This window comes from the organism of the source record quoted next, unplaced genomic scaffold (genome assembly GCF_019419815.1).
Source record: "Pyrus x bretschneideri cultivar Hongxiangsu unplaced genomic scaffold, Pyrus_bretschneideri_v1 Contig79, whole genome shotgun sequence".
NCBI classification, from domain to species: Eukaryota; Viridiplantae; Streptophyta; class Magnoliopsida; order Rosales; family Rosaceae; genus Pyrus; species Pyrus x bretschneideri.
Window position 1 is genome coordinate 1,290,821 of NW_025999819.1, and position 72,089 is coordinate 1,362,909.

General features: G+C 37.9%; 2 protein-coding genes and 2 long non-coding RNA genes across 4 annotated transcripts; all 4 read right to left on the reverse strand.

Moving 5' to 3' along the window:
- Positions 1–9,017: 9,017 nt before the first annotated feature.
- Positions 9,018–9,939, reverse strand: LOC125472981. The gene is made up of 3 exons (XR_007254922.1): positions 9,564–9,939; positions 9,171–9,467; positions 9,018–9,070 (listed from the first exon to the last, which is right to left on the reverse strand). It is a non-coding gene; the product is annotated as an uncharacterized LOC125472981 (long non-coding RNA).
- Positions 9,940–15,653: 5,714 nt separating this feature from the next.
- On the reverse strand, positions 15,654–16,518 carry LOC125472985. Its single transcript, XR_007254923.1, has 3 exons — positions 16,200–16,518; positions 15,807–16,103; positions 15,654–15,706 (listed from the first exon to the last, which is right to left on the reverse strand). It is a non-coding gene; the product is annotated as an uncharacterized LOC125472985 (long non-coding RNA).
- A 16,374-nt stretch (positions 16,519–32,892) lies between these two features.
- On the reverse strand, positions 32,893–33,790 carry LOC125472994. Its single transcript, XM_048575200.1, has one exon. It carries the CDS (start codon positions 33,709–33,711, stop codon positions 33,070–33,072), a length of 642 nt encoding a protein of 213 aa, XP_048431157.1. The 5' UTR covers positions 33,712–33,790; the 3' UTR covers positions 32,893–33,069.
- Positions 33,791–39,192: 5,402 nt separating this feature from the next.
- LOC125472989 (uncharacterized mitochondrial protein AtMg00810-like) lies at positions 39,193–39,696 on the reverse strand. The gene has a single exon (XM_048575179.1). It carries the CDS (start codon positions 39,694–39,696, stop codon positions 39,193–39,195), a length of 504 nt encoding a protein of 167 aa, XP_048431136.1.
- Between the last annotated feature and the right edge of the window lie 32,393 nt (positions 39,697–72,089).

Below are 72,089 nucleotides of genomic sequence, written 5' to 3' on the forward strand. Positions count from 1 at the left end.
CATTTCTCTATGGAGAATTGCAAGAGGAAGTGTACATGCAACCACCACCAGGTTATGGTCAAACTCAAAATGGTATGGTATGCAAGCTTCACAAGGCTATTTACGGTCTAGAGCAATCTCCAATAGCTTGGTATGCCAAGCTTAGCTCAGTTTTGAAAAGGGCTGGTTTTCTCAGAAGTAATGCAGATTCATCTCTATTTGTTCGAACTGACACAAGAGGAAGGTTGATGATTCTTATCTATGTGGGTGACCTTACAATCACAGGTGACAGTGCAATTAAGATTGCAGTTGAAGCAATCTCTACATAAGACCTTTGCCATCAAAGACCTTGGGAGGTTAAAGTATTTTCTTAGCATAGAAATGGCTACTTCTTCCAAAGGATTGTTCCTAAATCAAAGGAAATATGTAGCTAATCTTCTTAAGGGGACAAATCTACTTGACTACAAACCTGTAGCCTCTCCAATTGACAGCAAACCCAAGCTTACCATGAATGGGGAAACTCTTCATAATGTGAGTTATTATCAAAGACCGGTTGGTAAGCTAATTTACCTCACCATCACTCATCCTGATATCACCTACGCAGTGGGGATAGTTAGTCAGTTTATGCATTCTCCCACTATTGATCATCTCAACATTGTTAAACGGATTCTTTATTATCTTAAAGGGTCCACTGGGAGAGGAATTCTCTTGCAAAATAACCAATCTACAAGTAGAAGTGGTTACACTGATGATGATTGGGCAGGCAATGCCATGGATAAAAGGTCTACGACAAGTTATTGAACGTTTGTGGGAGGCAATATTGTGACTTGGCAAAGCAAGAAGCAACAGGTCATTGCTCGATCAAGTGCAGAAGCTGATTATCGCGTAATGGCAACCAAAGGACTTCTATTTGATCTAGGGTTTCATTGTTCCAACTTTATGCCTCTCATGTGTGACAATCAGGCAGCCATGCACATTGCTGCTAATCCTGTCTTACATGAAAAAACAAAACATATAGAGGTGGATTGTCATTTTGTTCAATCTTAAGTAGAATCTCATGTCATTCACACTGTGTTCACTCACAATTATGATTAATTGGCTGGCCTATTCACTAAAGCACTGCCATCTGCTTAGTTTCATAGTCTTTTGGGCAAGCTTGGCTCGATAAATCCCCTCGATCCAGCTTGAAGAGGGGTGTTGAAGTATAATTATTGGAAGATATTAGAGTGATGGGAAGATATGCATGGGACACTAAGAAGTGACAGATGGACCTAGTTGTCATGGGTATGGTCCCCGTAATGGCTCCCTCAAACTAAGGATTAGTTGACTTGTTGATATGGTTTTTTAGTTGTTTGCTGTAATCCCTTGATTTAAGGATGTTGATAGCTTTAGGTTTTACCTAGTTGTTAGAGTTATTTAGGAAAAGGTTGCTTGGAACCGGTTCCATTTTCCTTCTCTATATATTCTCCTTGTACTTTCATTCATCAATATATGAAATATACAATTCAAACAAACTTAAAATTCAACAAAATTACAATGACGGTCCACCATGAAAGACGAATTGAGTGGAAAAGACGCATATCTCTTGAGAAGAAAGTTATATTTGTTGTACTATTAATTAAAATTTGACGAATGGTGAGTTTTTACGTTATACTCATTACATATGACGATGCTTGTTGCTAATCATTTACTTGTCATGACATTTTAATAGACAGTGTATCGGAGATATTCTAACTTGACATGCAAGCCAAAAAGTTGAGGCTAAGTGGCTTAAAACTCTTTTAGTTACATCCAATTATATAAGAGATAATGTTGTCTGTCTATTAATGAGATTTTCAATTCGTCTAAAACATTCAACTAATTGAAATATCAATGTCTCTGTATGGGGTTTTATCACAAAAGGCCTCGGTGTTAATTAGAGTGGGGTATTTCTATTTAAAGTGTTTTCTTTCTTCCCTTCTGGCCGATGTGGGACACTGGGGTTCCAACAATGACATTTACAAGGAGTTGTAAGTAATTATCGACCGAGCAATATCTTACTATCACTATTGAGTATTATCAAGTGTTTTCAGAATGTTGTTCAAATTGTGGGCGTTGGAGAGCTTTGCGCATAAAAAAACTTTATTACAGGAGATGACATATATACTTGAAAATGTGGGGGTACTGCTATGTTTCTGTAATTTCATCTATAACATGTTATCATTGATGTCATCTTATGTGAATATGCATGCAATTGTTACTCGAAAATGGGTGTGACTAATTACTCTCTTGGTATTGATATATACACACATTTATATTTAAAGCATTATACTAAGAACCGAGCAGATACCTAAAGTATTTTAGTTTGCAGTCATGATCTGGTGCCACCAATACCCATTTAAAGTGAGAAATAAGGGAGTCTAACACTCATGTGAAATTTAATCTTGTACTTTTCTAGGTTATGGAATGAGCATGCGTATCCTTGATATGCAAATTATTAATAGAGTTTAATTTATTTGATTAATTGTACAAGAGTTTGTAGATAATTTAATTGCGCAGGTTCACTATGAAACACCAGTTGGTAATCTTATAAAGAAGACAATGTTAACGACAAGAGAGGAGTTCTTTCTATATCTATTATTGAGCTATCCACTAGTACAAAAACATACTAGCGCGACGGATCAAATTGCGTTGCGCAAGGTCCCTTTGTGCGACATTGACAACTAAGCGTCACATAACGACACTTTGCACGACAAAGACTGCTGTCGCGCAAAAAAGTTTTGCACGACATGGTATATGCGTTGCGCAAGTTTTTGGCGCCAAACCAAGACTTCCACCACTTTTTTCCAACTTTGCGCAATGCAGGTGAACATTCGTCGCACAAAACTGTTTTACGCAATGTCAGTCTTTGTCATACAAAATTGTTTAGCCCGACGAATGCACACCTTCGTCGCACAAAGTGAAAATAGAAATTTCACTTCTTGTCTTTCTATCATGTATTGTGACAGCCCGTCCCAGATTATTCGTACCGTAGGGGTAAAATGACGGATTTGCCCCTAGTGTTTTTGTTTTGTTGTGTGGTCGTTTTGGGGTTTGGTTGGCTGCTTTTGGACCACACATATGCACCCACACTCATTCTTATCATTTTCTGCCCTGTCCCGTGTGTCTCTCTCTCTTTCCCTTCTTCTTCGTACGGACAAGACCAAATTCTTCGAAAACGTGGTAGATCGTGGTGGAGACCTAGACCATTGTGCTCGTGAGGTCCATATGAGTTCAACCATACCCATTTCAGGTAAGGAAACCTTTGTTTTCACGTCGAACCTGAGATGTTCAATTCGGGGTATTGTTCATGCACATGTAAAATCATGTGTTTTTGGGAATTTCAGGGTTGTAGGAAGCTTGGTGAGGTCCTTAGGAAGCTCGGGGTGGTTCGTTTTAAGGTTTTGGACATTGGGATCGTGAGTTGCAGGTTTGGCCAGATTTGGGGAAGTTTTTCCGACGAGATTCCGTTGGTTTTAGTGCTTGAAAGTGGTAAGGTTTTGTTCCTCTAGTTGTAAGCTTCATTTTGGTACCAATTTCATGAAATTTGGGTGAAAAACGAGTGAGAAATGAAGGTTTGAAGTTTTTCCAGTTTTCCGGCGACGGCACTGGAGGTTGGCCGGAGAAGACAACGGAATATTCCGTCCATTTGGACGGAATATTCCTAACGGTATTAGGTTAACTTTCACGGAATCTGTTAGTTTTAATGGAATATTCCTGACGACATTAACTGACGCCATCAGTGTGCCAGGCACGTGCCTACACGTGGGCGGCGCATGTGGCCGTGCCTTGGCCGGCGCATAGGGGCGCGTGTGATGTCAGAAAATTATTTTAAAAATATGGGGATGTTCGTGAGGTTGAGTAGATCACGTTGGTGTATTCATACACCCCATTGGAGCATTGTATGAGAAGTTATTACCTAATTTGGGTTATGTGCTTTAAATTAACGTTTTTATAGTTGTTTCACATATAGGTGAAACCTATCCCGAGGACGAGCGTAGTCACTCGAGGTAAGGGGGTTACGACCCTTCTACATACCAGTGAGTGGGCTTTTGGTTTTTCGTATATACCTATATACTTGTGATTTTCCCAGAAAATGAAATGAAACGTTTATATGTTTTAAATGCCATGCATTGCGTTTGCCTATTTAATTATGCATTAGTAGTTGCATATATAGATATATGTTTGGTGCTACGGATGCACAGGTAAGTGCCAAGTAAGTTATGGTTTATGTTTGTGATTAGTAGTGATGTGAGATGCATAGAGAGCTCATAACCTCCACCCCCGGTGTTAGTGCTCCCGCCCAGAGTAGGGCATAGTCCTTCACGTGATGTTCACCTCCCGCACCACACGCTCATCTTGGATCCAAGTTAGGTGCACAATCCTGTCGTACAGACCACTATAGGAGGTTCGGACTCGTAGGTGACCCGCGATTGTTCGCCCAGTCTTCACGTGATCGTAGCACTTGAGCGTATTTATTTACACTCAGTCCTGTCGTACAGACCACTTTAGGTGGTTCCGACTTGTGTGCAGGTATAGTTAGTGAGTTGGAGATTTGAGCTCTAGCTTTAACCGTATAGGTCACGTTAGGTAACTCTGGCTGACAGATTACATTGCATTGATTGACATTACCTAAGTACTTACATTTTTATGTAGAGGCATTCGACATGGCATATTTATTTCTGAGCATGTTTTCTATATATGTGTATATTCTATTTTCTAGGAAACTATACAGGTTTTACGGCTAGGGGTTAGAACTTTGTTAATGAAATGGTTTTGAAAAGCTTTGTTTTTGCCCACTCACACTTTCTGTTTTGTGCCCCTCCAGGTTCTAGTTTGGGTTGCTCTTTTGGTGGCTCTTGAGGGATTCTCGACATATCTGACAGATTATCACCAGTGTAAGACCACCCCTGGGTGTGTTTCGTAGTGTTTATTCCTTTGGACTGCACTAGGTCTTTTGTGCTTTGAATATTATTTTTCACACGTACGCTTGCACATGTATGTTATCTACTCAGTGTATAGCTTGGTTTTTATTTATTCGTACTTTTATTATTATTCTTAGCTTCCGCACTGTGCACATGGTTTCGTCACTCTCACGTGATGGCCAACATGCCCTGATTTCGGTCAGGGTGTGTCATGTATTCTAACACAAGTCAAAAGCCAGACCTCCCATACAGACATCCTAAACTCAAAAGCCAGGTGTCTAAATTTGTATTACAGTTGGCTGTGATAAATTCATTTTCTTTAAGTGTATTAATTCATTTATAACTTCTTTTTTACTTATACAGAATTTCATAAAAGAAGATTTCATTTATATGTACAACTCATTTTTGTTTTTGTATAGATTTAACAGGAAACGTTACCATATATAACTGGACATAAGTTGTTTTTTAATAGAAGTTCTACTGAGGACTTCTGAATTATTCTGTTCGTCTCGGTCTATACTGGTTCAGGAAAATGTGAAGACCTAATTATTAGTCTTAAAATCATATGATAGTGAGAGAGCGTAGTCACAAGAAAATGGAAAGACTTAACTAATAGTTAGAAGAACATGTAAATTTCTTATGATGCATGGTCAGTCTTTTGCCTTCAGTTTGACTTCAACATATGACAGTATATGTGTACTTAACTCAAAAAATCTCTTACGATATTGTAAAAGAGGATTTAGAACCAGCTCAGAATAGTGACCCTTCATGTTCGAAAGATACTTTGATCTGGAAAGAAGAAAACTCGGATGCTCCAAATGGTAAGTTTATTGTACAATCTACAATCATTGCTAATGTTGCTTCATCTGACACAGTTTCTAATCAGAACTGATTTTGTACATTTAAAATAGCATCACAACAAGTGTAATAGATGTATCCATATTGATAAAAAAAAAAAAAAAAAAAACCACAGTTCAACTGTTTTAATGACCAAAGCTTCCAAGCCTAAGTGAAGTATTCCATTGTATAGAAATAAATATATGTTGTCACATATTTCCATTGTTCAAATTATGATCAACATATTTTAAATTGACAATCGAATTAGTTCATTATATTCATATAAGATCAAGGAGTGTAGATGTAAAAAATCATCAAAATCGGAGTTAAAAATGTCGCTGAATCATGATTTTTCATTTATAACCGTCGAAAAGTTTTGTCCCGTTACTTGATCTCTGAATGTTTGTTTTTTGCGATTTTTGGCGTATGCAATCTCGAAATATATACAAACAAGTTTGATGGTTGGATCATTGAAATTAATTTCGTAGAATGTGTACCCCATCAAAATGATAGATTCACTGACACTTAGAGTTTATTTATATTTTCATTAAGTATAACATAAGATTTTGTGGTATCCGCTAGTGTAAATATTTTAAATTGAAGATCGAATTCATTCATTGTATTCATATAGGATCAAGGAGTGTAGCTGTAAAAAACCATCAAAATTGGAGTTAAAACTACTGTTAAATTGTGATTTTTCGTTTATAACTGTCAAAAAGTTTTGTCCCGTTACTTGATATTTGAATGTTTGTTTTTTGCGATTTTTGGTGTATACGATCTCAAAGTATATAAAAAAATGTTTGACAGTTGAATCGTTGAAATTAGTTTTGTACGATGCATATCCCATCATTTTCAATGGGGTATACATATATATTTATTTTTCCATTTTTTATATATGATTGTATTGAAATTTTGGTTAATATTACCCAATATATTGAAAATTTCGATCATTTTTGTTTGTTTGTGAATGACTAATCACCTGTTTGGATCAAAATATGCGGTAATTAAATCCATGATTAATGAAGTGATAGATGTGTTCATTCTTTGTTCTATGAAAATTGGGGCTTGTCAAGCCTTTCAATTTCTTAATGTGAGTTGGAGGGTTATTCATGATTCAAAAAATGTGAAAAACTGTGGAGAATTGTAGTTGGAAGTTGTTCAATGTGATATAACTCCTTTCGGAGATATATGAAATTCTTCGTTCGACATTACATTATTCGGAATTCTGAAAGGGAATTCTATGTAATTGATATGTTTTTTTCTTAAACACGTTTAATTTTGAAAGCAACTTGTGAGTGTGAACGGTGTTTATACAATCAGGAATCATATGATTTTTAGTATACTGAAGTATGTGCATCGGTATTTGTGGAGACAACCATTGGTAATTATAAAGTTGTGCATTGATGGCATTGACATATTGTCAATTATGTGTGTTGTAATCTTGGTTAGGTTTAGAATCAGTCCTAGTGGGATTATGTGCAATGTTCATGCATTGTAACTGCCAACTAGAAGAAATTGAAATGTATTTTTTCCTTCGTTTAGTAGGATCTGAATGTATGGTGTTAAAGCTAAAAGTAGGGTATTTACACTTTCAAAAAACACTTAGAGTTTAATTACAATATTTGTTAAAAATTAAATAAAAATTATTTTTTGCCAAAAAAAAAAAAAAAAAAAAAAAAGGTTTGCACTGTTTTATTTAATTTTTAATAAATATTGTAATTAAATTCTAAACAATAATTAATAAACCAAGAAAAAGTATTTAATTATAAAATATATGAAAATGTACATACAAGATGTTCGAACAAAAAAGAAAATACTAAAACAAGTAGTCTTCTAGGTTTGATCCATCAGGCTATTGGGTATCGGGTGGGTGAAGTGGCTAGTGTAAATATTTGAAATTGATGATCGAATTAGTTCATTGTATTCATATTGGATAAAGGAGTGTATAACACACCCCGTCCCGAAGGAGGGCATGCTGGCCGTCACGTGAGAGTGACGTAACCATTTGCACAGTTCGGAAGCTTTAAAATATACAACTTCTAAAATACAACACCCGAAGATGAGTCCTTATTTGGTCCATTCTGTCAGAACACCGTTGAATTTCCTCGTAGTCACCACACCTTTGCAATTCTTGAATCTGGAGGGGCGCAAAACAAAGTTGAGTGGGTCAGCAAAACGTACGCATTCAAAACCTTCTTTTCTCTTTGAATATACTAACCCCTCGCCGTAAAACAAATATAGTTTCCCAGAAAATAAACATATATACGTATGTATAGGTATGTCAATCATGCTCCACATATGCCATTTATGCTCACAATATGCCATTCATGCTTGAGAATATGTCACAACAGAATCTCATAATCAAATATAAATGCTCAAGCGTAATTCACATCAATCACATATAAACTGGCAGCCGGGAGTCACCTAACGTGACATGTACCGCTGCATATAGAGCTCCACGCTCAACTCAATCACTGAATCTGCACACGAGTCGGAACCACCTAACGTGGTCTGCACGACAAGCTGGGTGTAATATATATGTATGCTCTAGTGCTACGATCACGTGAAGCTGGCGATAAATCGCGGGTCACCTACAAGTCGGAACCACCTAATGTGATCTCTACGACAGGCTTGCACCTAACTTGGATCCAAGACGAGCATGCGGTGCTGGTGAACATACACGTGAAGGCTGTGCCCTGGCCCTGGACGGGAGCACTAACACCGGGGGTGCAGATTATGAGCTCTCTAACATCTCAAACTACTACTGAAATACAAACAGGAATACCACTTACCTGGCACTTACCTGTGCGTCCACAGCACCAAATACAGTATGCATAATTATGGTAATGCACATATTAAAATATGATGCATATATGACAGGATATTTAATTCGTATTTCTTTTAAAATACGTTTCTGGGAAATACGTCAAGCATACGTATATATATATATACTGAAAAATAACTGCCCACTCACATATCACATCGACGTCTCATAGGTCCCTGAACCTCCCCTAGCTTGGTTACATTCTTCCTTTGTATAATTTTCACCTATACAAAAAGTAACCAAATTGACATTATTTAATGCACATACACCAAACATTCGTCCATAACTTTCTCATACGTTGCTCAATTTGGGTGTATGAATATACCACGGTGATCTACACGACGTCACGAACGCGTGACAATTTTCAGAACTCAATTTGGAGCTGTCACGCGCCCCCACGCGCCCTGTTCACGCGCTGCCCACGCGCGCGTCTTCTTCCTCGCGTCGCCGGACTGGTTTCGCCGGAAATAGTGTTTTGCCGGAATTTCTGGGTAAATTTCAAACTGTCATAACTTCTTCATTTCTTAACCATTTTCGACGTACTATATATCAAAATGAAGGTATTGACGAGACGAACACATCCATACCTGTCTCGACCCCTAACTCGCCGTGGTTTCGCCGGAAAAAGCCCCGACAGCTCCGGCCAAACTTTGAACTTATCGTTCTCCGTGTTCCTACGTCCATTTTTCACGTAATTTATACCAAAATGAAGCCCTAAACATAATCTACCACGTTGGACTAGTTTTAGGGCCTAAAAACAACGGAATCAAACTTTTCCAAAAATACGAAAATTCGGCCAAACTTACAGTTCGTGATCCCGACGTCCAAATCCTTCAAACGAAGCACTCCGAGCTTCCTTAGGACCTCACCAAGCTTCCTACAAGCTTCAAAATCCCAAAAAAACATCAATCTTTACGTGTGCATGAACAGTGCACACGCACAGTGAAATTGAAATCCATGTTTTCCGAAGTGAAACTCACCTGAAATTGGTACCATCGTGTTCGTGTGGTCCTCAGGAGTACGATGGTGGTCTTAGATCCTGCGTTGGTATAGTTTTGGGGTGGTTTGTGGGTGGTCCGTGTGAGTTCGAAGGAGAGAGAGAGAGAGAGAGAACTTACAGAGAGAATGAGAGATTTGTGAGGGAGGAGAGAGAGAGACAAGGTACGGGAATGAGGGAGAGATTTGAGGGATGTGGGGTTCCTACCCAATCCCCAAATCATCAAGTTACAACATATTTTACGCCCCTTAGTCCCGTTTAAGGGCATTTTCATAACTTCACGTCCTCGGAATTAAAATTCCGGGACGGGTTGTGACAACCTTCCCTCCTTATAGAATTTCGTCCCCGAAATTCCAACAACCAACTTAATCATCAATACTCAAACAATAGCTTCTGGTAAATCTCTCTCATCCGATTCTCCTTCTCCCACGTAATTTCTTCCACTGACTGCTTTCTTCACAAATTCTTTACCAATTACACTGTCTTAATTCTCAATACATTCTTTTTCCAATCCAAAGTCGTCCTTGGTTCCTCAACCAGTTTAATCCGGATTAATTCTCAATAGTTGCATCGGAACTCCATGTGACGAATCTGCCACCTAGTGACAACGCATCGAAATATAATACATTATGCACCTTAGCCAATTCTGAAGACATCACCACTTGTATGCAACTTCATCGATTCCTTTAGTGTTCAAAAACGGTCTGATGTGTTTAAGACTTATTTTGTCTCCTTTCCAAACCTCACTATTTCTTTTCGTGATGAAATTTCTAAAAATGTTGAATCATGAAACACATCATGCTCTTACAATAACTCTGGAAGTAATTCAAGCAACTTCACCTACTCTTCGATGATCGCATAAAGTCCGATGTACTTAGGACTTAATTTGCTTTCCTTTCCCAGCTGAATCATACTTTTCTAAAGTGAAAACTTCAAAATTATAAGATCATCTACGTTAAACACTCGATTAATGACATGTTCAACTATTAATCTCTTTTGCCATTCCTGGCTACTCTCAGGTTAAACTTAATCACCTGAATACTTTGAGAAGACTCATCCATAGTTTCAGGGCCTACCAAAACTCTTTCGTGATCGAATCTTCTCTATCCAGAAGTATTTCTTCCACAAATCAACAAAAATCGACACATTTCATGGTCCTTATGGCGTTACTTTGGAAACTGTGCAACCAACATACTTAAGAAACTCAGCAGTTCCATAACCCAAATCTCTTCTCCATAAAACATATAAGTACTGTTGCACTGTGGTTGTTACTCAACACTGGAGTAAATGTACTAACTTGGTACATTGATCAACTATCACTTCAAGTTCAATCCTAACCATCCTATTCTCGAACTCAGCAATCTTTCTTTTTCCCTTCTTTCTTTGCCTTGGTTAATTCTTAATTTTCTTCGTTAACCATTTGAGTCTTGAGTACGACCTTACTAAAAAGACTTAACTTGAAAATTAGCAATTACAACTTCTTCTCAAACTTCCATTCTCAACTTTACTTTAGTTGATTTCCAATCCACAAGAAGACAATCTTGGCAAGCGTGCCAGACATCAACTCTTACCACCGTCTTTTCACCAAGTGCATCAGCTAGAACAATTTTACGATCACCCTGGTCGTACAATCATGTTCATTAAACAATTCAATCCACTTTCGCTGCCTCATATCAAAATCCTTCCAAGTAATGGATATTGGAGACTTTTTGGATTCGTAAAAATCTTGCATTCTTACCAAATATAATGTCTTCATAACTTCACAGCAAGAATGGTAATCATGACTTCCAAATCACTAGTAGGGTAATTCATTTCATGAGGTTCCTTTTGTCGTGAAACGTATGTAATCACCCTAACATTTGCATCAACATGCATCCCATACCATTCAAGAAACATCACTAAAAATTTATGATTACCACTAATCTCTGGGAATACTAAAATACGTGCATGAGTGAGGAAATACTTCAGTTGTTGAATTCTTGGCTCACAATTTCCTTCCCACTCATACATAACCTCTTTTCTCAACAATCTCATCAATGACAAAGCAATGACTGAAAAATCTTTCACGAACCGTCCATGATAGCTTGTTAAGCTAGGATAACTCCAAATCCCAATCACGATTCGTGATTGTTCTAAATTCTCAATTTCTGCTACCTTTTATGAATTCACTTGAATACCTGAAGCAGATATAACATATGTCAAAAATGCCACTTGATTCATCCAACATTGGCATTTGCTAAACTTAGCATACAATCGACGTTCCCTCGATCTTTGCAATACCAATTTAAGATGTTTAGCATACTTTGCTCTAGTCTTATCAATCTTTTCAATACCAACAACAACAAATCGGTGTAGATATCATTGGAATACTTCATTCATCAAATTCATAAAGTAGTAGATGCATTCGTCACTCCGAATGGCATCACCAAAACTTGAAATGACCTTAACAAGTCCTGAAAGTTATCATAAGGGCATCCTCACCGATACTCTTCAGCTAATAATATCCAAACCTCAAGTCCATCTTAGAAAATATACAACCACCTAGAAGCTGATCAAACAACCATCAATGTGAGGTTACGAATAACGGTTTTCAATTGTTACTCGATTCAACTGCTTATAATCAAAGCACAGCCTTAACGTCCATTTTCTTTCTCACCAATAAACTGGGGTTCCCCCAACGTAATGTACTAGGTTGAATAAAAACCTTTATCAACCAATTTCCAATTCTCTTAGTTCAAAAGGCAACATTCTATAATATATGGTTTGTACCTGGAGACAAATCCATAGTGAACTCTACATCTTTAACTGGTAGCCATCCAGGTAAATTCTCAGGGAAAACGTCAGGTAAATGTTTGACTACTCCCACTTCTTCCACGCTACTAGAAGTGACATCTTTTAGCACCACATGAGATAAGTATCCTTGGCAGCCTTTTGATAATAATCTCTTTGCTCTCACAGCATAATTAACGGTCTGCCTCACTTCACTTTGCATACTTACAAAAGTAATCTCTAGTCATCCAGACCGATGGAAAATAACATATAATCCATTCAACATTCGGCTATATACATAGCTCATACTCTTTCATTCTAATTAACTCAGCCCTCGGCTGCATATATAACTCATCACTGTATATAACATAATATGCTCTAGAATAACATCGAAATCCACAATCTAATGAAACAAAAGTAGCTAGCAACAATACATACTCTATTAATACTGAGCACTCTGAATAAGTACGATACTAACATAGGATAACCTATCGGTTTACTTGCTTAACGAATCCACGAATAAGTTATTAATATTACGGTCTGCAGCCCGCAATACTGATAATTCATCGTTGTCTCGATAAGTAAGCAACAACTCTCGAGGGCGTAATATTACTATTTTGCCACTCATCGGGAAATACATACACACGTCTCAACTGCGTTTAAATACTACTTTCAAGGCAATAACATTAATAACGTAAAATTTCTACATTATTAACAAACAGACTCTAGCTAAGTCATTAAGAATAATTATCGTACCCCTACTCAAATCCAAATAATTCTGAGTATCTTGCAGTGATGTGTGGTTAACACATCTCTGGGCTTGTTGTTGTCTCCCACAACCTCTATTAGTGTAAATACTTCGCTCGTGTACACCACGGCCTAACTGACCATAATTAATAGATCCAGGAACTTGCTGGATCGGCGCCAGTTATGGCAAAGAAAACTGCTAGGGCTTCTGTTGGTTTTGGACAAAATTTGCAGTTCTATGTCCCATCTATCCACTTGTAAAACGTCCACTGCTTTCTCGCCTACATTCTCAAAGGTGTCCATTATTGTACCTACAGCCCAAGGGTACATTTCTTTTACCAAAATCACCTTGTCTCTGAGATCTGGGATTACCAATACATCTATCACTTCGCTTCTGGTCAATGGCATTAAAACCTTTGCCAAAAGAACTAGAATTAGCTTCACTTCTTTTGAAGTTCCGAATCTCTCTATATTCTTGATATGACGAATCATTAACTTTATCGTCCTCTTTTGATTCCCATTCTTTTATCATTCTTCTTTACTCTCGCTGAACATGTTCTCAGAGTCCTCAAGGCTCAACAACATCTTGTATACTCCTGATAAGGATTACAATGGATAGTGGTCACCCAAAATACCATTGCCTTATGCCACCCAGCCTAAAACAATATAACACTTCAATCAAAATAGCGGCAATATTCGAATGGGACAAGGCAAGTCTGAGAACTTTTTATAATACTCATTGATCGTCAGCTTTCCTTGTCTCACATTTGCAAACTCTTGCTTTCTACCATCATAAGATGCCGAAGGAATAATTCTTTTCTTTAAACAAGTCCTTAAACAATTCTCAACCGGCTGTTTCCTCCGGTGACAACGAATTATACTCCTGTTTCCACCAGGATACAAGTTCATAACTCAAACCAGGTAGTCGTCTCAACCCTTCTGTCAAAAGGAAGATTCCTTTGACTTGCATAATCTAAAACATCTTTTCCAAATGATTAATCCATCACTTTGCTCCCTCAGGTTCATCATTTCATAAGGTGATTCAAATTCAACTCATAACCCATCTTAAAATGTCCCTTTTTGATAATATACTGAATCACCAAAAATAATAGTTTCCCCCAACAACTAAATCAGGGAGACTAAGTTCCTCTAACTACGTGGTTTGCTACGAGGCGGTGTAGTTCTGACAGAATTCACTAGAACTTCTCAAGATGTCCAAGATTGAAACTTAGGCTCTGATACCAACTTAACACACCCCGTCCCGAAGGAGGGCATGCTGGCCGTCACGTGAGAGTGACGTAACCATTTGCACAGTTCGGAAGCTTTAAAATATACAACTTCTAAAATACAACACCCGAAGATGAGTCCTTATTTGGTCCATTCTGTCAGAACACCGTTGAATTTCCTCGTAGTCACCACACCTTTGCAATTCTTGAATCTGGAGGGGCGCAAAACAAAGTTGAGTGGGTCAGCAAAACGTACGCATTCAAAACCTTCTTTTCTCTTTGAATATACTAACCCCTCGCCGTAAAACAAATATAGTTTCCCAGAAAATAAACATATATACGTATGTATAGGTATGTCAATCATGCTCCACATATGCCATTTATGCTCACAATATGCCATTCATGCTTGAGAATATGTCACAACAGAATCTCATAATCAAATATAAATGCTCAAGCGTAATTCACATCAATCACATATAAACTGGCAGCCGGGAGTCACCTAACGTGACATGTACCGCTGCATATAGAGCTCCACGCTCAACTCAATCACTGAATCTGCACACGAGTCGGAACCACCTAACGTGGTCTGCACGACAAGCTGGGTGTAATATATATGTATGCTCTAGTGCTACGATCACGTGAAGCTGGCGATAAATCGCGGGTCACCTACAAGTCGGAACCACCTAATGTGATCTCTACGACAGGCTTGCACCTAACTTGGATCCAAGACGAGCATGCGGTGCTGGTGAACATACACGTGAAGGCTGTGCCCTGGCCCTGGACGGGAGCACTAACACCGGGGGTGCAGATTATGAGCTCTCTAACATCTCAAACTACTACTGAAATACAAACAGGAATACCACTTACCTGGCACTTACCTGTGCGTCCACAGCACCAAATACAGTATGCATAATTATGGTAATGCACATATTAAAATATGATGCATATATGACAGGATATTTAATTCGTATTTCTTTTAAAATACGTTTCTGGGAAATACGTCAAGCATACGTATATATATATACTGAAGAATAACTGCCCACTCACATATCACATCGACGTCTCATAGGTCCCTGAACCTCCCCTAGCTTGGTTACATTCTTCCTTTGTATAATTTTCACCTATACAAAAAGTAACCAAATTGACATTATTTAATGCACATACACCAAACATTCGTCCATAACTTTCTCATACGTTGCTCAATTTGGGTGTATGAATATACCACGGTGATCTACACGACGTCACGAACGCGTGACAATTTTCAGAACTCAATTTGGAGCTGTCACGCGCCCCCACGCGCCCTGTTCACGCGCTGCCCACGCGCGCGTCTTCTTCCTCGCGTCGCCGGACTGGTTTCGCCGGAAATAGTGTTTTGCCGGAATTTCTGGGTAAATTTCAAACTGTCATAACTTCTTCATTTCTTAACCATTTTCGACGTACTATATATCAAAATGAAGGTATTGACGAGACGAACACATCCATACCTGTCTCGACCCCTAACTCGCCGTGGTTTCGCCGGAAAAAGCCCCGACAGCTCCGGCCAAACTTTGAACTTATCGTTCTCCGTGTTCCTACGTCCATTTTTCACGTAATTTATACCAAAATGAAGCCCTAAACATAATCTACCACGTTGGACTAGTTTTAGGGCCTAAAAACAACGGAATCAAACTTTTCCAAAAATACGAAAATTCGGCCAAACTTACAGTTCGTGATCCCGACGTCCAAATCCTTCAAACGAAGCACTCCGAGCTTCCTTAGGACCTCACCAAGCTTCCTACAAGCTTCAAAATCCCAAAAAAACATCAATCTTTACGTGTGCATGAACAGTGCACACGCACAGTGAAATTGAAATCCATGTTTTCCGAAGTGAAACTCACCTGAAATTGGTACCATCGTGTTCGTGTGGTCCTCAGGAGTACGATGGTGGTCTTAGATCCTGCGTTGGTATAGTTTTGGGGTGGTTTGTGGGTGGTCCGTGTGAGTTCGAAGGAGAGAGAGAGAGAGAGAGAACTTACAGAGAGAATGAGAGATTTGTGAGGGAGGAGAGAGAGAGACAAGGTACGGGAATGAGGGAGAGATTTGAGGGATGTGGGGTTCCTACCCAATCCCCAAATCATCAAGTTACAACATATTTTACGCCCCTTAGTCCCGTTTAAGGGCATTTTCATAACTTCACGTCCTCGGAATTAAAATTCCGGGACGGGTTGTGACAGTGTAGCTATGAAAAATCATCAAAATCGGAGTTAAAATGTAAGGACCCATCCCCAAAAATATTAGTCTTTATAATTTTTAAATGTGAATTTACAGAAATGCCCTTTGAGGCAAAGGCGTTGACTTTTGTTGACCGTCTTGTCATGTCACGTAAGGTTCGTTTTCATGGCGTATCCTTGTTGTACTCATCGCTATGAATACGTGGGCACATGCAAAACGTAATTTCGAGTTATAACAAATGAGTTATTAACAAACAAAGTCGAGGACAAAACAATTAATTATTTTCAGGAAAACTCCAGATTTTTGAAGCTAAATCTGGAAAGCCACGTGTGTGGTTGAGATTAAATGGAAAGAGAGATGGTCAGTGGGGATGGAAAATAAAGGAAAGAAAGGAGGGAGAGATGAGGACGAATGGAGAAAGGGGTGAGGGTAAGTGACCAATGGGAAAGAGACGAAAGGAAGAAAAAGGAGAGAGTGAGGGAGCACAGGATCATCATTGAGCCGACCCGACCCAATCAGTTCCGCAGCCATTCTGACGGTTTTCCGTCAATTTTTTCGCTAAATTGCAGCCATTCACCACCTGGGAACTTCTCACCGGCCCTTCTTTTTCAATTTCCACCCATGATTGATGGGTTTTTGACCCTAGTTTCATAAGAACACTCACGTCGGCTCCGAGGGCTGCACGGCAGTGAATCCACCATTTCTGCAATGATTTCTTTCAATTGTCACCACCAATAGCCCTCCCTTGAGCTCAAGAACAATGCCCAATCATTGGTTGGAGCATCGAAGTTGATTTGAGGACAAATAAAGAACACCCAAATTCTAGGGTTTCATCGAAGTTGAAGCTTTTCTCGGCCAAATTGGACTTGGCCACATGTATAAAACTTGCTCTACTCGTTGAGATCTTAATTTCTGTGAAGTTTGAGAATTTTTAGAAATAATTGATTTTTCCAGTGAGTCGGGACAACCGATCGCAGTGTACGGCGGCACGTGGCGGCAGTGCGTGGGCCGAGGCATCCTTCATAGGCTAAATTTGATTCTCCAATTTTGTACGTGAAGTCTGATTGACGAATTTCCGTTGTTTGAACCTAGTTTCATTAAGGTTCACCACTTGATTATTATAGCAATCGACGATCCGACTGCTGGATCGTCACGAAACTTTGATACGTTATAGTACGTAATATTTGAGGATATTAGAAACTTATGGATTGGGAATCTGATGCTTGGATCTTCCCAAATAGGATATGTAAGTTACGGGTTCTATTGATAAGAATTCTAAGACGTGATTTGATAATTGTTCTAGGCGCCGATCATTTATGACGTCTCGATATTTGTGCTAGGGACCTATAGCGTGGACCTTAAGTGAGTGGGTCTTTTTTCCTTTTTATAGTATATATATACACCTTGCGGTTTTCCAGAAATGTTTTAAATTGATTATGCATAGCATGCCATGATTTAAATGTGTTATATTTAAATATTGGATTGTGATGAGATTTGTGGTTATGCCAAATGATCATACAGAGGTCCAGATAAGTTCAGGTGAGTTATTATGTGATTGAAATGGTTGAATTATATGAGCATGCATATATTTATTTAGAGCTCATCATTGCTACACCCCGGTGTTAGTGCTCTCGCCCGGGGCCAGGGCATGGCCTTCACGTGATTGTTCACCTCCCGCACTGCACGCTCACCTTGGATCCAAGTTAGGTGCTAACCTGTCGTATCGGTCACATTAGACGACTCCGACTCTTAGGTGGCCCGCGCATAGCTTTCACGTGATCGTAGCACTAGAGCATACATATTTACATCCAACCTATTGTACAGGTCACACTAGGTGACTCCGACTTATGTGCTAGCATAGATTGATGAGCAATAGGTCCAGTTGTACAAGTCACATCAGGTGATTCCGACTGACATGTTAGTTTAGACTAATCTCACACCTGGCTTACATTTATTATTGCTAAGATATTGTGGCATGGCATGCTTCTGTTTTTACTGCACTTGTGCATTCATTTTTCATACCTACATAGTGTTATTTTCTGGAAACTATATGGGTTTTACAGTGAGGGGTTATAACGCTTTCAAAAGGTTTTTATTCAAACTTTATTTTCAGGTCCACTCACCCTTGTTTTTCGCCCTTCCAGGTTCTAGTAGCAGAGTTTTCGTACCGACAAGGATTATCAGCAAATCTTGGGGTAGACAATTACAATTGATGGTATAATTCTCACCCTATTTTTACCGTACTGTACTTATACTCTGTCATCACATGTGAAATGGTTCATACCCGCTCGCTACACACTCTTGTATTTAGGCACTCTTGGGTTTAAATTTATTCACATTTTCTACATCACTACACTTTATGGCTTCGTCACCTTCCAGGTGTCGGCCAACACAGCTTGATTAGGAGTCCTAGTGGACATCCCAGGTCGGGGTGTGTCATAAAATCACCGTTAAATTGTGATTTTTTGTTTATAACCGTTGTCCCGTTACTTGATCTCTAAATATTTGTTTTTTTGCGATTTTTGGCGTATGCAATCTCGAAGTGTATACAAAAAAAGTTTGACGGTTGAATCATTAAAATTAGTTTTGTAGAATGCGTACCCCATCAAAATGATAGATTCACTAACACTTAGAGTTTATTTATACTTTCACTAAGTATAACATAAGATTTTGTGGTATCCACTAGTATAAACATTTTAAATTGAAGATCGAATTCATTCATTGTATTTATATAGGATCAAGGAGTGTAACTGTAAAAAAAAATCATCAAAATTAGAGTTAAAATAACCATTAAATTGTGATTTTTCATTTATAACCGTCGAAAAATTTTGTCTCGTTACTTGATCTCTGAATGTTTGTTTTTTGCGATTCTTTGCTTATGTGATCTCGAAACATATACAAACAAGTTTGGGTCGTTGAAATTAGTTTCGTAGAATTCGTATCCCATCAAGTTCAACGGTATATATATATTTATGAAGTAGATTTAAATTTATTTATTTTGTACATATAACACTTAAGAAATTGAATGATATGTATATTTATTAAGTGGCTTTAAATTTATTATTGTAGTTTGGGTTGAGATTTTTAGTAAATTTTAGAATAATATTTTTTTTAAAAATATCTTGCTCGACGTCACAATGTCATTATGTCGCAAAAGCGTTTTGCTCGACGTCATAATTTATAACTCCTTCACACAATTGTTAAAATTTTGGCGGTTTAATTGAAAAAAAAAAGGGCGCTTTTTTAGGTTTAATTGGAAAATAGTCTAGACACTACCCACCCATCTGTCTCTCTGTTCCCTCTAGCTCACTCGGTCTCTCTCTCACTCTCGCTCGTCTCGCCCTCTCTCTCACTCCGTCTCGCTCACGCTCAGAACCAAGTGCTCTTCCTGCTTATTTTCACACAGCACAAGCTCACAATCTCCCCTCTCCTTACCCGGATGACGTCGTTTGCTTCGGTTTCCTCCGAAGAACAACTTGGAGTTGAGAGTTCTTTGTAGCATTAAGGAGAAGGAAAGTGTTAGAGAAACCAAAAGGGTCAATGGACTATCGGTGGATAAGGTCCAACGGGCGGGTTCGGGTTCTCGGTCCGATTCTGAGGGGGGATAGAGTCAGGAAAGCGGGTCTGAGGAAGTGGGTTTTGATCGGGATTGGCCTCCGTGGAAGAACGTACCTCAGAGGTACAAGCTCATTGGGACTACTTCGCTTGCCTTTGTCATCTGCAACATGGATAAGTTAGTTATGTGACTCTGCTGGCTCTGTTTTTATTTAGGCATTCATTGAACAAGTTATGGGCTTGAAATTTTCAGCTTAAGCTTTGATGCTTTTGTGGTGAAAAGGAAAGAACTTTGATGCAAAATGCAATTGGACGTAGATATTGGGTTGTGGGTTTACTGCATTTTGGTTTTAAATGAATTAAGTTTGTTCCTTTTGCATGTGGAATTGATTAAGTTTGATTTTGGGTGTTTGATTGACAGGTGAACTTAAGTACTGCTATAATTCCAATGTCTCACCAGTTTGGATGGAGTTCATCCGAGGTGGGATTGGTTCAATCGTCGTTCTTTTGGGGGTATGCATCCCGGAGGTTGGCTTGCTAAGATATTTAGTGGGAGGTTTGTTTTTTTAAAAGATCGTTTCAAGTTTTTATTATGTTATTTATTTATACGCAAAACTATGCAGTTCATCCGTGGTGGGATTGGTTCAATCCCCAAATGCTTGTTTATTGATCTTTTGGCAGGGACAGGTATGCATGCTCATCTATCATTTTCTTCTATGCAGAAAAGTTCTTGAGTTTGGAGTGTTAACTTGGTCTTTGGCTACGTCACTTGTCCCTCTTGTTGCTGGATTTACACCTGGTTTAGTTTTGTCAAGAATTTTGGTACGCTCATTTACAATATATTCTATTTACTACAGACTCTTGTAAATCAGTTCAACTTTGTTTAGCCTTTTGTTTTCATTCTTGATTTCCAACTTATTGTTGGTTTGAGTATCAAACCTACCTGTTACTGAGAGCTCTTTTCTTTGAAGTACAGGTAGGAATTGGAGAAGGCATTTCCCCATCCGCCACAATAGACCTTTTGCCAAGCATGTATGACATTCTTTTATTTAGTTTGGTCCATCATAGATTCATAGGTGGTGTTCATGAAGCATTATTTTGTTCAAATTCAGGTTGTCTAGTGGGTCCATTTCTTTGTGTTTGAGAATCCTAATAATCTTTTACCTGGTACAGCACAATACCCTTGGAAGAGCGTTCACAGGCTGTAGCATTTGTCTTTGGTGGTCTGAGTATAGGAAGTGTTGCAAGGGTTTTTGAAGATTTATTTATATTAAAAAATGAAAAGGGGAAAGTCGAATCTGTGATTATGAATACAACGTGAGGATGTTTTAATTTTTGGTGTCATTCTAAATAAGATTTGGTTTTCTTATGTCTATATTTGTCTAGATCTGGTTTTCATTGATACCCATTTGTAACATTGGACTTCTTGCAGGTTTGTTCTGGCTCCTCCCCTTATCCAAAATCTGGGTTGGGAACCTGTATTTTACATATTGTCCTCTTTGGGGATCGCATGGTAAGTAGCCGTCTCAAACACTCAGAATTAGTGGTCTCCTTTTCTTTTTACTAAAGAATTGATTCCCTTAACTACTTCTCCAATGTGAAAACTTATTTATTTGTTTATATCAATATGCCGGGAACGAAAACAATATTCTTTTTCCTTTTTTGGATTTTTTGCCAAGCACCACCCTTCCATCATGATTAATTATAAAAGAATTACTTGGCCAATTCATCATTAATAGCTCTCTTTTTTCCTCTTTTCTTTTAGAAAAATATGAAATGTTATAAAAACTGAAGTCTGGCAATATGCTCATGTTGTTTCCCAATATATATATATATATGTATATCTTGAAGGTATTCGGGGTTTCAGTTTCTCGAAGGACAAGCCTCATGGGTTGGTGAATCAATTCCACATGAGCCCTTAATCCCTTTTCCATTATCCTTATTTATTTGGAGATGCTTACTTCTTTTCATGTAAAAATGCACAGTTGATTACTTATCTGAAGATAAAGTTGACTAATAAATCAGTGGTCAATTTAGTATTAAGGGCCTGTTTCTTTGAGTAGCCAATGCCTTCCGATCATTATCTTTTTTGCTCAGGAAAAACTGTTTCGTTTCGGAATCATGAGATAGCTCCATAATACTCGATTCTTCTATTTCATGATTATTAACACTTGACACGGCACCACTGTTGTTTGTGCCTATCATTTCTCTCGCATTGTTCTTCACTATATTGTCTCTTTCTGATGCAACTAGTACCATTTTGCTAATGTCTGATGCATGACAAAATTTTGTCACTGTGCATGCCTGTAAAGTTGACTCTTCCAAAGACTACGTATTTATTTGTACAAAGCATACTTCACAAGAAAAATTGTACTTGATCTTGATAATGATTTGTCAGTGCTTCAAGTCATTGATAGTGTGGTAACTATACCAGATGTTGTTGGCAAGATCATCATTTCAAGCATATATTTGTGCCTTATTATTCACGTACCAAATTTCTTGCATAGTGATGATTCTTTTTATTCTCTTGGAAATACTTGATAGGGTCCCAATCAACAGATGTGAAGTCAAGGAATTGGCCATTGATGTGCTCTGACCAATGTAGAGTGAGGAGGTTTTTAACACGTGCCAACGTTTAACTCACAAAGAAAAGAATGCAAGATAAAAGTTGTTACAGTTCCAGTTTATAGTTTGTAACTCCTCGCATGAGTTTTCTGCCCTGATGTTGTTAAGTTTCAGTATCTTCGGGCACTTTACCCGTTGGTTTTGCTATTGTTTTAACTTTTACATATTATTAACAGTCTTGCTGTGTATCTGTTTGTATGCTATATTGCAAGAATTATGCATGACTTTGCTAGGCTTATTATTGAGATTGTCAAAAATTTCATTGCACTTTGATGTGTTTAAAAATTAAAACAATATCATGTTCCTTTGTGTTGATGGCACGTCTGTATATGTAGGTTTAATGAATTTGGTGTTGATGGTGGCCCTGCTGCAAAGGACTTGGCTCCCAAGTTTAATGTGTTCAAGAAAAATTTGTCTGCTAAGCTAGGGGTTACAATACTAGAGATAGACGTAAGTCTTTTTATTACTTTCTCTGTAGTTTCTCCCTTGGATTCTATGGTCATGTTGCGCATTTGTAGTTTGACTTTTGATATCAAAATTTAGATTTCAATTAGATTGCTCAGTTAGTGGGTTGTTTCCCAAAAGCGAAAATGGACATGGTCATGGAGTTCAACCCCAATTCTTTTGAATTGGGTTGTAATTCCGGTTGATCTTTTGTTGATTTCTTATTTTGATGTTTCTCGTACTAGACAGTCTTGTTAGTGTTCATGAGAGCAATTTGGTCTAAACATGTGTTGAAATTTTAAAACAAGCTGCATTATTTTCGGTGATTAGATTGTGGTAAATATTCCCTTCCAACTATATTTCGCTTCATTTTTCTTGTGCATTAACCTTAGGTTCCTCAATCTGAGCATACCGGGTCTTGATTAAATTCAGGATAACCTGTTTGTATCTTAGCATTTGTTGGATTTTGCTGATTGTTGGATTATCTAAGAGAATTACTGGTACAAATATTCCTCAGTTGTTGCTTCTGTGTTTGGCATTATCATTTTACACAGGTTGTTTTGTTGGTTAATTTGTTTTAATCGGTTGTCTTTAAATATATGCATTGGTAATTGGTTTTGATATATATGGTTTATTGCTTATGAGGGCATTTCTTGGATTTTCTTTTTTATGTTTGGTGAAATATTAGGACTTAGGTTCAATGCAGTTTTCATAAATTGGATATTTTTGTTGTGACTAGTGAATCTTATTTGCAAGTGGATTTCTGGTGGTATATAGCATTCCTAGTTTGATGACTATCTAGCATTCCTAGTTTGGTGACTCGTTGTTGTTGCTTAGAAGCTCGGTCGTCGTCATGCATGGCAAGGTTATTCGGTGTATAGGGAAGGCACGGGTTCGTGAGACAGATGCCCCCCTCTTCCAGATCAACCACAAGACAGGTCATCGCCTTGACGGAAGAAGTGGCAACCCTAAAAGGTCAGCTTGCGGTCCAACAAGCAGCACTGTAGGCGGAAGTAGCAAGCTGAGATTGCAGCCCAGTTTTCAGCCCAGGACGAGAAGATAAGTATGATCTTACGGGCCTTACAGATGTCCGACCTCCAAATCCCGATGCCAGCACATGATCTAGCTCCACCTTCGACCTCCCAACCACTTCGCCCAACCGATACCCAGTAGCCTGATGCATCAAGCCTAGAAGACAACTTCTTGTAGTTTTTTCTTTTATATTCGAACATCTTGTATGTACATTTCTATATATTTTATAATTAAATATTTTTTCTTGGTTTATTAATTATTGTTTAGAATTTAATTACAATATTTATTAAAAATTAAATAAAAAATATTTTTGCCAAAAAAAAAAAAAAAAAAGTTTGATGCATCAGTGTCTTTGCGCGACGGATAACCTACATCGTGTAAAGTACTTTTGCACGACATAGGGACATGCATCGCACAAAGGAGTTTTGAGCAACGTAGGGACATGCCTCGCGCAAAGTGTCTTTGTGCAACTCATGTTACTTCTTCGTCGCGCAAACTCTGCTTTCACTACCTTGGCACGATGGTTGGTGCGTGACAAAGGTACCTACGTCGCGCAAACTGTTTTTTGTACTAGTGATCCCATTTGTGGAAATGACCAATTTATTTGTATCTGTGTGGCTAATGGCCTAGCAAGCTTGAGTTACAGATAAATTTATATGGAAGATATATGCATTTTACATAATACTTTTGAGGTCAAAATTGGATCAAGCTAATCCTCTTACAAAACCACTAAGCTTAAAAGCTAGTGATGATTAATACATCGAGGGGGATGAGACTAATGTCTATAACAACAATCAAGAGTGATGGTAACCCAACCTATGTGAATGGCAATCCCACGAAGTAGGTTCATATAGGTAAAAACAAGTCACTTGTTGATTGGGCGTGCACTATCAAATTTATAATATTGTGAGTTTACCCCTATGGTGTAAATAGTGCAATTACTACAGCGTGCAAGGATGAACTTATGTTCTTAATGAATTCCATAGCTCGTACCTTTGGATGGTGTGCTTGACTGCAGTGCATACTTGATGGGTTCACCTATTTGAGTGTGGGAGTGAGGTCGCTTCCTATGAGAGCTTAGGTAGGTGCATGGCCTGGTCGGCAACATGCTCGATTCTGAGGATTCATTTGGATGGTTAGACCTATGATTCACACAAAGAAATATTGGTTCATAGAAAATTTAATTTTCACCAAATTTCTGTGAGTTACTACTAGCTCGTCCTAAGGTTGGTTCGTAGTTCAGAAGACACCATTTCTGATGCGTTAGATTCTCACTTTCCTTTAGTATTTCCTTGTCCTCTCATTATACTTGTGTTTCTCTAATTCCGTTCTTCTTGTGAGTCAATTTGTATTTAAAAATATGTGGCTGATTGTTGGAATTTTAATTGGGTATTTCAAAATACAACTCTTCATTAATAACTTTAATATTATTCAACTTGTTTTAAAGTCCTAATTTCAGTTTTATTTGTAAAACCAAAACTGATGCATTATAGAAGGTGTATAATGTTATTATTTGACTATGCAATAATCTTGAATTCATAATGGCCAAACGTTTTTCAATGTGATTAGCCCTATAAATTAGTATTGCATAAATTAAAAGGAGTATGGTAGTTCCACTCGAGTCTTCTTCATTTCTCTACGTCTTCAATCCTTCTACTTCATCGGTCGCTTCTATACCAAAGGAAATAATCGAATTGTTCACTCAATCCAAGTATTGTGAGTGTACGTGTACAAGGATCATATGTTGTTGTATCCTGAAAGGTAGGGTGCCATAACCTGCTACACCGAGACATTGTCTTAGAGGAGCAAAATCTACTCTTAAGGACAGTGATTACACGCCTCATTCTTGATCATTCCTCATATAGGGAATGGATATGGCGGAATAAGAGTCATTCCCCATTCCTGATCATTCTTCCATTTACTAACACTTGGGAATGAAAAAAAATGTGTGGGACCCACTTAATATAGGGAATTAGACTCCCTAAACTCCCAGAATTCAATTCTTGACATTGAGGTGGTAATTGTTAACAGAAATGCAGAAAACACAGAGATGCAGAAAGAGCATGTATCGAAGAAGAAAAGAGAGAAAGTAATTAATTACATTGGTACTGAATTGATATTTACAACTATGAGAATACAGTTTATATAGGCATCATAACTAGCTTGCAGCCTAAGCTATTTAACTAACTAATTTTGGTAACAACTCTAACAACCTTTAGATATTGTCAACATCCCCCCTCAATCTCAACTGGGATTTCCCAGTTTGAGATTAAAGCAAACCATTCATCAATCAATTTCCCAAAGAATGTCAGCCCCTCAAACTGATTTCTACACCGCTGTAGCAACTGTTTTCTTTGCGATAAGGTTTCCAATATTTTACAATCAACATTCCTAGAAGACCTTCAATTTTCACAATCGAGAATGATCAAACAACAAGCTTTACAATCACAGACATCAAGAAACACAACCTTCTTCTGCAATCGGCCTTAATGGAGTTGCACACAATAACAACAAACAAAACTTGTCAAGAACGTTACTCCGGCTATCGGCCTTTAAGGAGTAACAAACAATTTCTGAGACAGAACTTTTCACTCCGGCTATTGGCTTTATGGAGGAAACAAATTGCATTCAACACACTCTTGGCAATCGGCCTTCTGGAGTGCACAAATCTCAAACAACCAAGAACTAATCACGCAACAAAAAGGAATGGTTATCGGCCTTTGTATTCCTTCAACAATCTTGCAGAAAATAGCTATCGGCCTTAACAGATAAACTTGCATACAAGAAACCCTATCGAAGAAAACAAATTTTCACTGCGGCATTTAAGCAAACAGATAGAGTGCAGAATTTAGTAGCAGAACACAAACCAAACTCAAATCCAGAACCTTTGTAGAAACAGAGCAAACTTTGGATTGCAATTCTTAGGCATTGAAGACAATGGTGGTAATGTGTCATTGAATCCTTTTTGAAATTTAATTGAATTGGGGGAGAGAAATGTCGAAGCTTTTTCAGAAGGTTGCTGAGTTCTTCACCAATCAGACTATGGCGGGAATGGACAAAGCTGGCAACCGTTACTTCGCCAGAAATAAGGAGGTCGATGGCATCATGAAAGAGAAAAGATGGGTGGCATTCAAGGGTGACCCATCAAACAGCTGGACTGCACAAATCTTTTCCTTGTTGAAAAAACCAAATTCGAGCACCAAGAACCTTCACCAAGAACAACAAATCATCCCACACAAACAGAGCAACAACATATGAGACAAAATAGCAAACACTTGGCTTGCACTGATCTTCCTTTCCCAAGAAACTTCCATAGACAAGCACAAAAACCTTTTCCAAAACACCGACGTTTCTCAGAGATCAACAATCTTTCAGAAATACTGCAGCGGAAATCAAACGATCACCCATGGCGATGATACCATGTTAACAGGAATGTAGAAAACACAGAGATGCAAAAAGGGCATGTATCGAAGAAGAAAAGAGAGAAGGGAATGAGAGAGAGAGAGAGAAAGTAATTGATTACATTGGTACTGAATTGATATTTACAACTATGAGAATACAGTTTATATAGCCATCATGACTAGCTTGCAGCCTAAGCTATTTAACTAACTAATTTTGGTAACAACTCTAACAACCTTTGGATATTGTCAACAGTAATTGAATTCCCCGAAACAAAGCCTATCAGGAATCCACCTTTTGTACTGATATTACCCCTATAGTTTTTTTCTAATTCCGAAACACCCCTTGCAGTTTTACCTTCCAACCCCTCTACAACCCCAAACCACCTTCTCAATCTTCTGTCTTTCCCAAATCTACCACCATGAATGGACACAATAACAACCGCACCCACCACGCCTATCACAACCCCTCCTAAAACCACCACAAATATAACAACCACCATATGTAGAATTATCGCACCCATCCTCGACTTCAACAATCAAAATTTCAAATTTAGAGAAAATGCAAAAGTAAAAAAAAAAAAAAAAAAAAAAAAAAAAAAAAAAAAGACCCATTAGCCAAACATCATACCCACTACGATCGATAGTAGGCGACCCGCTCAGGAAGCATATATGAGATCTCTTAACTTTGACCTACTCACTGGCTTTCACAAACGTGTTGGATTGAACAACATTGCGAGCCATGGTGGGAGTAACAAACAAAGTGGAGAGGAAGGGCATCAAGGAGAGAGATGGAGGGTTTCAGAAATTGGGGCTAGGGGTGGTGGCTATAGGTGTAACTGGGGTGTGATAGGAGCATATTTATGCGACTTAATTGGCTTGTTCTCATGCATTTACGTTGTGTTTTCTTAGTTCTTTAAGTCTTTTAAGCCATTTTCGTATGTTTTCAGGTTCTAAGGGCTAAAGGAGCAAAGAAGTGCATTTTGGAGCCTTTTGGAGCACTTTTGGGCTAAGGATGGATAGCTTATGCTTGGAGCCAAAGTGTTGGACGAAATTGAAGACCAAGTGAGCCTAGAATCGAAGGAAGAAGGAGGAATCAAGATTTGGAAACCAGTTTCCATTATAGGGAGTTTCTATTCTTGAAAGGTTTCCAATTGTGCAAGTTTCCAAATAATGTTGGTTGCCTAAATCACATGTTCTAGAAGCCCTAGACATGTCCTAAATTGTGCCGTGAGTTACCTTTCTTTTCTCTCCCAAAATCTGCAAGATTATGTCACAATCCCTTTCTTAAAAGCCTTAGCCGCACCTATACATTCCTTTTCTCCCAAAATCTACAAGTTTAATTGCACTTTCCCTTTCTTTTCCTCCCTTTGCCACAAGACTTAGCCCTTTTCCCCTAATTCCTGATTTCAATTACCTATTCTAAAGGGATTTAACTTAATTCCTGATTATTAGAATTGATTTGGGGAATTAAACACATACTTATTTCCTTTGCAAGCCTTGCCGTGCAAGGGAGATGGTTCTTTCCTATTTCATTGCATTAAAACACATTCCTTTTGTGTTTAATCCCTTGGCCGCAACTTTTAGGTAGTTTCCTTCACTTTTCTGATTTGATTTCCTATTTCTAAAAGCTTTTGACTTAATTTCTGATTACCTAAATAACCTAGGATTTTAATTCCTGAAATCCTATAATAAAACCTCCTTGTTGCAGCCACAAACGCATTCATTCATTCACCATTCACGCCAGAAATTCATCCCTTCCCTCTAACACATCCATACTTTACCATTCTCCATATTTTCTGCCCAAAACCAACCTTTGCCGTCCCCTACATCCATCCCAAACCTAAATCCATCATTCTACATCATCCATAACCCCCTAAACTCACCAAACCTCTTGTGCCGCAGCAATTAGGAGAGGAAGGAGGCCTTGAACATTCCATGCTCGCAGATTGGAGTGTTCTTAGGTGTACTTCGTTCTTGTTTTCAATGTTTACTTTGTTATTAATCTCTGAGTTTGCTGTAATCATGAGTGGCTAAACCCCTAATTAGTTAGGGGAAAGTTTGAAGCCATGAACATGTTTGAAATATGAATTGATTTCTTCCAATTGTGATTTGTTAAGTTGTGATTGCAATTCAATTATCTGTTTATTAAAAACTTGTTCTTGTATGTTGATTAAGGATGCATACTTAGTTTTCATGCATGAACTTGATGCTAGTTTATAAACAAGTTTCACCTAGTCGTGACAAGTTTATAAACATGAGTAGTGAAGGTTGCTAGTCACAACCGCGTTAATTGAATTCTTAGCAAGAGTTTCATGCTTTTCATAGTAACAATTGCCTCGTCAATACTTATAGTTTTCATGAAACTTAATGATCTTTGATTGTACCTTTATTGTGCTTTTCATGTAAGGGACTTTTAGAGAATGTTTTGAGTTGTTGTATGCGCATTCCCATCCAATTCAATAACTTAAGGAAAACTTGAAAGTTAAAAAAGTGCTGTTCACGGTTAACTTGGGGTGTTGAGCATCATATTTAGTGAAAAGCAATTGGAAAATCGATTCATATACAAATGTGTCATGTGTGGAGAATGGACCTCTAACTAATCCATCCATCATCTTGTTTCCAAAATTCATTTTACAATCTGCCTAGTTTTATAACTTGTTTTGTTATTTCAATTTTCGTCAAATCAAAACCCCCCCTTTACTTTCTTGTTCTATAGTGTTTAGAATCTGTTTAGTTTGTGTTTTAAAGTGTTTTGAATCAAACCATAATCTTAAATTCGTCCAAAATTGTGTTTAAGGTCAGAAACTGCCTAGTTAGTGTTTTTAGGCAGTTTTGAGTCTTTTGAACGTGTTTTGAGTCCTTTGAGTCTTTGTGGACGTTTTTAAACTTTGTTTTTATGTTTTTAAGTCAGTTTAGAGGTTTTAGTAAGCCCTCCTAATCCCCGGTCCAGAACGATCCCTACTTGCATCCTTACTACAATTTGACAACAAGAGGGTTAATTTGTGTGCTTAACTATTTTCGCATCAGGGTGGAGGGCAAGGAAAAGCGGGGATGGGGGAGGGCTATTGCAGCTAGGAAAATAAAGCCTTCAGGATGAAAGGGGTGGTGTGGGGAAGACAAACACGAGGGTTTTGGGTGGTGGGGGGCAAATGGAAATAACCATCTTCTAACAAAAAGAAACCTCTTTAATTATTTTATATATAGATAAATTTTGGTATATAAAATTAGCTTGATTTTTTTTTTTCAACAATAAATTAGTTTGATTAATTAGTATAAAAATAATTTATTTATATAAGAGCAATTCATTAATCATGCTAGCTTTAATTCTGATTCCAGTGAATTAGTAAACAACTTATATAGAACCAACATCAGTCCTCTCCGATTCCAGACAGTTTTAGTAAACAACTTTAACAGGAATCTAATTCTACTTCCACCTCATTCCAATTCCTCCTCAATCCAATTCCTCTTGAATTCAATTCCTCTCAATTTGATTATGGATTCGTAAACACGCCCTTGGTTTATTTTATTTGATAAATTGTGTTAATAATATTGTGGTATACTAATATTAATTTTATGTGATTTATTGTACAAGAAGTAGTGTGACATCCCACATCGTTTAGGGGAGTGGATCATGTAAGCCTTATATGTATATTCCCATCTCTACCTAGCACGAGACCTTTTGGGAGCTCATTGGCTTTGAGCTCCATCGGAACTCCGAAGTTAAGCGAGTTCGCGCGAGAGCATTCCCAGGATGGGTGACCCACTGGGAAGTTCTCATGTGAGTTCCCAGAAACAAAACTGTGAGGGTGTGGTAGGGGCCTAAAACGGACAATATTGTGCTACGGTGGAGTCGAGCTCAGGATGTGGTAGGGACCCGGACCGGGATGTGTCAATTTGGTATCAGAGCTTATCCTTGGTCGGATGTGTGCCGACGAGGACATCGGGTCCATAAAAAGGGCGGATTGTGACATCCCACATCACCCAGGAGAGTGGATCCTATAAGCTTTATATGTTTATTCCCATCTCTACTTAGCACGAGGCCTTTTGGGAGCTCACTGGCTTTGGGTTCCATCGAAACTCCGAAGTTAAGCGAGTTTGCGTGAGAGCATTCCCAGGATGGGTGACCCATTGGGAAGTTCTCATGTGAGTTCCCATAAACAAAACCGTGAGGGTGTGGTAGGGGCCTAAAGCAGACAATATCGTGCTACGGTGGAGTCGAGCTCGGGATGTGGTGAGGGCCCGGACGGGGATGTGCCAATTTGGTATCAGAGCTTATCCCTGGCCGGATGTGTGCCAACGAGGGTGTCGGGCCCATAAGGAGGGTGGATTGTAACATCCCACATCGCCAAGGAGAGTGGATCCTATAAGCCTTATATGTATATTCCCATCTCTACCTAGCACGAGGCCTTTTGGGGGCTCACTGGCTTCGGGTTCCATCGAAACTCCGAAGTTAAGCGAGTTCGCACAAGAGCATTCCCAGGATGGGTAACCCACTGGGAAGTTCTCGTGTGAGTTCCCATAAACAAAACCTTGAGGGTGTGGTAGGGGCCTAAAACATACAATATCATGCTACGGTGGAGTTGAGCTCGGGATGAGGTGGGGGCCCGGGCCGGGATGTGTCAATTTGTTATCAGAGCCTATCCCTGCTGGATGTGTGCCGACGAGGACGTCAGGCCCCTAAGGGGGTGGATTGTGACATCCCACATCGCCCAGGGAAGTGGATCCTATAAGCCTTATATGTATATTCCCATCTGTACCTAGCACGAGGCTTTTTGGAAGCTCATTGGCTTCGGGTTCCAGTGGAACTCCGAAGTTAAGCGAGTTCGCGTGAGAGCATTCCCAAGATGGGTGACCCACTGGGAAGTTCTCGTGTGAGTTCCCAGAAACAAAACCGTGAAGGTGTGGTAGGGACCTAAAGCGGATAATATCGTGCTACAATAGAGTTGAGCCCAAAATATGATGGGGGCCTGGACCAGGATGTGTCAAGTAGCATTCGTGGTGTCAACCTTTCTCCTCCGAAACTGGTAAAATTTGGTTACCACAAGTATAATAATAGAGAGTGGCTAGTACATGACCAAATACAGAGATGAGCCAATCTAAACAAATGATTATTTTATGCAACTAAGAGGGCATGTTGATTGCTCTTGTAGAAAAAGAAGCACGTATTGGATTGCCTTGTTGATTAGTTTTCATCTTCAAGCTAGTCATGTATCCCGAATTCATAATCTCTTCCTTTTCTTAGTGTAGCTTAAAATAGAAATATCTCTCGTAATTAAAAAAAAATAACTATTATACTTTAACATCAATTAAATTTTGTACCACTCACAAATAAATATAGACAAGAATGAAGAAAACAATAGGTACAATTATCAAATCTTTCTTTCTTCTTATGCCCTTAATTAGCTAACAGTAAATTTACAAATTAACCTTTCTCTTGATAAAAAAATGAATGTAATTGTAAAAACAAAAAGGAAATTAATTAGATGAGTTCTTGCTCTTTTTGTTTCCACTTTCCTATATATTTACATGGTGAAAACCTAACCTTGTATTCAGAAATAGTTTCAAGCTTAGGCGACCATAATTGCTCTTTAGACACAACAAGCTGTTCATAGTGTTTTTGCAGCTCAGGTGTGCTACAAAGAAAAGTACTACTACCAGAACTAGCAGCATCATCAGACGACCCATTTATTTTCTTGTGACCTCTTGCAATTAACCTTGTTATGAACTCCGGTACCACCTTGATCAAGACCCTTCCATTCGAACTCTTTATGTACTCAAACGGGCACTCCCCAAAATTGATAGGAGCTGCCTTCTTGTTAGGGCTTGACGATGAGCCTAGGGCAGCAAGAGTCGAGGCTGTGAGGACGCTGCATGCGAAACGATCAATCGGAAGAACGAAATAGGTCTGGCCATGCATGAGCTCGTCGTCGATGGCTAAAGCCGGAACGGGGTGGCCGATGAAGAAAGAGTCTGCGTGGCAAACCATTTGGTCTGGAAACTCAAACATGATCTCTCCAGCGATGTGTTTTCCTTTAAGGAGTCTTGTGCTGCCTTCTGAAAATATTACTTTCACATCTGAGTTAGCGTTTTTTTGGAAACAGGGAGAAACTGCATTGCCCATATGATTGGATGGAGCGAGATGATAGTTAAGGAATTAGGAATGTAGTTGGCTTTTAGATAAGGGACGACGGGAGAGAAAGGGTGTTGGGGGTTTTATATAACAACTACACAAGAGGGCAGGGATGAAATTGACTTGGATAAAGTCTTTGCATGTTTTCTTTAGGGTTTGAGCATGCCGGTGGTCAGTTATGTCGGCTTTGACAATCTCTCTCGTGTTAGGTGCGGCCTTAACCACTCAGATAAGTAGTTAATGGTCCTTTTCAAACTTCAACCAGATCACAACCAGTATGTTTTCGTTTTGTTTTCTGTTTAGCACACTCTACGTTACCTTAAATTCGATTTTTCAGTCATAAACGTAGGATGCAACTAATATACAGATGACGTCATTATCTACGAAATGGGATAAACTATGGAAGATTTTTGTAATTATTATTTTGACTTTAAATGCATACATTAATTACTACTATATACTTATCGTGTAAAATTTTTTTTTTTTTTTTTTTTGTAAATTTAAGAAGAGAAACAGAAATCCATTTCTTTTTCACTTTGTCTAAATTCCTTTGAATAAGTCCCTCACTCAATAGCGAATTCAGAATTCTAACCTCGAAAGTTATGTAAAAGGTTTAAAAATAATTCAAACGAAATATATGAGTACATTGATAGTTTTTCAACCTGTTATGGAGGACCAAAAAGAGGGTTTATTTTTTGTTTGGTTATAAAAATCTAAAGATAATTGTTCTCCATTAAGATTTTTTTCTCCATAGCTCATCTAAATAAATGGTCAACTTAGACCTGGTTTGGTACTAAGGTGATTCTGAAAAAAGCTGGTATCAAAAAAAGCTGGGAGCTGTTTTTGTGTTTGGTAACAGCTTTTTTTTCACAGTTTTGGGTGAAAAAAGCCAAAAACAAGAAGCTGCAAAACCCAGCTTTGAAAAATCGGCTTTTTTTCACATCTGTTTTACATAAAAGTTTACCAAACACTATAATACTGGTTTTTTTTTTTTTTTTTTCAAAAGCACTTTTACAAAAAAGTTTACCAAACACTCTGCTGCTTTATTTCACAGCCGCTTATTGTCACAGCACATCAGAATCAACTTTTTTTCAAAGCATAGAAATACCAAACCAGCCCTTAGTGGCCTGTATGACTCTTTAAACTTGTTAGCCCAGATCGTGAGGATTCATGTGTTCAAAATCCTAAACATGTGAAGCAAGCCGTTTCATTTAAAGTCAAGTAGATCAAACAACGACATAGAAGCGGGAAAAAGGGGATCCAGCATCTTCCTCGCGAAGCAATTGCTACCTACAACTCATTCAGGCCTCCTCTATGGATGTACCTATGTATGTACATATGTATGTATAGGGACAGCATCAAAGAACAAATATTTTTAACGGAATTTGCCTGCAAATACAAGAGGTACTCTTGTTCGAGAACTTTAGCTAGGTTAGTGTAGATTTATTTGCCATGTATGCTCGTTGTTTGCTTGCTTTCCATTAGGCACTTAGTTAAACCCATTTTAATGGTTGCGATTGCATTGATTCATTGACTATTTTCAAATTAAAAAAGGAAATTATAAGTTTAGAATAATGAAAATTATATATTATGATAGCATTTTGATTTCTCTCTCTTCTTATCTCTTCAAATCCGAAAATAAAACTTTGCCTTCCTAGATGCTCTTGCTGATGGTGTGCAGAAGAATGAAGAAATAGGAAGAGAGTGACATGGGATTCAACTTGTTTGATTCATGGAGTTCTTGTAATCTCCTCTTATTTTCTTTTCTAATCTTTAGCCATTTAAGGACAAATAAAAGATCAGATTTTAGATTACAAACACCAAAACAAATTTTATTTTAAAAAACGTTTCGGAATTGGAGTGAATTGGAGGAATTACATGCATCACCAGAGTGTTCCAAATCAAACTAATGACCTTCACCTATCTTTAGATCAACAATGCTCATACTTTTTTTGCTTGAATGAAGCCGACATAATCATATTTGACCGGATATAATCACAAGGCACTTAATATAGCCACACGCTTGATACTTGGTTAAGTCTGACCCATTGCACGAGAAACTACACAGAACGGACTCCTTACCCAGACCGAAAGGGTGTCTGAACTGAAAATCATTAATGCCATAGGACCATGCATAACATGCATGCAATAAAACTTGTCCCTAGATTCAAAGCCTGGTTAGGGTTTGTCTTAATCATTGGTTCACTCTTCTAGCAAGCCAATTTGTGCTTATCAATGAGATGTGCAGAATAAGTTGACCCTCTGACCATATTAGAGCCATTGTTGTTGGCTTTTCTTTCTTAACAAGAATATATTTTAAACCTACTTCAATTAACTGGAGGAGATTTGAATTAGGATACAACGAGACAGGTCAGAAACTGAGCAAATTGGTGTAACTTATACGTACTAGTTTGTTATCTTTTAAGCGCATGATTACGTTCGTATGTATGGTAAATCTTGCTGGTGATCCTATCATCCTAAATCATACAATGGGTGCGGATTGTTGAATGGTTCTCAATATTCGGAGAAAGAACACAGATATGCTGAGAATAGAATGAAACCCACGTATGTTTGAATGGTTTTAATATTTTTTCCACAATGTTTATGTCTACCTTCGCCGTGTTGTAGCAGCAAAAATAGTACATATTTAAGAGCAGTGTTATCTATACATCATTCTTTTATCTTTCACACATTCCTTTCAATTTTTAACCTTCAGATCGAATGAATTGAAAAATATCAAAACACAAAAATTAATAAAGGATGCATGAGAGATAAAAAAATGTGCGTAGATAGGACTACCTTATATCTAACCCACCAATTTTTTAATTAAACAAAAAGGTTAGTCCTCAAATTAGCATTTGACTTTTTATTTGTAAATTATTGCTAGATATGATACAATGAACCACATGTTAATTAAATGTCACTTCGAGCTGCTTGGTAGTTGGCTCCTTGTTTACCCACTGATTCATACTCTCAGTTAGTTTCTTCAACAAATACTCTATTGACTTTTCCTTTTCATGGCAAACGTACATGCGTAGTATGTTATACCTCACAAACATGAATAGAATAAGAAAGGAGTGTAACCAAATATAAAGTATAAATGAAAAATTAGGGTTTTAAAGAAATGGGAAGAAAGACTCTGTATGTACGTTTTTCATTTAATGATAGGGAGACTAAATTTATAGAAAAAATTTACAAACTAATTGATGTGTCACCAATAAAAATGAACAAGTTCATAAACGCTTAAGTAATAACCCAATCATCAACGTTCATGTTATTTAGTTTACAAAATTTTATCTACAAATTTAATTTCCTCAACATTACCATTATATTTTAAAAGAAAATGAACCATGACATAAAAAATAAGGCACAACTTAAACTCAATGAATGTGCCAAAATTGCAACATCATATTCACTTTTTTATGTGTCCACCTGTCAAGATGATGGTTACACAATCCGTGTTGAAGATTTAAGATAAGATTATACATGAAATATATAACTGCTCTTTCTTTGTTTCTTTCTTTCTTGAAGATGTGCTCCTTCCTATGTGCTAATTATATTGAAACGCATTATTTAATCGTGGAACGCTATGATTGCATTATAATATCTGACCTGATTTAAAAACAGGCAAATTGTAGAAACATATTACGCACAATTGAGTCGTGTAGCCAAGGACAAAAGTGCCCTTTGACTTGCCCAATATATAATTGTTTTCTAATACAACGATACTAAAGATAGGAGGTCGTGCTAACTCAAATAATGCCTCTTTTGAACTTGTAATCAGTAAACCACGACAAGTGGCCAGATGAAAAAATATGGTAGACTTTCAAGTTAGGTATGCTCTATGGTCTTTGGTTCGAGGCATGAAACTGGTAAAAATATCAGTGATTCTCTGGTTGAAAGCTTTGAAGGACATGTGTCATTATAGTCAGGAATGGGTTGAAATACCTTTAGTCTTTCCGGACCACATTGAGAATTAGTCCTACCCTTTGAGGTGTGGAATATCTCAGATTTCGGTAAAAAAAATTAAAAAATAAAAAAATAATAATATTAATTAATCAGTAGAAGTTGGTCTAAGATGTCCCACACCCACATACATATGGAAAGACCACTAAACCGTAATTCCAGTGACTTTATAATTGTTTTTTTCTGTTTTTTTTTTTTTTTTTATGAAAAATCAACTTTATTAAACTCAGACTTCATATACATCAACAACTAAGAGGGGTTAATGCTTGGCGTCTCCTCCACCCAAGAGAAAAACTTTTGCAACGAAAACTGGGCAAGCTCATGAGGTATGCAATATATATCTACATATAGAGCCTTTATCTAAATGGTCTCCATTTTTTGGTAAAAATAGCGACTAGCTGTGGAGTCTATTATACATCGAACTTTAACGATCTAGATGACTTATTTTTTAAGTCTTCATACATAAATCATTTTTGAAAAAAATTAATTAATTCAATCTGAAATCATTTACCCATGATCGTCACAATAAAATTTAAATGTTTCTTAGAACATAATGTTCGTCAATTTCTTTAAACTCAGTTAGATGCCTCAAACATTTTCGATTTGGCAAATATTTTGCAAGGATAATCTGCAAAGTGCAACTTGAAAAATAAATGGTTCGGATCATTGAACTTCAATGTGGTGCAGACCTCACAACTAATCCTCATTTTGATCAAAAAGTGGGAATCCCTTTGGATAAAAGACCTATATAGATGCGGAGAATTTCAAACAGTAACTAAGATGATATTGAATTTTACTTGATAGATGACTATGTCAGAATAATTGGTTGTGATTAATGGGGAATTCCTCGAGCACCCGCTTAAAGATTCTGTGGAAATTTTAAGTGTGTTTGAATGTATTTTTCATAGATTGATTGAATGTACAAGGAGGGATATATAATGAGGTAGAAGGTTACAAGCAACCCTACCTTGGCAAATCCTACTAACCTGGTAAACCCTAAAATTGTCACTCCTTAAATTAAGGGAGTGCAGCAAGTAGCTAGCACATAACTATCAACAAGTCATCTCGATGTCAATCTTCCTCAAATTAAGGGATTAGACTTAATAGAGAATCCCATGGAAAGAGGGAACATAAAATCTGGCAGCATCAGTTACCCCATACCCATATCGTCTAATATCCATATACAGCATCAGTGGGGTGACTTATGCAGCATCAGTCAACCCATATCGTCTAATATCCATATGCAACATCAGTGGGGTGACTTCTGCAGCATCAGTCATATTTAGCATCAGTCACCCCATAACGTCTAATACTCCCCCTCAAGCTGGATCGAGGAGATTAATTGAGCCTAGCTTGCCAAAAAAACGTTGAAATGGTGCTGATGCTAGTGCCTTGGTAAATAGATCTGCTAGTTGATCATGACTTCATGTGAAAATGGTCCGTATGACTTGAGTTTAAACTTGAGCTTTAATGAAATGGCAGTCCACTTCGATATGTTTGGTTCTTTCATGAAACACAGGGGTTGGCAACACTATGCATGGTTGCTTGATTATCGCACATAAGGGACATAGAGGACGGAGTAAGGAACCCTAAGTCTGAAAGAAGCCCTTTAAGCCAATTAAGTTCACATGCAGTGGCTGTCATGGCTCGATATTCAGCCTCTGCACTGGAACGAGCAATTACTTGTTGCTTCTTGCTCTTCCAAGTAACAAGATTACCCCCCACAAATGTACAATAACCAGTGGTAGATTTTCTATCAAGTACATTCCCTGCCCAATATGCATCCGTGTATCCACCAATGGTAATGGACTTATTGTTCCGCATGATGATCCCTTGCCCTATTGACCCCTTGAGGTAGCGCAAAATTCTTTTAAGAATATGAAGGTGATCAACAGTAGGAGAGTGCATAAATTGGCTTGCCACGCTCACTGCATATGTGATTTCTGGACGTGTGATGATGAGATATATAAGTTTACCTACTAACTGTTGGTAATAACTCACATCATGCATAGCTTATCCATCTTTATTGAGCCTCAGTTTGTAATCCATGGGAGTGATGGTAGGTTTGCAGTCAAGCATGTTTGCTTCTTGAAGAAGATCTAGTACATATTTGCGTTGATGTAGAAATAGCCCCTTTGAAGATGTTGCCATTTCAATACCCAAAAAATACTTGAGCCACCCTAGATCTTTGATAGCAAATGTTTGATGTAATGAACGTTTCAGTGCCTTAATTTCAATAGCATTGTCTTCTGTATAATGAGATTGTCCACGTAGATGAGAACCACTAATTTCCCACTGGTACTAGTTCTTACAAACATTGAGGAATCAACATTACTTCGCATAAAACCAGCCTTCTCGAGTACTGAATTGAGCTTGCCATACCAAGCTCTCGGGGATTGTTTCAATCTATATATTGCCTTGCGCAATTTACGCACCATGTTGCCTTCAAGACCATTATAGCATGGAGGAGGCTACATATACACTTCTTCTTGTAACTCTCCGTGAAGAAAAACATTCTTCACATCCATTTGATAAAGGGACCACCCACAATTTACAGCAACTGAAAATAAAACCCTCATGGAATTCATCTTGACCACAGGTGAAAATATCTCTTTGTAATCTACCCCAAAGGTCTGGGTGAAACCTCGAGCTACAAGTCTAGCTTTGTGTGTCTCGATAGAACCATCAACCTTGAATTTGAACTTGTAAATCCAACGACTTCCAACTGCCTTTTTTCTTGGTGGTAGTTGAACTAAACTCCAGGTGTTATTTTCTTCCAGTGCATGAAGCTCATCTATCATGGCTTGATTCCATTATGGGAGGAGTGATGCTTCTCGGAAACCCCTAGGTTCACAGTGTTTATCAATTTCACTGAGAAATGCAGCATGAGATGTAGAGAACTCACGAAAACTGATGCTTTCATTGATAGGGTGCTGTGAGGCATAAGTAACATAATCTTGCAACCTAGTTGGATATTTCCTTGTTCGAGGAGGATTTCTTTTAATCACTTGAGGCTCTGTGAGAGGTTGAGAGTGATCATAGTGAGACTCATCATTCTCTTCACAAGCAGGAATCAGACTAGCAGTGACTGAGTCAATTTGCTTCTTCACCATCAGAAATCACATAGACTGAGTTTTTTTCCAACACAGAATGATTAAAGTTCTGCGGGAATGGAAATAATTCAAACAATTCCTCACCCTGACTTGTAGTAGTTCCTTTGGAAGTGAAATAAGGACAGTGTTCTTCAAATGTCACATTTCTTGACACAATACACTTTTTAGTGGCTGGATTAAAGCACTTATATCCATTTTGGGTGAAAGAGTAACCCATAAACACACACTTGGTAGCCCTGACATCTAATTTGTCACGATTCAAGGATTGAATATGAACAAAGCAAACACATCCAAATACCTTGAGGTGTGTCAAATCAATTTTTCTACCTTTAAGTACTTCATAGGGAGATTTGAACTCTAGCACTCGACTTGGGAGTCAATTGATGAGATAAGTGGTAGTGTGGATTGCAAATGACCAAAATTTCTTTGGAACATTCATGTGAAGCATAAGGGCACGAGTCTTCTCTAAGAGATCCCTATTCTTTCTCTCGGCTACTTCATTTTGTTGGGAAGTTCCAACACAATTGGTTTGATGCATGATGCCCTGAGAACTTATGTATTGAAGCATGTTGTTGGATAGAAATTTAGTGCCATTGTTAGATCTTAAGACTATAATGTTTGATTGAAATTGAGTTTGCATGTAGATGAAAGTCTTTGAAAACGTTTGGGACTTCTCTCTTTGATTTCATAAGATATAAAAAACTCATTCGAGAAAAGTCATCAACAAATAGAACAAAATGCTTAAAACCTTCCATTAATTCAGTTGCTAGTCCCCATTCATCACTGTGTTCCATTTCAAAAGGTTTACTTGTCCTAGACATTGAACTACCAAAAGGTAGTCTAGTAAACTTAGAAAATTGACAAGTATCACAAGTAAGATGAGATTTACAAAAATGTGGAAATAGTTTTTACAACACAGCTTCTGAGGGATGAGCTAATCTCTTATGCCAAAGTTGGTTTTCAACTATGGACTTCGATTGAGCTTGAAGAGCCTAAGAAAAACAGACATTCTTGCACAAGTAGTAAAGTTCATTTATGAAGACCCCTTCACCAATCATCTTCATGGTGATAACATCCTGAAAAATTACATTATTTGTTGAGAAAATAGCACGGCCATTCAGGGTGTTTGTGATTTTTCCAATTGACAGAAGTTGGAAATGAAAGGTTGGTACATATAAGGCAGTGGATGGTGTTTTGTGTGAGAGTACGTTTACTTCGTCTTTGCCCAAAACTAAGACATTTTTTTCCATTTGCAACTGAAATATGTGAAGGACTCGAAAAACATTTAAAATGATGCAAGTTTGTGACTTTGTTTGTCATATGATTTGTGACGCCTGAATTTATTACCCAACAATCATTTTCAGTACTAGTCAATAAGGTAGTAGTGAAGGCTTTGAGTATACCTGGTGCTTCCTCTCGTGATACCTTCTCATTTCCAGCAAGAAAGTTGGCAAACTGTCTCAACATAGCTGTATGACTGCCCTCATCCTTGCCTTGAGCTTATGAACCTCCTCTATGTCCCTTACTTTGAAGATAGGCTGCAAATTCATTGATGAGTGACAATGGATTGGCAATGAATTCCATGGATCCTTGTGAAACAGTAGAAAAGTGAGCATTAGCAAGTTGGACCTTGGGTTGAGAGTGAAATTGTTGTGAGGATTTTGGTATCGTCTTCCCATCTTTGCTAAATTTAGGCTTGAGTCCAGGATGAAGTTCCCAGTGTCTTCCACATGACCAACACCATTGCAGTATTTGCATTTTAGGTGTGTATTTCTTCCCTTGTACCCCTTTGCCTCTGAGGTCTTGTAGTTTGAGGCATATGCACGAGTCTCAATCAATCTTGATCTGTGCTCAACATTCATCACTTTCTTCCTTGCTTTTTCTCATTGAATAGTTACACAAACATTGTTGAAGGCGGGCAATTCTTAACTTATCAATATGTGACTCCTTAGGTCCTCGTATTCGGAGTTTAAACTCCCTAACAACTGATAGATTATGTCTTCCTCAGCTCGTTTTAGGAGAGTGGTAGGGTTTGTGGTATAAGGGAGATAAACATCCAACTCATTCCACTTGGCCTTAAGACTCCCAAGGTGTTAAACAAACGCCTTTGCTTCTTATTAGGCACTAGCAATGTCCTGCTTAAGTTGAAAAACTTGTGCATAATTATTTTGATTTCCATACATATCCTGCAAGGTTGGGTGACTGATGCTACATAAGCCACCCCAATGATGCTGCATATGGATATTAGACGATATAGGGTGACTAATGCTGCATAAGTCACCCCATTAATGCTGCATATGGATATTAAATGATATAGGTATGGGGTGACTGATGCTACCAAATTTTATGTTCCCTCTTTCCATGGGATTCTCTATAAAGTCTAATCCCTTAATTTGAGGAAGATTGACATCTAGATGACTTGTTGATAGTTGTGTGCTAGCTACTTGCTGCACTCCCTTAATATAAGGAGTGACAGCTTTAGGGTTTATTGGGTTAATAGGATTTGCCAAGGTAGGGTTGCTTGTAACCTTCTACCTCATTATATATCCCCCTTTGTACATTCAATCAATCTATGAAAAATACATTCAAACTTAAAATTTCCACATGGTATCAGAGCGGGTTCTTTCGTAACCTAGCTCTGCTATTCTTGCTGCTGTGTTATTCCTTTCATCTTTGAGCCATGGCTGAAGAAAGTTCAGTAAATCGCGATGAAGAAACTCAGCATCAGTCACCCCATAACGTTTAATAGATTCTCTGCTGGTTGAATTCATTCCACCATTTGGCTGACCTGACTCTGGAACCTTCTTCATCGTTGACTTCGTAACCCCATTTCAAAATTCATGGAACTTTGTATTTGGCCATGAAAAGGAGAAGGAGAGAGATTTTTTCTCTGTTAAAACATGAACGGAAATGTTTGACTCTTTGCATTAATGTTTATGGGATGATTGATTGTCGGACCATGAGCTGACCACCACTTGGGAAACCAAGCTAGAAAGTTTGGCCTAAATCTTTTGTCCAAATTAAGAAACCAAGAGTAACTAAAATCCTCTGTTTGATAGAGGAAGATATTGGTTCAGGCATTAATAAAATCATCATAATTATGTTGGATGGGTGGCAACTGAGAATGGAGATGTTTTGCATTTGTAAATGGGGATTCCCATTCAGACTCTATGATGATTTTTCCAATACGGATGGAATGATAAAGGATCTTAATGGGATCAATATTGCTTTTTATTGGTTTAATGGACATTAACTCTGTTTCAAACAAGATGCTTTTATAAAAATCAAGAGTTTTAAATAGTCTCCTGGCTGATAATGGAAGTTGAGCGGAAACTAGGTTTGACTAATTTTTCTAGTGATGAAATTTTACTAAGATTGGACGGGATACCAAATAGGTACTCACTAGGTGATTTTTGAATATAAAGGTCTTACTGTAATTTATTGGCTGGAAAGATGAGGTTGTTACTGGTGCTTTGAACGAATCGTAGGGTTGGACCAGGGCTGAATGGTAGTTTAGTCTGAAATTTCTTAAGGTGAAGCCTAGAGGGATAAATCTGTTGACTGCGGAGCTGGCTGGAAAGGGAACAAGGGATGTTCCTTGTTTAACTGGTTTAGGTGACTCTTGTTTGACTGGTTTGAGTGAGGCTGGGAGCCTCCTCGAAGATTGATTATCAGGATTTTTTTTTCTCTGACATTTTTTCCCTGCAAAAATTCTCTGGCTAGGAAATCATGAATGTAACTAAAAAACACTTAATAAGGCTTGCCATCATGCAAAAATCTGTTTTGATGCAATGTTTTGGACATCTTTTTCTAAAACATAATTTGCATTTTTGCAATTAACTCTTACTAAAAAATTTTGGTTCAATAAATCATCTTGAAATCTAGATATACATATTACTATAGATAATATTTCTTTCTTCGTAATACTATAATTTCTCTGAGCAGAATTCCAGGTTCCGAAATGGAAACGGACAATATGTTCAGAAAAATTTGGCTGACTCCTTTGCTTGAGAATACCTCTATATCCAAGTTTAAAGACGTCGGTTTCAACAATTTTGAAAAAAATTAACTGTAGGAATACCAAGATATGGTAGGGTCTTGACATGTGTTTTGATTTTGTTTGACTATAGTGGAATGTTCAAGAGACCAAGTCAGAGGGTTTATCTTGAGTTTGTCCAATAACAGTTTGCATTGTTCTCTGAGGTTACGGAAGAACTCTGCAACATAATTTAATGATCCTAGAATCGCTAAAGTTGGGTTTTATCAGTGATCTCTTTTGGGAACTTATCTGCGAATTGGATGGCTTTGTCCATGGGTTGGATTGCTGACTGGTAAATATTATATCCTAAAAACCTGATTTTTGTTTGGAACAATTTTACTTTTAACGCTGAGATTACTAATCCGTTTGATTTGATGATTTTGGTAAACATATTCAAATATTTCCAATGTTCATCAATTGATTTTGAGTACATAAGGACAGCATCTATGTAAACTATGGAGAAATGGCTGAATTGGTTGAATATTTTGTTCATGATATTTTAAAATTCATTAGGAGTATTTTTTAATCTAAATAGCATGACATTCCATTCACAGTGGCCGAAATGGGTGACAAATCCAGTTTTGTATATGTCATGTTCATGTATCTGGATTTGCCAAAATCCAGAATTCATATCGAATTTCGAAAAGCTTACTGCTTTGCTTAATTTTTTATTAGATCCCTTTTGTTAGGAATTGGGAACTGAATCCATTCTAAAACTTTGTTCAGAGGTTTGTAAGTGATTACTAATGTTGGAGCTCCTCTTTCTATTTCAACGCTTTTTTGGTCATAGAAAGCAAGACTTGACTATGATGATTTACTTTTTTCTAATTATTCATTCGTTAAGTAATTATGTAATTTCATTCTTACAGAATTCCATAACTTCTTGACTCATTTGGATTGGTTTGGTTTTAGTAGGAACTTTCCTTTCATCAAAACCTTTGATGTAAGGAAGTTCGGCTATGTGTTTCTATGCCAGAAGGCATTGGGTATGTTAGAACATATTTCTACAACAAGGTTTTGTTGGAAGGTGTTAAGTTTGTATTGTACAGCCTGGTTGGCTAATAGTTTTTCAACTCTCTTATATTTTATTTCTTCTTTTAGGTAACTAATCTGTTGTGATTTTCTGGTAACTAAATTAGTTGTTTTTGAAATACTATCTTGTTTTCTAAGTTCTATTTTTGAAGAGAATTCGAACTTAACCCTTTGACCCATAGTATTTGTAGAAATTCTATAGTGGTGTACTATAAAAGGATATAGTAGAGCGATGAATGGGAATCTTAAAATAATATGATCTGAGATGTTTTTTTTCTTTTTTTTTTTTTTTTTTTTTTATTAAAACAAATGATGTTTTAAAGCATAAATTATCTTGCGAAATATAGGCTTTGGGAATTTCATATTTTAAATTCGTGGGCGATCCATTAGCTGCTTCTAAGACTTCAGTTGATTTATTAAAGTATTTTGTTGGAGTTATACCTTCTTAAATACAATTTAAGTCTGCTCCTGAGTCGATAAGGGCAATAGTTTCTAACTAAAAGTCTCCTACTACTAGTTCTATTTTTTTAATACCACTTCTTGATTTTGATCTTATTGATTAATGCCAAGATGGTTTCTCTACTCCTACTTTCCTTAGATGAATCATCATTAGCTAGTTGATCATTTTTTTCATTAAGATTTTGCATTTTCATAAAATTGAGATGAGTTTTGATTTCTTGGTTATCTAACTGGAGATTCCGTTTTTCTTCTTTAATTTTGTTTATTTCTCTTTGTAAATCCTTAACTGTGATTTCTTTCTTTGTTTTACTAAATTTTTCTAAAGTTGTACCAAGACAAATTTTACCGTGAGAGGCTGGTGCTGCTTTCTCCTTGACTGACTGACTTCTTAAGTTTCTTAAGATACTGAGCTTTCAATTATGGGTCGTCGATTTTGCTAATTAGTTCAATTAGCAGGTTCTCTTGTTCTTCTTGTTTGTTTAGAACTAGAATTATTTTTAAACAACTATCTGGGCACCCTGTGTTGATGTCTGGAGTGGTTGAATTGGTGGAGTTTGTTAGAGGGGTTGATTCTAGTAAGCTAGATCCTAAATCTTCTTGTTCATTTTCACTTTGGTCTGTTTCTTTTAATTCCAAGACCCTGATTAAGTACTATTTTTCTTCTTCCGATATTTTCAGTTGGTTCGTTATTGTTTTCACTTTGGTTTGAACCTCGATGTAATGCATGTTGAGAAAAATGTCTTTGATATATAGATCGGAACAATTCTAGACATTGAGAGAAAAACGAAGGGCACGACCAAAGCTTGCCTAGATTTGGATCAAATAGGCATAAGGATTTATGGATGACGAGAGACGGTGGCAAAGCCAGAAAGGGCCTTGCGTTATTTTCAATTAAATCAGAAGAGAGAAGAAAGCGTTTTTACAGTTTCCATCTTCTGTAAAGTTACCAGAAGGTGTGACAATATTGGTCCACTTGTTGTGGCATCAAATCTTGTATACCAAGCTTGAATGAGGCATGTCGAAGTTGACTATCATTATATTCGAGAAAAAATCATTCGAAAGGAAATTGTTGTTGTGTATGTTGCCACTGCTGATCAGTTTGCTGGTCTTTTGACCAATGGTTTATCATCATTTCGTTTTACATATCTCATTTCCAAGCTTCCCATTCGCCAACGACCGATCAGCTTGCGGGGATGTGATAACCAAACTCTCATCCAAGTCATCAATCCTTGTCACGTTATCATCCAAGTCATCAATCCTCATCATTAGAGTTTGAAATGGTGGATTCCCGCTCTCCAAACCGACTGCACAATAGCAATCCAACTCCTCAGTAGATAGAACAGAAGCATAGCCCTAGTCTATCCGAGACTCTTTCCCAGCAGTGAAAATCATCTCCTGAATAAGTCTTGTTTGTAATTTGAATTGTTTTGTAATTTGAGATAAGGCTATACTGTAACAACCCCATCTCTTGTAAAGCTATATAATCAAAATGAAGTCTTACTCATAATTAAGTAAGTTGAGTTTATTCAACAAACATTACAAACCCTAATTGAGTGTAAAACTTCTTTCATGTATTATAGGAATGTAATTTCTAATTGTAATTAGTGTAGGATTCCTACCTCAATAGGGATTAATATAATCAATATATATTATAATATTTTCCACACATCAATACAAAAAATCATAATTTACATGGTATCAGAGCCGTAGGTTTTTCTTAGGTCCTAGTTTTTTATTTTTTTCCTCCTCTTCTCTCCTCTTGCTGTCCAAACCACCAAAAAACACACACACATACCGCCTTGCCATCCACATCTCTCCCCTATGGCGTCATCTTATTCGTCCCCTCCTGGCCAAAACACTACAAACTTCCTTAAACTTTCTACCACCAACTATATTGTTCGGGTTCGCCAACTAAAGCCACGCTGACATAATGTGTTAAAGAACATGCATATACGATGTATGGATTTTCTCAGTAGGGGTGGGCGCGGTGCAGTTTCAAGTGAAACCGCAATCGAAACCGAAATTTTTTGCGATGCAGTTTTGAAGCCAAAACCGAAATGAAACCAAACCGTTTGGTTCAGTTCGGTGCAGTTTCAAACGGTTTCGGTTCGGTTTTTAAGAAAAAAAAAATGTATAATTTAAAATATACACCTATTTACGCATAAGACGGTCTTATTTTCCTCATATATTAACTACCCAAGTTATTCGTAGAGTAGTTCAAATAAAACTTCTAGGACTGACATCTTCAATAACCAATCTCACTCCAGTTTCAACAATATAAACTAAGTCAAGATTTTGAGCAGCAATAAGCTTTCTCATACCATCGGCTTAGGGTAGAAATAGGACCCCTAACGTTCTGGACTATGGAAAGAGAGATGGGACTTCGACCTGACCAACGAATAACATTTTGGATGTCCTTACCAACTGCAATTCCAGAAAACACAAATGATATCATCAGATATCTTTTGAGAGAGAAATGACGATGAGTTTTGAGAGAGAGAGAGAGAGAGATGTATGGACTCTAATAGTGGTGCAAAATTGAACATGACTAGTGTAGTTGAACTAATTAAAAAATAACATTCAATATGGTGCGGTTTTGAAAATCCAAAACCGAAACCAAACTGTTTTCTTTGCCGTGGTTCGGTTTCGAAATCGCAACCGTTTCAAAACCGCAAAACCAAGTCATTCGGTGCGGTTCAATTCGATTCGTGTTTCGATTTCGATTTTCAATTCCAAGTGCCCACCCCTATTTCTCAGGCCTTTTGAAAGCATTCCTGCATAGCAATTACAAGAAAGACATGAATGATGAATAAAAATGTACGGGGAGTGTGATGTGGAAGATTTGCACATGGAATGGTACACAATATGAAATGAAAAACTGAAACAATTTTAAGTACGTGTTCTATTTAGTTTTTTTGTTTTGTTTTCCTTTTTTTTTTTTTTTTGCAGGAAAAGATAGTAATTCTCTTTAATATAAACAAAATTACAGTGCAACAAGGAGAGAAAGCTCAATAAGATGAGGCACAGTCCTCAGTATAATACTTTTGGGGGGCGTTTGTTGCGCCGGACTATCTTGGACTGGATTAGCTTAAAGGACTAAGCTGGACTGGCTTAGACTAGACTAAACTGGACTAACTTAGTGAAGCGTTTGGTGCAGTATTGGACTAAGAAGCTAGATAATAACAAATTCTAATATTATTTTATTTAATATATAAATTATTAATATTTTATTATGATCTTATCTTTTTCTCCATCTTTTCCTACCATTTACGTCCCACTCTTTTCCTCTTCTCTCATCGTCCCACCCTCTCCCTCTTTTTTTCCTCTCAGACCTCTCAATTCATGTCTCTTTCTCATTCCTGGTCAAACTCTTTATTGATTTCAGTCTCTATTTCTCTGTCCTCCCTCCCTCTCTACCTATGCGTTGTTCGAACGGAACCTCACGGCTCCAATTTTCCTGACGAGTTACAGGTTTCCCGATGTGTTTTTTGGCCAACCCTCATTAAATTGGATGAAGTTAGCAAAGCCAAAAAATTCATCACCATCCTTGGACCGAGATCTTAGCTTTGCATGCTCGAATTTGTCATGGATTTGAAGAAGCCCAAACAGGCCGAGACTTCCAGGCCATTTTCTGGCCACATTCGACCACATTTTGGCCTCGATTCAAGTAAAATCATAATCTTATCACTCCCAGCTTCAATTTGGTATATTTTATATGAAAATTGGTTGTGAAATGGATCTGAAAAAGAGTCGGGAAGTTAATGATTGATCTAAGTGACCGGCGATGATGAGGAGTCTGTCGGGAGTGGTCGTTGAACATGACAAGGACGAGAAATAGAGGATAGTCTTAGCTAGTCCCATGGTTATTGGGGGGTCTCACTAAGACCTCTTAGTGAAGGGTTTTGTCCATGCTAGTCCCCTTTAGTCTCATTAATGTTAGTCCCAGCATGGAACAAACACAGTATTTGACTAATAGCTAGTCCAGTCCAGTCCAGTCCCAGTTAGTGAGGGCAAACAAACGCTGTGACATCCCGTCCCGGGATTATTAGAACGTACGTGTGAAATTACAATTCTACCCCTAGTTGGTTTTCGTGATGTTTTTGGTAGTTTTGTGTGGGGTTGGCAAGTGTAGGGCCACACACACACTGACTCATTTTCCCTCTCCCTCTGCTCTCTGTCCCGTGTCTCTCTCTCTCCCTTCTTTCTTCTTCTTCCTTCTGTAAGTGTACGGACACACACCAAGAACCCTCAAACCTTTGCAGATCGAGAGAACCAACTACACCATTGAACTCGTGAGGCGGAGAGGAGCACGATCGTACTATTTTCAGGTAAGAACTTCATCGTTTTCACGTCGATTCGACAATGGCCGATTCGAGTACTGTTCATGCAAAAGTTATACATTGAGTTTTTGGGATTTCTGAGCTTGTAGTTGTCTTTGTGAAGTTCCCAGGAGCTTGGGAGTAGCTCGTTGGGTGAATTTGGACGTCAGGATCGTTGGATGTGGAGTTGGCCGAGTTTTGAAGTTTTGGACAGGTATAATCTCGTAATTTTAGGCCTTAAAACTTGTAGGGACATGTTCTACTAGCTCTAGGGTTGATTTTGGTGCAAGAAACGTGGAAAAAGGTGGAAAAACGAGCGAGAAAACGTGAGTTGCAGGTTTTCCGACGACGGTGCCGGCGACGGCGCCGGCGTCGGGGACTGATCGGAGAAGAAGGGAGGATATTCCGTTAAGTTTAACGAAATATTCCTAACGGCAGTGGACAGCGTCAGTTAGGTTTAACGGAATATTCCGTCAGTTTAACGGAATATTCCTGACGGCGTCTGTTGACACCGTCAGTGTGCATGGCACGTGGCCGCGCGTGGGGGGCGAGTAGGTCCGTGCCTTGGCCGGCGCGTGGGGGCGCGTGCGGCGGAGGAAAATTATTCTAAAATTATGGTTGTGATCCTGAGGTTGTGTAGAGCACGTTGGTATATTCAATTGTCCATTTTGAGCAATGTATGAGAAGTTACTATGAGAAGTTGGTTATGTGCTTTAAAGTTAACGTTTTTATAGCTATTTCGCATATAGGTGACACGTACCCCGAGGACGAGCGTGCACACGCGAGGCAGGGGGGCTACGACCCTTCTACATACCAGTGAGTGGGCTTTTGTTTTCCGTATATACCTATATACATTTATATTCTCAGAAAATAGATAAAGGAGTTGATTGTTTTATGCCATGCACATTATTATTATCGTTTATGCATCATCACATGCATTAGTAGTGGCATATAAATACATATGCATATTGGGTGTTGTGGACGCACAGGTAAGTGCCAGGTAAGCGTTAATCACGTTTATGTTTTATTATGATTGAGATGTTTAGAGAGCTCATAACCTGCACCCCCGGTGTTAGTGCTCCCGCCCTGAGCAGGGCACAGGCCTTCACGTGATGTTCACCTCCCGCACCTTATGCTCAGCTTGGATCCAAGCTAGGTGCACAGGCCTGTCGTACAGACCACATTAGGTGGTTCCGACTCGTAGGTGACCCGCGATTATTCACCCAGGCTTCACGTGATCGTAGCACTTATTCACACCCAGTCCTGTCGTACACACCACTTTAGGTGGTTCCGACTCGTGGTCAGGTTCAGATATTGAGATTAAGATTAGAGCTCTATATGCAGCCGTACAGGTCACGTTAGGTGACTCTGGCTGCCAGATTATACGATGTTGATATGTTTATACATGAGCACTTGCATATCATTATGAGACTTCGACATGGCATATTATTGAGCATGTTTAGCACATGTATTATGCGTATATATATTTTTTGGGAAGTATACAGGTTTTACGGCGAGGGGTTAGAAAGTATTTTATAAATGGTTTTCGAAAGCTTTGTTTTTGCCCACTCACGCTTTTGTTTTGCGCCCCTCCAGGTTCTAGTTGCTTAGCCGTTGCGGTGGTTTCCCCAGAGGGCTTTTCGGCGTTTCTGACAGACACTCACCATTGTAGGGTCGCCTTCGGGCGTACTACTGTTGTCGTTTTCGTTTGGACTGCTATAGACCTGCTCTGAATTATTATTTCACTTGTGCTAGTTTTAATTATTCGCACCTTTATGTTACTACTTTATTAGCTTCCGCACGTGCACATGGCTACGTCACCTTCGTGTGACGGCCAGCACGCTCCGATCTCGGTCGGGGTGTGTCAAACGCCCCCTTGGTTTTTTTTGGGGGGGGGGGTGTTGGGGAGGAAGGGTGGTCGTCCATTCATAAAGAGTGTTCCACAAATAATCCAAAGCAAGCAAGCCTATGGACAGCCGTGTTGGCTAGCTTGATGACGAATGTGGGTAAAAGGCACTTCAGTGACTGTGGGCGCTAAAACCTTGATGTCTTCTACAACTTGACCAATGTAGGATAGGTTAGTAGAAGAATCATGCAAAGCTTATATAATCTGAAGCGAATCGCTTTCACAAAGTAAGTTTGTAAAACCCCTGTTCATTGCCCAAATCAAACCATATCAGACAACACTGCTTCTGCCTGTAAGGGAGTGAAAATATCCATCTTTCCATTTGCTTTGTACAATCTAGTATGAAAACCAATGAAAATTAAAAAAAAAATAAAATAAAATAAATCATCATCAAACAGACTCTTTGGAAACAAAATTATTTACTAGTTGGAGGCAAAGGGAAAACAATTCCCTTAATTTGGGTGGTAAATTTTAAGATTGCCAAATAATTTCCCTTGAACACCCGGAAACACTTAAATCCAAATGCAAAAATCAACATCCTTGCAAAGCTCCAACCACAACTATAAGTTGCCTGCTAACCATAGTAAAAACCAAAACCAAAACGAAAATAATAGAATTAAAAAGTTAACAAAATAATTAGTTATAAAATGTGTTAGGACATGGCATCAGCACAACCAACCCTTTTAATTCCCTTCCCTTCTACCTCCACAAACGGCATCGAATTAGGAATCTGAGGGATGTTATTGGCAGTAGAGGATGCTCTCTTTATCCCTTTCGACTATTAAAAAATCGATTTATAAGTTGACGAGCAAAAACAATTACTTTGTAGTAGACCTGATAATTTCTTACACAACCAGTTAATATGACACGTAAACGACACGAAAAATGACACGAAAATAACGAGTTTTGGGTCAATACGATAATTAATCGGGTCGTTATCGGGTCACACTATAAGAACTTGTTAATAACGGGTCCTTAACAGGTTTACACGAAAGTGATACGTGGGTAACCTATTTCGACACGTTAAGAAAAATGTTATTTTGATGATTTTCATTTTTTAAACTACTAAGAAAACTTACTATAAATACAATAGTCACATTGTATATGTATATATTGTATATTAACTATGTATTATTGTATTATTATTATGTATAAATTTAAATAATTTAAGTTATTTATTTATTTTTATATTATATTATAGAAAATAATGAAATTATAAAATTATAAAACACATTAAAATAAAAGTATCAAGTAATTTAAGATACCAAACACATTATAAAAAATTATAAAAAAAATATAATAATTAATTTACAAGTGCAAAAAATGTGAAAAAATATGCAAAGGCTTGTGATTGCATCCTCTATGCTATGAGTATGGGTACAATGTCGTTTGAATTTTAAAACGATACAAACCCTCATGAATAGTATTTTTAAGAGAGTTTAAAATAAATAAAATTCATAATCATTAATGTAAAAGTCTAAAAAATGTGAAAGCATATATAAACGTCCAAGGTTCCTCAATTTTGAAATGCAACTCTCTTCATTTTACATATCCTTGAACATTTGGTATTTTATATTGGGTATGACACGAAAACGACACGAACACAGAAAACACGACACAAATGCCATGTCTACTTTGTAGTGATATGCCTGCTTGATATGTACTCAAAATGTGGTGAAATTGAGGATGCATTAGCTCTATCAAATTTTGTTGAAGAAGGAGACACTCTGTGTTGGACTGGGATAATTGTGGGGTGTGGAGAAAATGAAAAAGCAGAGGTAGCAATTAGATTTTTCAAGCAGATGAGGGGATCAGTAAACTGGAGTAAAAATTTACATTTTACTTACCCTAAACTGGAGTAAAAATGGCGCACCCGTGTATGATTTCAATCATTTCTCATCCTTTTCGACTAAGAAATTATTTTTTGAGTTTCAACTATGTAGTCCTAATCCTTCTTTACAAATCTGCAGCGAAACGAAGCAAATGAAAAGAGTGAAAAACCAATAAAATGGGAAGAAACGCTAGTGAAACCGTTCCACCTACGTTCTTCTTCAAATCCTCCTTCAAGATCAAGCCCCGACGGTCCTTGAAGAAAGTGTTCATCGTTCATCAACTGTTCATTCTAAGATCAAGCCCTCACGGCCCTTTGGATCAACATCGACAAATTCGCACAACTGTTCATTCCTAGACCGAGCCCCGACGGCCTTTTGGATCAACAGCCCATCAACAAATCTACACCTTACGAAGATAGAATCAGAGGATCAAATTGTAAAAGAAATTGTAACCCCAAAATCAATACAAAATATATTTTGTACACATGTTCTTGTCTCAAGGAATTTTCTTGTTTACAAGGACATTATACAAACTGTATGTCTAAAATTCGACCGAGAAATTTTTCATAGATTCAACTTTGTAGTCCCAATCATTCTTCACAAATCTGCAAAGAAACAAAGAAATGAAAAAAGTAAAAAACCAATAGATCCTAGCATAATTTCACAACAAATCTTATTTACAAAGTCACATTTACAGAGTCACTGTAAACTAAATAGATCCCAACATAACCCATTGAAAATACTTAACAGAGGACTACAAATTTTACACATTTGACAGTGAATGATGCTTTTGATATTTGGGGTTGAGGTTTGTGATCCAGGAACCTATTTTACTACTTAATTCTCATTGTTTTTTTTAGCGATATTATTTAACTAAGAGGGTAAGGGAGTGGACTAACATTTATAATGGGTTAGCAATAATGTGATTCAAATTCGTATTTGGCGAGAATTGAATCTAAAACCTCTCATTTACAAGTGAAGAAAAATACTACTAAATTGTAGTATTAAGAGGCTATCTAATGCGGGGTTTATTTGTTTGGATGAAAAGACCCATAGGAATTATATTTCTCTTTCTTTCTTTTTTTTTTTTTTTACAAAGCTGCAGTGCTTTTTTGTTTGAGGGGCTTTTTAGTCTAACAAATGTTGGTGCCTTGAAACATCAAATGAACTTCTGGCATTCTATCAGTAGAAATATTATTTATTAATGGAGCGCTCTTTATCAAGAAAAAAATAACTAAAATGCTATTAAACCATTTTATGCATAAATAAAAGAAAATATTAGAAAATAAAAATATAAGCATTAAAAAATAAAGAAAAACTAAAGAAAATGACTAGAAAACTTTGAGTTTTAACGATAAGAACAAAATAAAGGATAAAGTCAAGATTGACTTTTTAGTGTAAAAATATGGTTTTTCATTAAAATGAATAATAATGGGAGCTTTTCGTTAAAGTTCTCAAAGTAATTTCATAAAAAAATAAAAAATAAAAAAAAATTGCTGTTTTTTTTTTTTTTTTTTTTGATCACTCATATCATCAAAGCATATGGAGTTCCTAATTTATAAAAATAAATAAAAATTAAAACCACATTTCTCTCCAATTTACACACGTGTTGGATCTATCTATTTTTTTTTTCTAATAAAAAATGTCGTGGTTCACATATTACAAAATTATATACAATTTCTTCTTTTTTTTTCTTCTAAGTATAGCAACTTAAAAAGTAAATTTAGTTGCACACACGTAGTAAAGGAACGGAAACGGTTCGGTTTACAAACAAAAATGTTATATCATTCTCATAACCACGAAAATTGATCATATCCATAATCGTAAATTAAACATCGGAGACTATCCATAACCATACTGGTGGGTAATGGATTTCCCATTGCTTAACAGTTATATCTATCTTCATCAATACAAAAAATATATTCATTCAGTTGACGCATTATAATTTAGTAGATATTAATTTCTTCATTAAACATTTGATGTATAAAATGATTCAATGAATGGATCTTGTGGTGACACACACCGATCCGAAATGCCCACTTGACTCTGAATCGAGCTATGCTGGCCGACACCTGGAAGGTGATGAAGCCATAAAGTGTAGTGTAGTGGAAAATGTGAATAAATTTAAACCTAAAAGTGTCTAAATATAAGAGTGCGTTGTGAGCGGGAATGAACCCATTTCACACATGATATTAGAGCATAAGTAAAGTACAATAGAGTGGATTGAGAATCATGTCATCGAAGGTAAGCTATTAAAACCTGGAGGGGCGGAAAACAAGGGTGAGTGGGCCTGAAAATAAAGTTTTATAAAAACCTTTCTGAAAACATTGTCACCCTTCGCCGTAAAACAAGTATAGTTTCCAAAATATACTTACTACGTATAGTATAAAAATAGTTACCGTAGACAGCAAAATCTCAAGAATTCATTACAGCATAATATCTCGCAACTAAGGGCAGGACATCCAAAATCACAGAATCTCAACAGTAATATAAATAAAATCAAGTGCTCATCAATCTATGCTAGCACACAAGTCGGAGTCGCCTAATGCGACCTGTACGAGTGAATTGATGCTCATCAATCTATGCTAGCACACAAGTCGAAGTCGTCTAATGCGACCTTTATGACAGGACTAGGTGTAATCATAATATACGCTATAGTTCTACAATCACCTGAAGACTGGTGCTGTTCACGGTCACCTACGAGTCGGAGTTGTCTAATGCAACTTGTAAGACATGACTGGCACCAACTTGGATCCAAGGATAGCGTGCGGTGCAAAGGTGAACATACACGTGAAATACTGGCCCTCGCCTTAGGCGAGTGATGCGTGACTTATGTGACACACAAATTAAACCCTCTTGTGACAATTGTAGTATATGTATAAGTAGGGATCGTTCTTAACCGGGGATTAGGAGGGATTGCAAAATCACTTGGAAACTGACTCAAAAACGTAAAATAAAGTTTAAAACACTAAACTAAACTCAAAGAATGCAAAACTAAACACTTAAAACACTAAAACAAATCAAATGACTAAGACTTAACAAAATATGGGGGGGGGTTGAGTTTTTGATGAAATTAACTAAAATGCACAAATTGTAATTAAGGCAGAATGTAAATATGAATGTGATGAAAATATGGATGAATGCTAGCTAGAAGGTTCTTCTCCACACATGTTACACTTGCATACAAGATTGATTTTCAGTTGGTCTTTCGATAAATTATGAAACTCGACGCTCCAAGTTAATTAGGTCCGCTTAAATTAACCTTCAGATTTCCCTAGAATCATTGAATTGGATGAATATGCATCGCAATCAAATTATTCCTAACAAGTTCTCTATATGAACAGCATGATAAAGATACAAGTTAGAATCATTACGTTCTTTGGAAAATCATAAGCATCGACAAGACATTTGTAACTATGAAAAGCATGATACTCTTGCCAAGAATTCATTTAACGCGATTGTTTATAAGCAACATCCACTACTTGTGAATATAAGTTCATAACTATTAGGTGAAATTCACTTATATTCTAGCGTCATATTCATGCATGAAAATTAAGCGTGCACTCTCAATAAACATACATAAATAAGTTATCAATCAAACAGTTAAACAAATTGAATCCACAACTTATGAAATTCCAACCAAAGGTAATCAATTCATATTGCAAGCATAAACATGTATTTCGAATCCCCCCCTAGCCAAGGGGGGGGTTTAGTTCCTCATACGTACAAGACAAAGAGAATTGAAATTAAACATTGAAATCAAAGGAAAGGAAACACCTAAACATTCCAACAACTCAAACTTGAATTGTATGAACGTTTAGGCCCTCTTCTCTTCCTCTTTGTTGCTGCACAAGGTCTAAGGATAGGTTTTGGGGTGGTGTTTGTATGTGGAATGGAGTGGGGAGTGGTTGGAGTTGTGTTTTGGAGAGATAGGAAATGGTTGGAGGGCACGGCAATGGATGGAAAAGATGCAGAAAATGGAATGGATTTGCACGGCACCAAGGTTGTGTGATGGTGTGTTGTGTGATTGTTTTGTGGTGAATGGGAATATCTTTTTTATGAATGCATTGCATGGTTTTATAGGGAGAGAATGGATGGGAGAGCATGTGAATGGCAGCTAGGAGGGAATGATTAAAGAGGGAATGCATGTGAGATGACAGCTAGGTTGCTTGGTGGAAAGCTGGAATTGCCAAGGTTATGCACGGCAAAGGGATGTTTTGTTGTGCATGTGGCTGATTTAAAGAATGGGAAAGCATGTGGCTGCAAGCTAGGGTGAATGATGATGAATGCATGTGGATTAAAGAGGGAATATGGAAGAGAATGTGTTGCAATGATGAAGGGTGAATGCTGGAAATGGAAGGGGAATGCACGACAATGGTTCTTTGGGTGCATGTGGCTGAAATGTGGTGCAATGATGAAGGAATAATGTCATGGTGGCTGAAATGTGGTGCAATGATGAAGTGGGAAATGCTGAAAATGCATGGAGATGCACGGCAAAGGATGGGAAAAAGGGATGATGAATGTGCATGTGGCTAGGTTGGAAAGAAAGGAAGGTGTTTAAGTAGTTAGAATAGGAAACAAAGCCCTTCCTTGCCAGGGAAACATAAGGGGACCCACGGCATGGCTTAAGGTTGCAAGTTTTGTGACCTAGAATAGGTAGGATCCTTTGTTATTGCTGAAATATGGAATCATTAAGGCTTAGGAAAGATTAAACACAAATAGGAAATCTTCTTTGACTAGGATTCCTCATTTGATTAGGAATCCTCTTGTGATTAGGAATCCTTCAATTTTGTCCATTCCTTTTGCTCCAAACATAAGCTATCCATTCCAAGTCCAATTTTGCTCCAAAATGCTCCAAAATGCATCTTTTTGCTTCCTTAGCCATATGAACCTAAAAACACACGAAAATGGCTTAAACTACTAAAACAACTATGAATTAACAATATAAATGCACGAAAACAAGCTAAGTAAGTCGCCTAAATATGCTCCTATCAGCGAGCACTAACACCGGGTTGCAACAATGATAAGCAGACTACATAAATATAAGCATGCCACAATGATTCAATGGTTCTAATCAACTTACTAACATTCATAGATGTAGATATAATTATGGCATCAAAGATTATAAGCATACCTGTGCATCCCATAGGATGTAGCATATTTCATAAATTCTGTCATTTCGTTGATTCTTATAAACTTTAGTCTAATCTAGCCGTACGTAATAAATTCTCTTTCAAATGCATACATGGAAACTATCAATCATATATATGTGTATGTGTGTGTGTGTAAATATATATATATATATATTATAAAAAGAAAAAGATTCACTCACAAATCATGTCGTCGAGTCAAACCCATCTTGTAGCATCAAGAGTCCTTGTGATGCGCTTCGCCTAGAAACGATTAACGTAAATCTATAATGTACTAACGAATAAATGCATTTTTCGTACAAAGTATAGCTAATAAAGGAACTATTCTAAAACGGTCGAATTTTGAAAAACGGAAGGCGGATTGTGTCTGGCACGTCAAGAAACCTAAGGAGGGACCTCGGGTTCTTCCACGTGCTACCACGCGCCTCCACAAGGTGGCTGCACAAGCAGCCACACGCCCCCACGCGCCTGCGAGTACTTATGTACTCACCTTCTTTGCGAGTTCTTGCCATTTTGTAGGTTTTTAGTCCCACTTCTAGAGCTTCTATCGAGCTCAATTCTCCACCAAAATCAATGTTTCAAAAGCCATTTTGAAGTTAGAAATGTAGAGAACAAAACCATACCAAAGTAGGGACAAGTTAAGGTCGGTACTGGTAGAAAAAATAGCCTAAAAGTGGCCAAATGGCCACGGTCTAAGTTTTCCAGAATCTAAGATATTTCATCCCAACTTTGAAGGCTAATTTCTAGTTCGATACTTAACCAAACTCGATGATTCAAAAGTCATATTGAAGCTAGAAATATGGGGAATAAGTCCACACAAAGGTAAGGCCGAGTTATCGTCGACGTTGACCGAAAAATGCTCTAAAGGTGGCCAAATGGTCACATGCCAAATTTTCCAGAAATCAAGGGAAGTCCTTCCCCGTGTGTAACAACACGTCCTGGATTTTACGGAATGGAAAGGGGTACTTTTCGTATATTTTTGGTGTTAAATGGTGTGCCACTTGGGGCCTATCCCTTTTTTGGTCTCCCCTACCCGGTCCCCCTTTCTTCCTTTTTCCTTTTGGACCCATGGCTCATCTCCCCTTTTCTCACAACTCTCTCATTCTCCTTCCTCTTTCCATATCTCTCACCCCCGGACCTCTCTCTCACCGTGCACTCCCTCTGTGATCTCTCCATTTCTTCTCAATTTTGTCATTCACACAAGTAACAACAACAACCCTAAACCAACACCACTAGACGTAGGAACCTCAGGAAAACCCAAGCAAACTTTTTGGAACCCCAATAGTGACAGTGTCATTGTTCATCGTCTTCTCCGACGTGTTTCGTGTTTTTTCGACGTTGAAAATAGCTTGAAGTAACTTTTCCAAATTTTCACGTAAGCTTCGCCCCTTTCGAGGTGTTTTCCGGCCAAATCATAGTGAGTTTGCCATCGTGCAAGGTGCATATACTGCAGCGTTCAGCCTTCACTAGTCTATGTAGCTTTTTGACAGCGAAGTATTGTAAGTGGGACCCCTTCTAAAATGCATGTTTTAATAGTAGAAATGCATACATGAAAAACATGATTTAATGAGCATGTCTTATGAAACGTTTTATGAGTAAATTGGATTTACCTTATATGATTATTATGCTTATTTAGAATATTTTGGAATACCATATTTTCTATCGAACCCATGTTCTTTGTAGGATATCTGATGGATGACGATTGATAGGAGCATATTTATGCTACTTAGTTATGTTATTTCCTTGTATTTAGTGAGTTAATTACTATTTATTTTAGTCTTTTAAGCTATTTTTGTATGTTTTTAGGTCCTAATGGCAAAAGGAGCAAGAAAGGGCATTTTGAGGCTAAATGGAGCAGTTTTGGGCATGGATTGGATAGCTTAACTATGGAGCAATGAGGATGGACGAAATTGAAGTCAAGAAGGGCTAGGAAAGGCTACAAATCTGGTGGATGAAGTCCTAATGTAAAGAAGATAAGGAAGTAGCAAGAAATAAGGAACCTTATCCAACCTTATCTTATCCTATCCTAACCAACCTTATCCTTTCCTAACTCTAACATTATCCTATCTTATCCTATCCAAATTAGGTTGTGCCTTGAATATCACTATTTAGGAGGGATTAGATGTATATTTAAACACTCAGAACAAATTCTAGAACCTCATTCCTTTGTATGCCGCATAAACACCATTCCTTGTAGGTTTAGGAATTGCAATCCTTCCTCTACACCTATATCATATGTCCTTATCCCTTTAGGACCAAAAATCTGTTCTAAAACATTCTTTCTAGAAACCTTATCTTATCCCTACAAGTATGCCGCACCTATCCTTCTAGAAGGCCCTAAATCCATGTCGTGCACTACTTATCCCATTCCCCTTTGGTTTTTGCCTAGACTTAACCCTTTTCCCATGGAATTGTGCAATCTTTTTCCTTCACTAATTGTGCATAATTAGCCTATATATACAGCCTTATGCCGCACCATTCAACCATCCACTCACTCATTCATTCATTCATACTTTCAGCCATCAAACACCACAATTCACCCTACACCACCCTAGTGCCGCAAGCAAGGAATGAAGGAGAGGAGGACTTGTGCAATCTGCCATCCAAGGGAGTGCCATGCATGCCATTGGAGTGTGGAGCGTTTTCTTGGTTCTTTCTATCCTTAGTCTTAGTTCAATGTTTAAATTTAATTATCTTTGTTTTGCGAATATGAGGAACTAATTTCTTTTTAGTTGGAGGTGAATTCGAAGCCATGATTATATGTTTTATATGAATTGATTACGTCCGGTTATTGTTTCTTAAGGCATGAATGTGATTTGCTTATCTAAGTTATTAAAACTGGTTTATGTATGTGGGTTGGGGGTTGACACTTAATTTGCATGCATGACTTTGATGCTAGAATATAAGGGGGTTTCACGTAATAGTTATTCACTTATATTCACGAGTAGTGGAGGTTGCTAGTCACAATCGTGTTAAGTGAATCCTTGGTATGAGTCTCATGCGTTTCATAGTGATGAATGCCTTGTCAATGCTTATGGTTTTCACAAAACTTAATGAATTTTGATATGTATCTTTGTTATGCATTTCATATAAAGAACTTGAGAAAGATAATTTGGTTGTAATGCGTTTTCATTCAATTCAATGAAATAAGGAAAACTTGAGGGTTAGTTGTGCGATGCAACTAACTTGGGGCGTTATTATTCATTATCTAAAGGAATAATAACTGGAAATTGGTTTGTATGCATACATCATGTGTGGAGAAAGACCCTCTAACTAGCCTTTCACCCATTAATTTCACTTAAATTCGTTTTTCCAAAGTATTTTCTACAAAGTTTTCGTTTTAAGTGTTAAATTCGTCAAAAACAATCCCCCTTTCATTTACTCTTCATATTTAAGTCAAAACCTATTTTCCTTGAGTCTTTTGAGTCAAGTCAAGTCCTATTTTCGTCCAAAATACTTGTTCAGTCTAAAATTGAGTCCTTTTGATTGTTGGTTGCTGTTTGAAGTGTCTAAAGTTAGTTTTAAGTCTATAGAGTCTAGTTTAGTGTTTTTTAGTCTTATTTGTATTGATTAGCATCCCTAGTTAATCCCCGGTCTAGAACGATCCCTACTTACATATCTACTACAATTGTCATAAATAGGGTTTAATTTGTGTGTCAAGTTAATTTTCATATCAAATTTTGGCGCCGTTGCCGGGGATTAGCAAGTTAATTTTCACATCAAATTTTGGCGCTGTTGCCAGAGATTAGCAAACTTGGTAATCCCTTTTTGTTTGTGTAGTGTCTTTTTAGTGTCTTTGTGTTTTCTTTTAAGTTTGTCGTGCCCTTTAGATTGGTTGCTGATTTGTTGTGTTCTTTATTTCAGGTACTAGTTTATGACTCCTCATTCTCAACCTATTCGTGCAAACATATTGGATTTTGACGACAATTTTGAACGAACTTTGTGAAGAAAGAGGAAGTAACCGGAGCCTAATCCACCTAGTTCAAGTTCAGATTCCGAATCTGAATTTGAAGAAGAAGAAAGCATGGCGGCGGACAATCGAACAATCAAAGAACTTTCGGCCTCGGGACTAGACAATGCCGTGCTTTTATGCATTCAATATCCTATGGTTGCCCAAGGCAAGACCGATGAGTTCGAATTGAAGTCTAGCTTGTTGCATCACATTCCCAAATACCATGGGCTGTCCATGGAAGATCCCAACAAGCATCTTAAGGAGTTTGAAGTAGTATGTTCAAGCATGACACCCATCAATGTCGATGGGAACATTTTGAAGATGAAGGCCTTTCCATTCTCTCTTTTGGAAAAGGCTAAAGATTGGCTATACGAATTGGCACCCCGGAACCGTCACTTCTTGGGAAAGCATGAAACGAGCATTCTTAGAGAAATTCTTCCCAACTTCGAGAGTGATTCTTTTGAGGAAGAAAATTAGTGGCATTCAACAAAATCAAGAGGAGTCTTTTCCAGCATATTATGAGTGTTTCAAAGCCCTTGCTGTATCTTGCCCATAACACCAAATGAAGGAGAAGCTTCTAATTCAATACTTTTACGAATGACTCCTTCCAATTGAGAGACAAATGCTAGATGCCTCGGTGGGAGGTGCTTTGGTTGACAAAACACCTATAGCTGCCAAGGTTTTAATTGCAAATAAAGCCTTGAATGCACAACAATATGAAGGTGTTGGACAAAGAAATACCCCACGGCAGCAAGTGCATGAGGTAAGTTCCCAAACCGACATTCAATCTCAATTAGCTAATCTTACTTCTATTGTGTCTCAGATGGCCGAAGGAATGAGAATACAAGGACCAATTGTATGTGGCATATGTTCTATCCAAAGACACCCTTCGGACAAGTGCCCTCAATTGATTGAGAATGAGGGATAGGAGAGTGCAAATGCCAATGGATTTCCAAGCCAAAATCAACCAAGGAATGATCCATATTCCAACACATACAATCCGGGTTGGAGACGTCACCCAAATTTCAAGTGGAGGGAGCCTCAACAACCTCCACAACAAGGAGGCTTTAGACAACAAACCCCAAGGTTCTACACCAAGCCATACGGCCCCAATCCAAACCAAGCACAATCTGCCCAAAACAATCAAGGTACGTCTTTGGACAATGATACACTTATTAAGTTACTAACCAATTTGTCTCAAGGGCAAGAGAATCAAAACCAAGCGATGCAAAACCAAGACAAAAGGGTGGACCACTTGGAAAAGCAAATTGGGCAGATTGCGGAGTTTGTAGGACAATTTCGAGACCAAGGCAAGCTCCCTAGCTCAACCATTGTCAATCCAAAGGGAGGGTTCGAATCTGCCAAGGCAATCACGTTGAGAAGTGGTAAGGTGGTTGGAACCACCCCAAAACCATCCAAAACAAGTCAAGAAGAGGACACGTTGCTGCAAGAAGAAGAGGAACCAAGCAAAGCCACGGCAAGGGTAGAAACATCCTTGCCGCAACCACCTAGGGACCCCAATGCATCCAATTCATCCAATTCGGCCAATAGAGGTAAGTTGGGTTCAAATTTGATTAAGTCTAACCCTATTCCACCCAATGTTCATTTTCCTAGCAGATTTAAGCAATCAAAGAAAGAAGAGAATGAGAAGGACATTCTGGAAACCTTTAGGAAAGTTCAAGTCAATATCCCGCTCCTTGATGCAATCAAGCAAGTTCCTAAGTATGCGAAATTTTTGAAAGAGCTTTGCACAACAAGGAAGAGGATTTCAAACAAAGAGGTGGTCCAGGTAAGTGAGAATGTTTCTACAGTGTTACAAAGAAAACTACCACCTAAATGCAAAGATCCGAGTAGTTTTACAATTCCTTGTGTTATTGGAAATACTAAATTTGAATATACTATGCTAGATTTAGGAGCTTCAATTAATGTCATGCCTTACTCAATTTATGCATCTATAAACTTGGGAGAACTTAAAAACGATGGTGTGATTATTCAATTGGCCGATCGTTCTAATGCCTATCCAAAAGGAGTTTTGGAAGATGTGTTAGTGCAGGTTAACAATTTGATCTTTCCGGCGGACTTTTACGTGCTTGACATGGAGGATTCAACCCATTCTACACCATTGTCGATCCTACTTGGGAGACCTTTCATGAAAACAGCCCACACCAAGATCGATGTGTTCAAAGGAACTTTAACGATGGAATTTGATGGGGAAGTTATTGATTTCAATCTTTCTGAAACTATTAAATATCCTAAAGACGATCATTCTTGTTTCTCTATTGATATACTTGAGTCATTGGCGCAGGACTTTCTTGACTCGTTGGACAAAGACCCACTTGAAACCACAATTGTCGAGGGAATGGGTATAGAACCAAATCTGGCCGTGCATGATGAGGAAGTTGGCGAGATGGTGGCCGCACTTGAATCATCGCCACAATATCAAAGTAAGCCCCCAAACCCAATTTCAATTCCCGTTTCTACTAACAAGTTGTTACCTTCAGTGATTCAGGCACCCGTTCTTGAACTTAAACCATTGCCAAGTCACTTGAAGTATGTCTATTTGGGAGACAAAGAAATGTTGCCCATCATTGTTTCTTCATCACTCATGGCAATGGAGGAGGCCAAATTGGTTCGAGTGTTGAAAGAGCACAAAACAGCCATAGGATGGACCTTGGCCGACATTAAGGGAATTAGCCCTACAACATGCATGCATCGCATACTTCTAGAGGAAGGGGCTAAACCAACTCGAGAGGTGATGCGATATTTATACGCACACAAATTAAACCCTCTTTTCGTCAAATTGTAGTATATGTATAAGTAGGGATCGTTCTTAACCGGGGATTAGGAGGGATTGTTAATCACTTGGATTTGACTAAAAAAACGTAAAAACATAATATAAAACACTATACTAGACTCAAAGAATACAAAACTAAACTTTAAAACACTAAGACAAACCAAAGACTCAAAATGCTTTAAAACATAAAATAAATTGATTCTAAGCACTAAAGAATAAGAAAGTAAAGGGGGATTGAGTTTTGAACGAAATTAAACTAAATGAACAAATTGTAATTAAAGCAGAATGTAAATATGAATATGATGAAAATATGGATGAATGCTAGCTAAGGGGTTCATCTCCACATATGTTACACTTGCATAATAAAATGATTTCCAATTGGTCTTTCGATAAATTATGAAACTCAACACTCCGGGTTAATTAGGTCCGCTTAAATTAACCGTCAAGTTTTCCTTAAGTTAATGAATTGGATGGGTTAGCGCAACGCAATTCACAACATTCTCCAAAAGTCCTTTACGTGAACAGCACAATAAAGATACAATCAAAGATCATTAAGCATTATGAAAACTATAAGTGTTGACGAGGCCTTCGTTACTATGGAATACGCATGAAACTAGTGCCAAGAATTCATTTAACGCGATTGTTTATAAGCAACCTCCACTACTTGTGAATATAAGTTCATAACTATTAGGTGAAACTCACTTATATTCTAGCGTCATATTCATGCATGAAAATTAAGCGTGCACTCTCAATAAACATACATAAATAAGTTATCAATCAAACGGTTAAACAAATTGAATCCACAACTTATGAAATGCAATTAGAAGTAATCAAATTATATTGCAAGCATAAACATATATTTCGAATCACCCCCTAGCTAAAGGGGGGTTTAGTTCCTCATACAAAACAAAGAGAATTAAAATTAAACATTGAAATCAAAGAAACACCTAAACATTCCAACAACTCAAACTTGAATTGTATGAACGTTTAGGCCCTCTTCTCTTCCTCTTTATTGTAGCATAAGGTCTAAGGATAGTTGGTTTGGGGGAATGGAAGTGTGGAATGGAGTGAGGAGTGATGGAAATGGAAAGATGGTTTTTGGATTCTAAGGGAAACTCACGGCTAAGAGAGAAAGGGATGTGTTTGTGGTGTGTTGTGTATGAAATGAGATGTGAATTGAATGGGGAATGAATGAATGCAAGGGTATTTATAGGAGTAGTGGAGGGAACATATGGCTATGTCATTTGTAGGTGAAGTAGGTGTGTGAGGTTGTAGGTGAAGTAGGTGGAGGTTGTAGGTGAAGTAGGTGGATGTTGTAGGTGAAGTAGGTGGATGTTGTAGGTGAAGTAGGTGTGTGAGGTTGGTTATGAGTGATAAGTGATAAGTGTATGATATGTTAAGTGATAAGTGAATGATTATGATAAGTGATAAATGAATGTATGATATGATAAGTGGTGAATGATATGTGGAATAAAGATGGAGAAGGTGGTGTAATGATGCATGGTTGTAGTTTAAGGTGTTGAATATGGATTTGCATGGCCTTTGAAGTGATTGTGGGTTTTGGAATTGGAAGGAAATGCATGGCCTTGGGGTTGGTTTAAGAGAGAATGGGCTAGGCCCTTTGTTTTATGTCCAAAGTGAAAATAAGGCCTTCAAATTCGTCCAAACTTTGGCTCCATGGATAAGCTATCCAATCCATGCCCAAAAATGCTCCAAATAGCCTCAAAATGCACTTTCTTGCTCCCTAAGCCCATAGAACCTGAAAACACACAAAAGAAGCATAAAGAACTAAAATAACTAAAGAAACATAACGTAAATGTACGAGAACAAGCCATTTAAGTCGCATGAATATGCTCCTATCAAATACCCCCATACTTATCTTTTGCTAGTCCTCGAGCAAAACAGAAAGAAAAACAAAACAAAACCAAACGAAACAAAACAAGTAAAACACAACCTAAACCTTCCAACAACCGTCTTAGGGATTTCCAATGCACATGACACGTTAAAAATCATCATTCCCACAGATTTTAGTCATCTTCACACTTAAGTACATTCTTAATCATAGTCACCACATACTAGTTCACAATTAAGCATTTAAAACACATTTCGAATGTAGTAACATGCCTTAGAGAATTCCCCCAATTTCTTACTAGATGTACTCGTTTTTCACACAGATTTTCTGACTACACTCCCTACACTAGTTATATGTGAGAAGATTGATGTAAATATGAATTCTAACACTCACATATGTTATATCAAAGAAAGCATTTTCTGGAATGTATATGAATATGATCTCATGAAAGGAATGCTACTAATTAGATGCGAGAACCAGGGACACCATATGCTTACATCAATTCCAAACTCCACATTATTGAAAACATAATGATCAAGAATGAAGCATAAGGGTTGTAACGGGTTAAGGGTGATTGGCTAACAATGAAAGGTAAGGATAACAAACGTTCTTTAGGCAATAACAAGCAAAGTAATGAAATTTGACACTTAGAATCACTCGTGATTGCAGAAACTCACTTTGACACACAAGGGGAAAATTCACACAACTCTTAGGGCCATATTCAACGTTTTGGACCCTTTCTTCAACTACCACAAACATGTGAGCTTATTTTCACTTATTTCATACTCTTTTTTTTTCTTTCTTTTCACAACTTTTTCTTTTCTTTTTCTTTTTCCACGAATTTTTTTTTTATTTTTATTCTCACTCATGCCTTATTTCTTTTTTTTTTTTTTGTGGCATATCAACACACACACACAAATTCCCCCACACTTGTTGTTTTGCATAATCGAAAGGATTCCCTCTAAATCATGCTTACTATGCTTCAAGAACAAGGGTATGGGTGGTCCTAATCTAGGCTAGGTAGGGATGATATGGATAAACAAATAACAAAGGCTAACAATGGCTCAATGGGGATTATGACCTACAATATATAGTGCATGGGTTGGCTATTTGGTTGATGGCTTCACTACACACTTCATCTTGATATATATTATGCAATCATGCTTTGAATGGAATGGATGCAAGTTCTAGCATTTGGAACTAAGTGATGAAACGCCTTCTAATTAGCAACCAAGCAAGAATAATGAGATCATGCAACGACTTTAGAAAACAAGAAATCACAGAAAATAACTCTCCAAAGAAGGTAATGGCTCGAGTCTCACAGGGTTGTAGCGTTTGTTTGAGTTCCTTCCTTCAAGCATGTTACAAAAACGAATTTTTCTTTTATAATTGCATGTGAAGTCATATATTATAACCATAACCAAGCATATACCAAGAGTAAATCAAACTTTTCTCTATGTTTATAACTCTTTTTAACAGTCATGCAATTACAAACCCAATCCTTATCATTGTGTTGGAAGGTACCCTAAGACACACAAAAACAACTTAAAAACAACTCTTTTTGGGTTTTCAAAACAATTTTTTTTTTTTTTTCAATTTTTATGGGTTTTTCGGAGTTATAAAAACAAAACATAATAAAACACTCTAAAACATCTTAAAAACACCTTAAAACAGCAAGGAACAACATTTAAAGTTATGGGTGATAAAATCCCACGCATTTGCATTAACAACATTAGTTACCCCCCCCCACACTTAAATCAAACATTGTCCTCAATGTTTTAAGCATAGATTCACACAAAACATAAGTAAACACACAAAAAGCACTTAAACATATTAAACATGGCAAAATGTAATTAACAAAGAGAAGAGTTTAGGGACGCAAATCTGGTTATGGAGTGTAAATTCCCTCTTCTCCTTGGTGATTGCATTGAGGCTTTGATCTTTGTGATTCCACAGGCTTACTCTTGAACTGGTTTCTGCCCATCGTTGATTTTCCTTTGTGCTACTTTTGAACTGGGCAGCAGGATTCTTTTGGTCTCCCCCGAAGGTCTGAGCTTACTCCTTTGGTCTGTTTCTTTGTTCAATCTTTCCAATTCGTATTGAAAAGGGTTGGAGGATAACTCAGCCTATGTTTGTCTCCACATGCTTCAATGTATCATTTTCACTTACCTTGCTTGCTCCCCTTGCAGAAGTGGTCCCTTCTCCGGAAGTGTGTCAACCGTTGAAGATGACTACTCGAGAGCAACTCTAGGTAAGCAATCAGGAATGGATTCCAGGCAGTCGGTTCCAGAACAGAAGACTGACTCCAAGTGCCTCTGATTGCTTTTGTTTACTTTGCCATGCGAGTAATAACAAGGGCAAAGGAAAAGATAGGGAAAGAGCATGATATGAGATACTTTTGCTTTAGACCTTGATGATATGAGATACCTTTGCTTTTGAAGAAGCGGTGAATGAATCAGCACATGTATTTGTTGTGCTGTTTCCACCTGGGTCATATGTACTCCAGGCATCTGGTATCATCATTGGGGAATTGAGTATTTCGAAAGGCTTTGCTGGGAGTGCGACCTCAGAGGTGAGGAAGAGTTGGGCATTTTCTTCATGTTTGCCTTGCCATAAAAGACGAAGTCGACATATATAGAGATAATATCAAGTGGTGGTATTGTTCTTTTACCCGTGTCGACAAACGTCTCTTCGATTTCTGAACGGACGCCTCTTCGATTTCTGCACGACGCCCCTTCGATTTCTGAACGACACGTAGTAGTGCGTATGCGGCTCTGTCAGAGCTCTTTTGACAAAGTCGCACGCGTTTTCTGAAAAGCAGAGAAAGCGTCGCCGAAATTTACGCTTGTCGGCAAAAGTGTAGCTGCGATGATGACCTCCACGTGAACTTTTGACAAAGTTGAACGCGTTTCTGAAAAGCCGAGAACGCGTCGCCTAACTTACGCCGGAAATTCCGGCTTTTTGAATTGGTGGACGCGTCGCCTTGGCTTTTTTATTGAGCTATCGATCACCACAACAAACACACTCTGAAGAATTCCCATTCTTGAACATCGTCTCCGGCCCTTTGAAATTTAACTCCATCCACCCCTTCTCTTTGAACACTTTTGAAAAATGGCAAACCCATCGAACCTTAGCTTGGAATTGAGCCTTAGCAGTGATACGGGCGCGCCGCGTCAAGGTAACGTATGGCGCCCTTCTTTCTTATCTTCTAACGGTCCTCTTTCAGGTGAAGACTCTGTGATGCAGGACGCCACAACAGCTACAATAGTAGCTAGGAACCTCCTTACTCCAAAAGATAGTAGGCTGCTGTCAGGACGGTCCGATGAGTTGGCCGTTCAAGAATCCCTCGCACTTAGTGTTCAGTGTGCGAGTTCTGTGTCCAACATGGGCCAACGCCTGCTTGCCCGCTCCCGTCAGGTGGAATCATTGATGGCAGAGGTGGAAAGTCTCAAGCAGGAGATCAAACTGCTTAAGCACGAGAATAGAAGTTTGCACGTGTTTGCCAACAACTATTCGACGGGTATGAAGAGGAAGCTTGATGAGCTACAAGAATCCAATGGTCGGATGCAAAGTGACCGTCAAACTGACCGTCAAAGGCTTGCGGCTTACTTCCAGAGGCACATTTTTCCGGGCTCATCCAGCGTTTGGCCAAGTATTGAGGCCTCTTCTTTGATGCCTCCCGGTCCGATACCTTCCGCCCCGATGCCTTCTGCTCCGATGCCTTCCGCATCTATGCCTCCTGCTTCTAGAGTTTTGCCCAGTAGTGGGGCTTCAAGTAAACGCCATTTGTGAAGCTCCATCATTCTGCCATGTTTTTTTTTTTTTTTTTTTTTTTTTTTTTTTAAATAAAATCAAACGGCATGGAATTGGTCCTTGAATGGAAGGTGATACTTGAAATGAACCGGCATTGGTTCAAATTCTAAAGTGGGTGCCTGGATCATTAACAACATATTAG

Coding starts and splice junctions, on each gene's coding strand:
- LOC125472994 (XM_048575200.1), bottom strand. CDS start 33,711: ATGGGCAATGCAGTTTCTCCCTGTTTCCAAAAAAACGCTAACTCAGAT.
- LOC125472989 (XM_048575179.1), bottom strand. CDS start 39,696: ATGCATGATGTGAGTTATTACCAACAGTTAGTAGGTAAACTTATATAT.